General features: G+C 39.3%; 1 protein-coding gene across 1 annotated transcript; it reads right to left on the reverse strand.

Moving 5' to 3' along the window:
* Positions 1–17,376: 17,376 nt before the first annotated feature.
* Positions 17,377–46,802, reverse strand: FGF9 (fibroblast growth factor 9). The gene is made up of 3 exons (XM_053456427.1): positions 45,792–46,802; positions 25,093–25,196; positions 17,377–19,910 (listed from the first exon to the last, which is right to left on the reverse strand). The coding sequence occupies exons 1-3, from the start codon at positions 46,066–46,068 to the stop codon at positions 19,671–19,673; spliced, it is 621 nt and encodes a 206-aa protein (XP_053312402.1). The 5' UTR covers positions 46,069–46,802; the 3' UTR covers positions 17,377–19,670.
* Positions 46,803–72,089: the final 25,287 nt, after the last annotated feature.

A 72,089-nucleotide genomic window follows, 5' to 3' on the forward strand; every position in this document is an offset into this window, starting at 1 on the left:
TGTCACAGCTTAGTATATAGAGAAATATTGTGAAATTGTGGCATTGTATTATAACGCTATAACCCGGCTTCTAGAAAAATTCTATTCAACTGGCTTATGAGTACAGTGCAATGAAAGAAAGGTACACTTTCATGTTTGCCTTTTCACATTACTGAAATACCACACAGAAAAGATGCACGAGTTGTGTGATTGCATAAACAGCATAGCATTAAGATTGCAAGAATAGTAACAGTAAGTATTAGACTTGTGCATTCGTATTCGGGCGAACATGAAAACGTACAAGCGACTATATTGGTCGTTCGTATGGACCTTTAACTCTTGGAGCGGGGAGACCAGTGGTCTTTCCCGGCCAAGTTGCGGCACCAGAATTTTAAACGTCTGTACGAGTGACTCTATTGGTCGCCAGCAGGGGGCTCATCTGCCATCAACCAAAAATTTTCAGGTGATAATATCTTTGTCGCACGAAGCACACATACATTTTTGGGGGAATTTTCGCACTAATTTTGTAGCTGCTGTTGTGCATCTTTTAGGCTGGAACATATGTCTGGAGTTGTTGGTTCATACGGAGGAAGTTTGCCTCACATTTTAGTTCTGTACTTCCCTTGTGGCAGAATCAGATTGATATATTGATGATTGTTCTTCTGTAATGGCAAAAGGGAGCTAAAACATGAGATGCTCCCAAGCAAGATAATGGTAGTTTGTTTAATTAGAGGACAGTAAATGCTGACATTCATGCACATCTACTTTTCCCGCTTTATACAATACATTAAGTCCAAGTACAATTATGCTGCTCTCAAGAACCTTTAGGGGTTTTTTTTTTCAACTTGCTCAAAAAAAATCCTTTTTTTTAACATTAGCACATTTTATGACCTATTTCCATTACTTGAACTTTACTGTGTTTGATTTCTGAAAACCAGACACATCTTCAGGTCTTTACCTCATCCCCGTTTTATACTCAACCTTTTTCACTGTTGGCTGGAGCTACAGAGTTTGTCTCATCTTGAGAAATGTTAACAGCAGAATGTATCCAACATTTCTTGACTAACAACTGTAATTTCAAAAGGCTTTAGTTTTACAGCCCATTCTTAACTTTCTTCGATTCCTTGGGTTTATTGTGCATTAGCATCGGTGTATTGCGTAATCTGTTTTACTTAATGGTGGTTCTCCACGCATCATCCTGATCTGAGCATCTTTTAATTTTTTTGTGGGTGAGAAGCATATTGTGCAGCCCGCACCCCACCAGCTTCCAGCCAACCTTCTGTGCAATTTCTACTTACTTAAAAAATAAAAATCCCGTCACCCACACAGTTATTCCCTGTTCAGCTGTGTATAGGGTAGGTGTAGGAAAGTAAGTGAACCTTTTGGAATTACCTGGTTTTCTGCAATAATTGTGTATAGACAAACAAAACATGCTAAAGCTAATAACACACATATAATGATAATTGCTCATGTCTTTATTGAGCACACCCATTAAACATTCACAGTGCTGGTGGAAAAAGCAAGCAAACCCTTGGATTTAATAACTGGTTGAATTCAATAACTGCTTCCATCGGCAGCAATAACCTCAAACAAGCACTTCCGGTAGCTGCAGATCAGATCTGCACAAAGTTCAGGAGGCATTTTAGACCTTACAGAACGACTTGAGCTCAGCCAAATTCCTAGGCTGTCTGGTAGGAATAGCTCTCTTGTGATCATTTCACAGCACCTTTAATGGGTTATGGTCTGGGCTCTTCAAAAGGAAGATTATCTTATTTGAAACCATTCTATAGTAGATCTACTTTGATGTCTTGCTCCATTATACAACTTTAGCTTCAGCTGGCAGACAGCCACCCTGAAGTTATGTTGATGATACCTTGATCAACTTGGGAATGAATTGAGACAGCAAAGCAGTGACAAATTTTGCTCTCTCCACCATATATCACTATTGGGATGATGTTTTCATGTGGGTATGTGGTGCCAATTTTACTCTATATGTAGTGCTGCATGTTCTTCCCTAACAATTCAACCTTAGTTACATCAGTCCACTAGACATTTTCCCAGTGGCATTGTGTGTCAACGTCCTGGTAAACTTCGAACAACGATTTTAGATTGGAGAGCAATGGCTTCCTCCGTGGTGTCCTGCTATTAACTTCATGCCTGTTCAATGTTTTGCATAGGGTAGATTTACGAACAGAGATGTTACCAAGTTCCAATGATTCCTTCAAGCATTTAGCTGTTTTACTTCATTGAGCATTCTGCATTATTCCATTGGAGTCTTCTTGGTTGAACACCCATTTCTAGGGTGAGTATTCACAGTACTAAATCGTCTCCATTAATAAACAATGTGTCTAACTGTGGACTTGTGAAGATGTAAAGTCTTTGAGATTACTTTATAACCCTTTTCAGCTTTATGAAAATCAACAATTCTTGCACGTCTTCTGAGATTTCTTTTTTGTGCTGCATGGTTCACATCAACAGATGCTTTTGGAAAATGGCAACCTCCAAAGTATCTCTAAAACACACATGCAATACCACTTCAATGATATGATGTGATACTCCTGACTCCAATTAGCTTTTGTTGAAGTGATAAGCCTAGAGGTTCACATATCGTTTCCAACCCAAACAGTGAATTTTTGAATGATGTATTCAATAAAGACAAGAACAATACAATAATGTGTGTGTTATTAGTTAAAACAGATTGTGTGTTCATTATTTTAACTTAGATAAAAATCATAGTACACTTTGATACATTGATACACATTGATACATAAATGCTGGTAATTCCAAAGGGTTCACTTACTTTTTCCTGTCACTCTAAGTGGATAACAACACAACAACTCCGGCATAATGCAGTTTAGTCAGAAATGGATAAGAGGCCATAACATTCTTGCTGTAAGAGTGGTAAGCATGTTGAATAAAAATGCATGCAAGGTGTTTGTTGCGTGATGGGGTATTTATTAAGGAGGCTGAAGTAAAAATAAATTTATAGTAGCGCACAATAATGGCAATATTTAATTGGGGGTTGGTGTTTGTTCAGCATACCAAAACATTATGGACACTGGTATGCTTCCAACTTTGTGGAGTTTGGGGAAGGCCCTTTTCTGTTCCAGCATTACTATGCCCCAGTGCACAAGACATGGTCCATAAAGGCATGGTTGGATGAGAACTTGACTGGCCCTCACAGAGCCCTGACCTCAACCCCATTGAACACCTTTTTTGATGAACTGGAACGGAGATTGCGAGCCAGGCCTTCTCGTCCAACATCAGTGTCTGACCTCGCAAATGCTCTACTGGATGAACGGGATATAATTTCCACAGAAAAACTCCAAAATCTTGTGAAAATCCTTCCCAGAAGAGTGGAAGCTGTTATAGCTGCAAAGGGAGGGACCATCTACAGACTAATGTCTATGCATTTAGAATGCAATGTCATAAAAGTCCTTGTTGGTGTAATGGTCAGGTGTCCCAATACTTTTGTCCATATAGTGTAGATACATAGATGGAGTGAGTGATAGATAAGTGTGTATCTTTAGCAAATTACAAATCCTGCTGATTTGGGCATGAGTCCTAAGATGACCTCTGGTACAAATAGCATTCAGAATAACTAGATCTATTCTTAGCTTGCTGAGGTAGCACCTGAGCAACACGCAACATGTTTATCTCTCAATGTTGACAAATGTGTGAAAATATCTTCATGTTCCAAGCTGCATATAAAACTTTAAGTAATCATTATATTTTTAAATAGAATTTTGTCTATACTAGTAATGTTTCTTCTGGCACAGATCACTCACTGCATGGCATTTTAAATTATTTCTGATTGCCCCTCAATTACCACTGCTGACATGCAGTATGCAAAAGTCCAGCTGTTGCTGAACTACAACTCCCATGATATCCAGCCAACAAAAAGGTTGTTTAAGTATAACGAGGGCTGGCATTCAACAACAGCTGAAAGGCATCCAAATATAAACTATATACTGTAAATGTCTCCCTATTTTAGGATGCTTGCAAAATAGGTATGTGGATTTTGCCTACAACTTGTAGTAACCTTCTGAGTATCTTGCACATTTTTTACTAAATATTGTATTGTATGTGATTGTAAAATGTGAATTTGACTCATCAGAAGATAGGACATTACCTATAAATGTAAGGATAACAATACTATCAAATCTGATGATGGAGAAAGTTATATTTTGTATACTTTTATCATGTAAAAGTATATACAAATTGGTAGACATCTCATTAGTTTGCCCTATTCACCACATGAGAAAATAAACATCTGATTGTAACTTTTAAGACTGTAATTAGTGTGATACACTCATACTCACCAACATTCTAAGCTCAGAGAACAAAAAAAAGGGAGATTGGAGGAAAAGATGGTGAGAAGGTGTAAGAAAAGGTAGAATTGGATGCAATATTCTACTAAACAGAAAGACCCAAACTCTCAGTAGTTTTTCACAAGCCTCCCTAAAATTAATAGCAGTCACTTAACAGGGCCTACAAAGATGGTTTAAAGAGAATAGTGCGGCACTTTGTAGAGTTCAGTGTTGTACGTCCAGTGCATTATTGGTCAATGAACATTGCCTGTGTTTCAAACCGCTATATTACTGTCCTTTTTTTACAAGGCTTCAACTCTTAGTCCTCCCTCATTTCTGATTTTTCCAACTTCCCTGCAGTAAGCATATGCCTAGGGCTGGCATTAAACATAGCTCATACCATACCTCCAAATATTACAAATTGCCAAATAGGTTAGTCCTGTTTTAGCAGGGGGGGTGGCCAGGGACTCTTTGGAATTGAGCCAAAAGTCTCCAGGTGAGGCCCAATATCATATTTGTGTCTTTGGGTCAGTTTCTTCTTTCTCCAGGCCTGGGAGTGGTGTTTGACCATGTCTACTTACTGCCTACACTCTGTCCACTTCCATCCCCATTAAAGGCTACCGAGGGCTTGTTCTGTCCATATGTGCACCTAGCCCCATCCCTTCACAAAATCACTCTCCCAGAAGAGAAAGCGATCCCAGACACCTATCCAGGAAGAGATTATAAAAAAGAGGGACATCAGTGGAAGAAGAAGCAATAGAGAGGGAAATTATATATTGGGAAATATAATATGTAGAATTTTCTATACAAAAATGTTGTATATCTACATACCTCCGGTTTTATTTTCACGCAGCCTTTAATGAAGTCTATTTAGCACTGTAGTGCCACTTGCATTCTCTGCTTTCCCATTAGGGACTATTCAGACTTCTTCAGACTCCTTTCATTTGACACCTGATTTTATGACACCAGTAAAACATTCATTGCAACATCTGTCTTTAATGGATACCAACATTGTAGTGCTGCAGTTTCTGAGAGATGCTGTAGGGCACAATAAACTCTATTAAGTGTTTTGTAAAGCCAAGCAGAATTCACTTGTTTAGTACGAGTGGCATACATTCTAAAGTGCTTTTCTCACAAACAAGAATTCAATTAGCATCCACATAGTTTTTATACAGAAATTAGCTTCAGGTGAAATGATAAATGCTAAAATGAATACCAGAAAGCCTAGTTGTTTTGATGTTGTATCAGAAATCATCTTGATTGGAAAAAAGAACAAACATTATCCAAAAGCTTAAGTAGATTTGAAGGAAAGGAAACTCAATACTGTTGTGAATATATTTTTTGGAGTCATGTAATACCAATGCTTTGTTTCGTTTCACTATAGGGATGATATCTAAATTCCATTTAAAAGAAAAGTAAAGATTATACAAACATTTTAACTCGGCGGCCTTGTTAGGCGCTATGTAGGTCCAAGCTAAGTGAGGCTGAGATGGTGGTCAGTCATAACTCATGGATAAATAAATAAGGTCAGATAATAAATTGGCCCACCTCTATTCTTTTACATTACCTATATAAGTATCTCTATACCCTATATAGTAACCGTGGGGTGGGACTTCCTCCTTATGGCGGTTAGAGAAGAATAATGGTATCCAGAAGACAGGGCCAAGTAAGGATTAAGGTGTTACCTGATGGTCTAAATGTTATTAATCACATTCATATTATATTTTTCACTCTTTAATTAGAAGGATTGGGGAGATCTGCCCAGTATGATGAGATTCTTAGTTATTCCACAGCATGGCTAGTTGGCTACACTGGTATTTGGTATTAATAGATTACACTATGTGACTTTGTTCGCTTGTTACTTATATTGATCCTATATGGAAGCAGATGTCTTTACAAACAGTACTGCAAAAAGAACTTTTACTAAGATTACTGGAAGAGATCATTGCTTGGAGATCTTTTGTTTAGGGATAGATGCAAATCTGCTATTCAGATGTAGGACTTCTGACTTTGTACAATATTAAGGGGAAACACTATTCACATGGCATTAAGGAAATACTGGTGTACAAAAAAAAGGGTGCAGTAAAAAATGTCGAGCTAACAACAGGAAATCCTCCATTCTGGGTTGCTTGCTATTAGTGGTCAATGCTGAGTGGGGATTATCAACTAATTGAAAAAAACTTGAATGGAATAGTCCCAGCTGATAGACCTGCTGCGTAAAGTCAGTCCTTGGTCTTCTTATCCTTGATTCAGGATCACTGTATGCCCATCACCATATACGCCTCATGTTTAAATGTACCACTTCTAAAGGGGAGGCTATTCTATATATCTCCCTTCCTTACATTACATCTAAACATCTGACCCTCCAGTTTTACATTATGGCCTCTTGTTCTAAAATGTTTAGCCCTGCCCCCTGATTGAAGCCACACCCCTAGAAGCCAGGTAGCCGACCCTAGAAAGTTCCCAGGTGCCTCATGTTGGTACCCAGTGTTCCCGCTTACCTGGCTTGCAGAGGCATTCAATATGTACATTATTCTTCTAAATACTTAATCAATTATATAAAGAGCTATCAATAGGTCACTCAGACTCAGTCGCATATTTTGGTAATAGGGTGATCACATCAGCCATGCTTTCCAGGAGACACATAATTTTGACACATACTGTTGACATACTGCCCTGCAGTATGTGGGATATATAACTAAGTAGATCACTTCTGTGAGTTTATAAATTTCTAGTGCAGACAGAAGCAATCTACTGCAGATAACGCTAGGCACCTAAATTATGCTGCAGATAAAGAAATTATTTGTTAGCCATGCTCACAAGGTGGCAGCATCATGCCATAAATATAGCAAAATATATTAAAGAAGCATGACATTGTATACAAATATTATCTATTAGTGGACCTGGAGTGGTTCGGCTCCAATCAGAGAAAGCCTTCCTCTCTTTTATCACATCTTATTATTTTTCTCCCATGGTGTTTACATTTACAGCTCCTCTAGTAATTCATGGATGCTCCTATGACGTGCATTTGTGCCACGTTCAGTGCTTGTGCACGTGTAGAGCCCCTATTTGGCTACTCGTGCAAGCACAGAGTGCAGTGGCGCTCATATATGTACAGCACCTGTTACAGCATGTATGCATGTTTAACAGTTTTAATTATGTCGTTGCTTTGTATAGGAATCTGACAGCTTTTACTTTACTCCGGTGACCCAAAAAGATAGGATTCTGGAGTGAAAGACAGGGACAGCAAGACAAGGGTCCAGATTCAAGAATGTCCTACCCCATACGGAGATGTTGGGATGCACGCTAGTTATATGAACGGGCTGGCACATAAGCTAGTTGTAAGCTTCTTGTTTCTAAAGCTTAAGTTATCTTTAAAGACTTAATTCAACAAGCGAGCTGTAACTCAGATTTGTAATGAAAAAGCCATTTGTGTGCTAAAGGTATAGTCACCAGTCAGCAATTCAACTTCCAGGACAAAAATTTAAAAAAATATATATAATTAATCACTCAAAGCCACACACATTTAGTTAGTGTTTACATTTGTAGCAAGCATTTCAATGTAATAACCTTTGTGTGGTTATTTTAATCAGGTAGTGATACTTGTATGGCAGAAAGCCCAGCGATATATCAAAACTGCATTGGATAACCAAATCAAGGAACAAAATACCGGTATACTGATACTAACGCAGCAAAACATGTTTTCACATTTAAACCTTTCAATGCTGGTAAGTGTTTAGTGAATTTAAAATGGCATTGAAGGGATTACATTGTCCTTGTTATACTTTTGAGTGTAGTAGTTGATAGTAATCCCTCTTCCCCATCAACACCAAGACACGGGTGGATATCCTGCGCGCAGATGAGAACCCTGCCATGGGACAGCTCTTCTGGGAAACAGCTTGTGATCCTGTGTATAGGGAGATGAAGATAAGTATCTACGGGGTCTATAGTGGTAATGCATTTGAAGACTTTGCTAATTCTATATGGAATTTTATGTGATGGACTGACATGTTTAAAAAGTCCATCATCAGCCTCGGTTTTTCTGAGGATTTATGCACTATAAATACACCAAAATAGGTTCATTTCCCACTGCCCTTCATAGGAACCAGAAAAGACAGATGCTTTTCTTAGAATTCTTGATTCATAGAAACTAGAGTGCTATGCTTGGCTTGATCTGTTGACATCATGGAGGTTGGGAGCCGGCAAGGAGGTCTGGAGGAAAATTCTATCTTGTAACCATGATTGACCATGTTCAACATCTTCAACATAATCAAAGCAGAAATAAACTTGTGACCAATTCTCTCTCTACCACATGCTTAATGTAACCCCAAAAAGACCTCTTTCTTTGTAATATTGTCTCTGTAGGCAGCCAACATGTGTAAAAGTAGATATTTTACTAATCTTGGAAACATTGTTAACCAACCATATGCGAAAACAAAACCTCTGCAACAGTCTGGTCTTCTGATTCAGCTAGATTTTCAATCATGCCATCATATAGAAAGTCTACTGCCTATCAGTGCTTTCACTCCTCTTTGATAAAAGCAGTTAACATGCACAGTAAAGTGTTTTAGATGTTCATGAGTCCTTGTGAAATAGGTCTTATGTTTTGTGACTAATCATTGTATCTAGTTTTGCCGCCATTTCCACTGAGAATAAGAAAAAGTCATCACTAATCTCTACTTTCACTGCTGAAGAGCGGGCTGTCTTATAGTATAACCCATTTCTCTAGGTGATAGGCCTAAAGGCGCATGGGCACCAGGGGCTTGAACCAGGACAAACCAGGAAACTTCTCATATGCAAGAAAGTGGCCAACATTTCTGATCGTATGCATTCAATAAAATATTCTATAATCTGCAAATTATTTAGCGTTCAAAAAGCCAAGACAAATTACTTTCCAGGGTTCCTTCTAAGCCTGAGAGACTGCTGTCAGTGATAGCCAGACAAAATAAATATTGCAAAGGCTGCATTAAAATCAGTGCTGCCCTGCTTATGGCATTTTTTATATGGTCGTCACATAATATGCAACACATAATATATAACGTATGACCTTACATATCTTACTTTTCTCATGGGACATAAACTAGCTATATATCTTCATCCATGTAACTACCTTACAATTTAATCCAAAAATGCATTGTATAGTTACCAAGTTTCCATTCGGTGTGATTGTATTAAACCTTATTGTATCGTTTATTGAAGCTACAATTAATATTAAGATCAAGCAATATGACCTTTTGGCTATGTCATTCAACAACAAATTGTTCCGAAGGGAGTATTAGGAAAATGGATTTAATTTCTTATTTTCAACCTTTGGGTCAATGAAGTTTAAATGTAAAATGTGATATTTACTTGCATACATTATTCTCCACCAGGAAACTTATTTAAGTAAAAGGCAAACCAAGCAGTAATATCTTTTTTTATTTGCTAAGGACTCCCACAACCTAATTCTACAAGTATCCTAGGCCAAAATGGGGTACAACTAGAGAAAAATGGGTCACCCGTTATAAAAAAAATAGGCAAATATTGTGCAAAAGAGTGCAGCGTAGGCTCTTTCCTTTTGTCTTCTGTGCCACAATTGAAAAGGTATCTCTTTAATAGCATGTCAATCCGAAATCTGCTTATAGGTAATCAAACTTTATCACAGGAGTTAATTGTACTTAATTGTAACACAACTCTGACTGAAGGCTTATTGTGTTGGTCTGATGGATCACCGTGTCATCACAAAAGTAACTTCTGAAAGACTCCATTGTGCTCAGCCAAGAAATGCTGTAACCACATGGTGTCAAAAAATCTCCATTCTTACAATTACAGGCGAATGAGGAACACAAGTACTCAATTTATATCACTTTATATGTACAATTTACATTAGTTATGTTTTCAGTTTCGAGTAACAGCCAACCAAGTTGAGATAGATCATCTAATACAGTTGTAAAAAGGCACTAATCATTTGATTCAGTCCTATCCAAGTCCATATTTTATTCTAATGGGGCTTCCCTTGGCAAGCCGCTGTTGTTGGGCCACATACAGTTGTGTGAAAATGAAAGTACACCCTCTTTGCATTCTATGGTTTTACATATGAGGACATAATAACAATCATCTGTTCCTTAGCAGCTCTAAAAATTAGGTAAATACTATCTCAGGTGAACAACAGCACATGACATACTACATCGTGTCATGATTTATTCACCAAAATAAAGCCAAAGTGGAAAGCCATGTGGGAAAAACCAGGTAGACCTTATGATTCTATAGCTTGTAGAACCACAATTAGCAGCTATATGGGGACCAACACATGTAGATGTAACCACCTAATTTACTTTAGGCAAATTTCACTAAAGGTTTATTTTACAGTGACACATGCAATATGTGTAAATATGTGTATACAGGATAATTATGTGTAAGTCTATAACAATAACAGTCATCATCCCTGCCAGGATATACAGTATCACCTTTACTTATACCTATACTGCCCTCACTTATCTGCATGTGAATACACAACAAGGGCATCCCATAAGGTCAGTCTCTTAAATGCCTATGAGACATGCACAAACCCTAAGACAGGAAGCACTAGCTGCTAACAATCGACACATGAAGTGACCATGGAAAAAACCACTTGAAGCAGGAGGTGCAATCCATTCACTGTAACACTCAGGGGCCAGTCAGGTCATTTGGGGAAAGGAGCAGCCATGAATAGGCCCCTGAGGCAGCTGCCTCTTTTGCCCTGCATCAAAGATAGTCCTCGACCTGATAATCGAATATAAAAGAAACATGTAACATACACCTGAGCACAGTACTTATTGGACCTCCAGCCCCCTGTCCAAGGCACGATGTAATTCTATAGGCCTTCTCTGTGTAATTTTAGCTAAACGATAGGTGTATCATCTTATTTACAGAGTTCTCTATGAGCAATGTCTCTTTAATCGGAGCATGGCCTCAATGACGTGGATACCACTGCTATCTGATGTTTTGGAAAATCTGAATTCTGACCTTGAACATTTCCCAACCCTGATTGTTTTCTGATGGCCTTCATGCAGAAGCCTGACCCAACTTAGGTAATTGTATTGCACTCAGTTATATAATCCTTGTGTTAGTGGGTGGAGCCGAGTGTGATAGTTAAAATATGAATTAATATTTGCTGATGATGTAACACCAAGACTTTATGACTACTTAAAGTACTGTCTAACCTGTACACATAATACCCCTGAGGCATTTTATCATTTTGCATTTTGCCTCTGGAGAGCTGGCAACTTCTGGCCCGCTAACACTCACGCGCTCACTCTAACACAGCGATACTCACTAACTCTTCTACTTTTGTGGAGCCTGACCTTGTCTTCAGAGCCGCTTGTGCGCATTACGTTGCGGGGCCCTGCTGAGACCTGTCTCTGCACGCAAGCTGGTCAGAATTGGGCTGCGGTATGGCCTGGGGAAATGGCTCCTGACCCATATAACCACCGCTGACATACAGATTAAACTTGGTAAACAAACAAAAAAATGTCACTGTAACCCTTGGGTTATCAGAGAAATTATATGTTTTTAGGGAATGCCCTATACATACTAAGATACTCTCTGAAGCATACAACAAATGGGATATTTCACATATTTATATAAAGCAGGAGTGTCATAATTCCATTCATTTTAAAGCAAAACTTTAGTGTAGCCACAGAGAAACAGTCTGCTGAATGTGCACTCTTCCTTATTAAAGTTCTGTTGAATAAGCAATTTACCAACAATGCCCTTCTGGAGACACTTCTTCTATGACCCAATTTGGCCGTGTCCTATTTCTCTGACCAGGAAGTCAGCTGTGAGCGCATGAGGGTTTGAACACAGCCTTCTGGTTTGTAAACTCTTTTGCTGATACATATTATTATTTGCAGCATTGGCTGTGTCAGCAATGGTAGCCACTGTTGGCCTTGCAGTGTGAGAAAAAGCGTCCCTGACATCGATTGCACTTTAGAAAGAATATGCTTATCAAGCGCGCACTTTGTATTCTGATACGCTCAAGCATATTGGTCAAATGTAATTACATTCTTTATATAGGAGTTTGCATTCCACAGAGTTATATATCATTGTGTAAAAAAAAAAAAAATGCTCATCGTATCTACTTTACATCTATAAAAGTACAAAGTTTCAGTTGACAGATATATGATATACTCAATTTCTGTTTCTATTTGTGTATAAAAATAATGCTTGGGGTATACTGTTTAAATATATTAATTCAAGTGAAAACAACCTTAGTCCAAAAGTAGTGGAGGAAATATATTTTTCTTCTAGGTTTATGGGCAAGGATGGAATATAGTTTGTTTTTCTATTTGGAGCAGGTGGAATTCTCTATTAGATAAAAGATAACCTTCTATAGTCTTCTACCAATCATGTGCACGGGATTAACCTTAAATCAATATTTGGATATCAGTGAGGAACATATGAATTATCTGATCAGACACTGACATGAGAAATATACATACCGTATTGGCTCGGATATAGGCCGCCCCCATATATAGGCCGCACCCTAAAAGTTTGGTGCTTTTTTAAAGAAAAAGTTTTCTTCTTTAAAAAAGCACCAAAAAAAACATGCTGCCACTCTGCCCCCCCCCGAGATATGCTACCACTGTCCTCCCTCCCCGAGATACGCTACCACTGTCCTCCTCTGCCGACCCCCCCCCCGACTTACCGGAGCAGACTCCCGGGTGTCTTGCGGGGCCGACGGGGGACATCTACGCAATACAACTTCCGGTGCCGGCACCGGAAGTTGTATACGCGTATTGCGTAGACGTCCCCCGCCGGCCCCGCAAGGCACCTGGAAGTGTGCTCCGGTAAGTCCGGGGTGGGGGGGGACGGTCCGCACGATGCGCTTAGACAACCTCCCGTGCCGGCACCCCCCGTGGGAAGTGCCGGCAGGGGAGGCTGTCTGAGCGTATCAGACAGTAGGAAGCAGGTCCCCTGCACCGCTGCGGGGGATCTGTATCCTAACCCCGCTGCCTGCCCGGCGCCCGGGACTGCTTGTCCCGGGCGTCTGGCGCTAGACCCCGAATATAGGCCGCACCCCCACTTTAAAGACTTAAAGTGGGGGAAAAAAGTGCGGCCTATATTCGGGCCAATACGGTATATAGGTGAAAAAAGTGAAGTTTGAGCTACTAGTTTTCTGCAAATTTGTAAAGAAATGTAAATTATCGGCCAATTTAAGCCACTACCTTGATCTACTCCATTAAGCTAGCCAAAGCTTTTTTTGAGCGCTGGGTGGAATCTGTGCCAGCGTTCCTAAATAAACGCAGTTTTAAGAAATTGTTTGACTTTTTTTTATGGCCCAGCCAAGATACATCTCTGCACAGCCTCATGAACCCATTTAGAGCTGCCCCCTAGCCCTACTCTTTCTATGACCTGGCTGCCCCTTTTGGGTCAGAGTATGATAGGCGGCAAATAAAGTGTTAGGAGTGTTAGGTAAAACTGAGCAGAAAATATCCCACCTTCCCCTGTCCCAAGTGGGTTTTTTTCCAGGACTTTGTCCAGCCTCGAGTATGAACATAAAATAGATCGCATGGGAGAGGGTTTGTCCACCTTGTCTTTTCTAGAAAGGCTGCCTTGCTTTGTGGGATCCCCTTTTGTGTACAACTGCAGGTGGGTGAGCGGGGCGATGTACTAGTATGAGGGAAATATACTTGCCTTATTATTAATGTAGTTGATTACCTTACATGTAACACTGCTATTTTGTTTGGAATATTCACAGCAGATGCTAAAGTTTACAAATATACAAATAATAAAAATATCCCTTTATACATTTTGTGTCTTAGGAAACAATACTTTACATGCAATACTTTAGATATGCCCCTAATTGGTATACAGACACAAATATATACAGATATTTATACATGAACATAACTATATGGACAAAAGTATTGGGGCACCTGACCATTACATACAGGGACTTTGATGAAATTGTGTTCTGAGCACATAGACATTAATATGTAGTTGGTCCCCCCTTTGCAGCTATAACAGCTTCCACTCTTCTGGGAAGACTTTCCACAATGTTTTGGATTGCTTCTGTGGAAATTGTTGCCCATTTATCCAGTAGAGCATTTGTGAAGCCAGGCACTGATGTTGGATGAGAAGGCCCGGCTCGCAATCTCTGTTCCAGTTCATCCCAAAGGTGTTTGATGGGGTGAAGATCATCCAACCATGTCTTTATGGACCTTGCTTTGTGAACTGGGTCACAGTCATGCTGGAATAGAAAAGGGCCTTCCCCAAACTGTTCCTATGAAGTTGTAAGCATAGCATTGTCCAAAATGTCTTGGCATGCTGAAGCATTAAGATTTTCCTCCACTGGACGTAAGGGGCCCAAACCCTGAAAAACAGCCCCATACCATTACCCCTCCTCCACCAAACTTTACAGTTGGCACAATGCAGTCAGGCAGGTAATGTTCTCCTGGCATCCGCCAAACCCAGACTCGCCCACCAGACTGCCAAACAGAGACGCCTAATTCATCAATCCAACACTTGGCATTGTACTTGGTGATGTGAGGCTTGCATGCAGCTGTTCAGCAATGGAATATCTAGCAGGGATAACATTTTTTTTAAACAATTGTTTGTAAATGCAGACCGCATGGCTAGGTACTAAATTTTACACACCTTTGGCAATGGGTCTGATTGAAATACCTGAATTCTATAATTAAGAGATGTATCCATATCTCCTATGTATTGCATGCACCACAAAAGTTGCTTTAAAACAACAGACCATAAAACCATAGGGGCATGTATTGGCCACCCATTTTTAATATATGTAATATATATAAGGGGACAACAAACAGCTTTGCTCAGAGCTCTATTTGAATTAAAGACAATCCTGATTGGGGTTTTTTTTTTGGGGGGGGGTACTATCAGAATTATCTATTTAAACCAGGCTGTAAAGCCCTATATTTTATAGTATAAATTAAAATACTAAAAATGGCTTACAAATCTAAGACCATAAATCATTTGAAAACTATTATAATGAGTAACTAAAATATATTACTATTGCCAAATGTCTGGAACATTAGTACAGATTTGCATTTTTCATTTTGTATTATTGAAGTATTTTTAAACGCTAGGGCCAATGCATGAAACACCACGTGCCTCTGTAAAAGGTTGACTAATAGATAACTAATTATGTAAGAATTGCTCTACAGCTCTGCATTAAAATGTTGCGACATGCTCAATTCCCTTTTATCACTAGACTGGCTGCAGCGCGAGTCACCAGACACCGTGTTTCGAGACACCAACGTCAATGCATTTTAAGGTCAGCCCTCGATGTGATAATCGGCAGTAGCGGCTGGTCATGCATGGTGTTTCCACAATCATTCCCAAGCGTCCTATATTTTTTAGAAGAAAGAGCAAAACCAGGAATTTCCTTGCAAAACAATGGAGTATAAGGCATAATTCTCATTCAATACAGTATCAGTAGGCCAAGGGTAAAATATTATAACCTAGAATATAAGCTTAGGTGTTTCAGATGTTAACATCTTATGTGGCTCTATTTGTAACAAATGGGGAAGGGCAGAGCCGCTGATGCATTTAGGACATGAAGACCACGGATTCATATATGTAACATGTTTGTATTTCCAATCATATCAGCTGAGTAATTTTGACTATCTCATTGGTACTGTATCACCTTCCCGTGCGTGTTGGTACTGTATCACCTTCCCGTGTTTGTGTTGGCAAATTGACCGTATTATAATAATCCCCATAGCAGGAATCTGAAATCTATTATTAAAACACATTTTTAGTAAAGTGAATACAATGAAAGGGGTTGCTTTAATGCTTAGTATATTTTATACTGTATATCGAACTCTAATCTAAGTGATTGCGTGCAAAGGGAGTTTGACGTTTGACAGTCTACTGCCGGCTTCTGCCTTTCAATGATTCAGTTCTTTGCTACCATTCAAATCTAACAATCATTTTAGGATTATTTATTTTTTTACAATTTTTCGGAACATCTTCTTATGCAGGCAGACTTAAAACGTTATCTATGGATTCTTCTCAGGCCGCAGAACCAGGATGATCATCAATTCCAATCACGACAACATAAAAAAAAAATCTTTACGTGTTTTGATCCGTATTTCTAATAGTAACGGCATGGAGAAAATGAAAGCCTTGTATTTTTGGCAACAACTCCATATAGAGGATTTGGGAATAAGCCTTTCTACCTCTGTACTCACAGAACAATCAGCTGTCAGAATTGTATTATATCCCTTATAAATATAGCTGGGTGAGACAGCATTACCAGGCTGGCTTGGCTCATTATAAGAGTAAGAAGCATGAATCAGACTTTGGCCTAGATGACTTTATTCCTTTTTTTTTTTTTTTTTTTTTGCATCATCTGGCTCGGCTCCTCCAGCTCAGCTAATAAATATGCGACTAACGCTATTGTGTTAAATATAACCATTAAAGTCTGATTTGTCCTTCAGTTATAGGTTTATCATAACCTTGGACCAATAGTTTCTAGAGAGTCTCTAGAACCTGGTGGACCCAAGGGGATTTTTTTTGCTTTAGCTCCAGAAACTTTTACTAGAAAGAAAGATATGCAGGTATTGTGTTTTTTTATTAAAATAAATTAGAATGACATGGTTTGTTGTTTCCACATTACCTTCAGAGCTGTAAAGTATGGACTGTATGGTCAGACATATGAAACCATTAAACATGTAACCCACACCCACCCTACTGCTTCTCCCAACGGAAAGCTCTTGGCACATCACTGCCATCATTCATTCTACTACTGTCTGTGACTGATTGATCACTGGCCTTAAAGCACCTTCAACAACATATTGTATTAAGTTGTCTTCGGCACATTTTCTTGTTGTTTAACCCCTTAATGACAAAGCCTGCATGGCAAACATGTAGGGGCTAAAAATGCATTGTTCGCAATGGGTTTAGGGACCGCCCATTGTCCTTAAGGGGTTAAAACGTCAGATGCTGCCTTGAAAGTCATTGGAAACTCAACTGGTTCCAACCCAAGAGCCAGAAGAGCAGTAGATAGACTAGGTTGAAATAAGATATCATGATGACAACAGCTTATGATAATTAAAGATTTCTTTCAATGAGCGCGCTCGCACACACACACAAATTACCTGGGTAAAAGTATATTACTATCCTTTATTAATATACCACTGGTTTTTTTTTTCTTCATCCTAATTGCATGAAAGACTAGTTTCTGATTACACATTTCAGAACACTTTTAAATAAATATTTATTTCTATGCTTATTGCTTAAAAAATATTACAGATGTTTTTTTCCCCCCCAAAAAAAATGTACCACACATTTCAACCTTGTCCCAGAAGGATTCAGTGGAAAGCACAAAAACAAATTTAAAAATGGTAAAAGAAAAAAAACAAAAAAACACAAAAAGTATAATACTTCCCCATTGTTATTTGTAAAGATTTATTAGAGTCATTTTGCAAGTTATGAGAGGAAAAAAAAAAGAAAATAAAACAAAAAGGATGCTAATGTATTATGACAGATCACGCTGAAAGCATTTTTTCATAGCAGATGTTACAATGACCCCATTGAAACGGTATTTTCTTGCATAAGTAAGTGCACAAACATACAAGGTTACATAAAGGTTATTCTGTTAATTTGGGTCTCACCTTTTAACAGCCACCATGAATTAACATTCTAGTTAGAATACTGGGGCCAATTCCACCAATAACGTCCTATTTCACCGGGCTTTAAGGCACCTGTGACGTGTACTCTAGAGAGCCTGTAACTATCAAATACCACATTTGAAATGATAGAGTGCTGCTGAGTTTTGCAAAAATGGAAACAAATACATTGCCGTTTGATCTGTACTATGCTTAAAAACAGGTAGAATATATATATATGCCTATATAGTAAAACGTAGGTTTCGTTGTGGAATGCTATAAGCCAAATGTTAAAAAAAAAGGAAACTTTTGAAGATCACAGCACAGAAGCTGAAAGGCTGGCTTGTCTGATATTTTTTTTTTTTGGTTGGTCAAGCTACAAGTTATATAATTGTATATATTTTCAAGAACGAACAGTTGAATCGTTATACAAAAGTATGGCAATTCCCATCACCAATTTCCTACCAAAGGCCAGCTGAAGATGCAGAACAAGTAGAACCAAAGCATATTAGGTTGTATAGCCCTGGTTTATCCTAATATCTTCCGGCATTGAGGACACCGACAACGTCTTGCTGGTTCCTCTACGCTGGCAGCTGTGACCCGTTCATACTACGACCAGATAGGGATTGCAAATGGAGACCAAACTTCTACTGTGCACAGATGTATCCTGCCCCTAGGTGCACATCGCTCACTCGGTTTTCTTTTTAGAACATCAGACTCTTCAAGGGAGCTACTGATAAATCCTGAACGGTGCTGTGCATTTGTTGAAAACCCTTCAAACTAAGGGTTTTTGGATCATCTAGTGGTCACTCACCATGTATTTTATTTAATAGGCCCCTAGGTCAAAAATGTGTTTTTTGTTGTCTTTTTTTTTTTTTTAATTTAAACAAATTAGTGGACACAAAACACCTTTAGGGTTACAAAAAAAAATGGAAGGAATAGAAAAATAAAATAAAAAGGGAGTTTTATTGAATTCATGCACCTTAGTTATAAACGTGCGTGAATTTACCACAGGTTCATAATAACCTTTTACAGTTTATGCTTACAGAGCCTAAAGCTTCGAAAATGCCTATCTGGCCTGTACATATTTCATTAAAAATAAACTCTATATAATAAATAAATATATAAAATAAATATAATGTTGCCTTTGGAATTTCTATAAATAATTTTTTTTTTGTTTTGATTTTTTTTTTTTTCCTTTTTTGTTTTCTTTACTAAGAGGTCTTTGATTTATGCTCAACAGCTCAATGGCAGCCCAAAGAGCAATTAACTGAAAAGTCTTTTTCTTTCATATTAAAGACTGCACCCCATCCATGTAAAATACGCTTACACGTGAGCAGGCCTCCAACCCAAAAATCCTGGTGAACCAAAAGTACGGCAGCTAGGCTGATATACGAAGAAGTAAAACTGATCAAAAAATTAAAAGCATGTATATTTCCCAGCATGCATCAGGCCTCATTCCTCCTTGCTATTAAGCTTCTTTTTTCCCCCACTTTTTTTTCAGCAAAATTAATTATTAGTGTTATTATTTTTTACGCTCTCTGACTTGTAAATCAAGCGACTGGGCACAGCCTTTCCTCCAGGAGGATAAACCTTTAAGTGCAGAACAAAATCAGCATGTCCCATCCAAGCCTCCATCATACATTATGCATGCGACAAAGTTTGGCAACAGTGGAGCTGATGTGATGACACGGCTAATCAATTAGAACCCGCCGGGTGAAACCTTTTATAGTGGTTATATATATATATATTAAGGGCTCAAGTGAAAGAATCGTCTTTGTCAACTTTGGCTTAGACTATAAAGTTCAGGAACTTTTTCTGGGACCACCGGTCTAGGTAAAAAATGTGTAAATTTTTGATGCCTTTTAGTCCTGTTCCCTTCTCTCGGTGTCCCGTCTTTATTCAATGCTACATAGTATCGACGTCCAGTGTCCACGTGTTTATAGAGGTTTGATGAATAAGTGTTGTACCAGTTCTCTTCAAATTGTTCTCTGAAAACACACTCTTGGGTCAACTTTTCCTGCAATAAAAACGAGAACACACATTACTATTAAGTGAATGACTTCAATAATACTTAATATTTGACATTAACATACCCCTCATTCAACATTCATGCATCAAACAAGGGAGATCACTTTCATCCAATCCAAAAACAATATATTATATATATATATATATATATGAAAAGAATGTACTAGATGTTGCCAAAATTATACAATTATAGCAATTGTTCCACGCGCAGAATTAAACCGAAGCGTCTTTGCGTCTGTTTGTTATAGCAAACTCTTCTAGAATCACCTTCGTAACAAGATTAGATAAAGGTGCCCTTACGAAAAATTACTGCAGTTTTTCTGAAGTAATACTGCTATTTTTTGGACATGAAAAAACTGCAATACTGCACTTTTACTGCATTTGTACTTCACTGTACTGCAGTTTTACTGCATTTGTACTTCACTGTACTGCAGTTTTACTGCACATTTACCGCACTTTTTTTTTTTATATTGCAAACCTACAGTTGTACTTCAATGTACTGCAGCTTTATTGCATTTGTACTTCCGTACAAAAATAACTGCAGTAAAACTGCAGTACAGTGAAGTACAAATGCAGTAAAACTGCAGTAAATGTGCAGTAATACTGCAGTAAAATTGCAGTATTGCAGTTTTTTCATGTCCAAAAAATAGCAGTATTACTTCAGAAAAACTGCAGTAATTTTTTTGTAAGGGTGGAAAATTATTATTTTTTAAATTAAATTCACCCATCTTATATTATAATTTTTAGAGATTCTGATCCAGATGTTCCCCTGCTCAATTGAAATAAGTGAAATCATTTGAGTCCTGTTTTAAAAAAAAAAAGGACGTTTAATAGGGCTTCAAGTTAATTATTAATACTTTTATTTTTATATTATTTATATTCTGCACTTAGCTTAAAAACCATACAATGTTGTGTTGACACAACAAACCATAGAACCCCAGCCTTTTATTTTATAAAAAAAACCTTTTCATTGTCACAATAATATTGGCTCAACGCTAAGATTATAATTCTTTCATCAAGTGGGTTGCACCTTCCTGACTTGCACTGAAATCACTAAAATCATGCATGAATGGTCTACATTTGTAAATAAATAATGAATAAAAATGATGATTTTTTAACCTAGGATAGTCACATTCTGCAACATTACGCGCAGCTCTGCCTCCTTAACGATCAGCGCTCAAAAGGCTTGTATAATATATAGTGATCAGTGAGCTATTTCATACTTTAAATTATTTATCTGTGCAATGGCAAAATGCATTATTTAATATCATCAGCGGAAATTCTTAAGTGGATATGACATGCATAGTGCTACGGATGGAAATACTGGCTTTTTTAAAGGGCGAAAAAATTTAAATTTGAAGAAAAAAAAAACTCATATAAAACAGTAAAGTCTTTGATTTCAGCTGTCCTACTAAATGATTTAATTCTTGGGATCATCTTTATATATCCAAGTAAACAAATTATTTTACAATAGAAATGGGGTGGGTGTTATATATATATATATATATATATATATATATATATATATATATATATATATATATATATATATATATATATATATATATATATATATATATAATATATACACACACTGTGCATTATTTTTATTTGTAGATAATAGAGCCGGCTTTTTGGACACCAGAGAAGATACGCGAGAACAGAATTGTTTTGAATACACCCTCTCGGATGCCACTTCTACTCGTGGGACAAAGGGCTGGGATATGAAGAATGTTTTGCAGTAATGTTTTTGCGACATGTTGAATTTTCGCTGGCTAACACAATGGAACTTTTAATTTAATTGCCTGGGGCACAATAAAGTCATTGTTAATATTTTGGAACAGGGAGGAGATGTTTGACATTTGTAAGCCCATTAGCAGGGTAGAAATATTGACACTTCTGCTAAGTAAAACGATTTACCAACATAATGTTCACGTTGTTACCGATTTCACACTCCAGCTTCTTATTTTCCAGCATTTCTGCTGTTACTACACTAACAAATTGGTTTAAAAATTCTCCATAACTGATTCTCTTCTTAAAAAACACACACAAAAAAAAACAGATCTCAATTTTCTAAATAAATAATCATATGCTAACATAGTTCTAAAAATTATTTATTGGCCTAGTGGTCAATGTAAGTACATTGTAAAGGGGTGACGATTCTTTTTAAGTAACTGGTCCTATTTGAGGAAAAATATAGTGTTCAACTAATCATACTTCCCAAAGGTCCTCTGTTGGAGGGGCTCTGGATGCCAAGCTCCTTTGTCTCTCCTTTCCAAACCTTGTGTCCCTGTTCACGGGAGGTTACAACACACCACTTACATCCATCTAAATCTTTTATAACCTCAAAAACTAAAGTAACCCCCCATTTCAACATGAAATAATTTATTAGGGACCAAAAAAATGTGTAAAACCAGTTTAGACATTAAATATCCTTGGAATGAAAAAAAAATAGATTTCCCCGGTAGTGTTATTTATTTTTGTGTTACTGTTAAATATAGATAGGTTCAAGAAACATGGTCCATGTCTCCGTCTTCCCTCTTTTTACCCTCAAGTAAAGCTTGTTTCTCCAAGCATCATATTCATTCAACAGAACCATCAGAGATGAGTGCTAGGTTTGCAATTCCCTTTCTGCAAGCACCTCGCTGTGTTCTCTGACTGATGGGTTATCTCTTATCCTTATGTCTGAAATGCTCTATGTTGCCTTCTCTGGAGCCGTCTTGTCTTGTATGGAGCAGCGCTTCCTTACTTTGTTTTCTAACCCCTCTGGTTATTTCATTATGCGATTGCTTCTTCCCTTTCTTACCGGGCCGAAAGCTGTCTCACCCTTAGGACATTAGCAGACACATGAATGAGGAATCATATGGAGTCAGGGCACCAGCAGGAGACTGACAGGTTTGATTTATGGTTGAATCCTTACAAAGCTATGTATTCTTACATAGAATAGAGTGTTGCAATTCATCTGGACTTTTGTATCTCCATCACACATTAACTGATCAAGCACCATAGACCTCCTCTACCCCCCTCAATTTTAAATCACAATTTCCTTTTCAATCCCAATTTTTGATTGCTGGGTAAACAAATTGAACACAAACCATGCAACAACAAAAAAACAACAAAAAAAAAAGTACAAAGTGGGTAGCATTTAGTTGTTAAAAACGTATTTGTTTACATATAAAAATTGTTAAATGGATATGTAGCCATGCTTCTCATGACAGGACATTTCTTTAAGAGCAGGCGTAGTTTGATATGCACACAAAAAAAACAAAAACTGTCTGCGCTTCTCACCCTAATAAAGTTGGCTACAAATATATAAACTTAATATAAAAGTTATATATAAAACATAATATAAGTGTTGACTGAGTGCAATAATAGAGCACACATGCACTTAATGATTTTGAATTGAATGTAAAATTGGAGATATTAGTTACTAGATTATATTATTAAGAGATTAGAATGTAACTTGCTAAGAACACGATCATTAAGATAAGTGGACTTCAAAAGATGGTTTTCCATATACAGAACAGAAAATGATATTTAAAATATATATATATATAATATATATGTGCAATAAAATAATTTACTACAACACATGCTTTTCTTGAGAAGGGGGATGCTGTAAGACATTGGAAAGCGAGTCCAAATAAATAAACACCACGTCCACATTCAGTAGAATAAGACTAGCCCTTTGGTAGTTTAAGAAGCCCTGATACAGGGGCATATTCTTGCCTAGGATGGCAGCACCTTTACCATATTACAGGAGCCTGATGGCTTTCTTGGGAAGTCAGGCTCCCTGTATAGTGCTACTGCAGTAGGAGCCGGTAAAAAGGGAGATCACCGATGTCTCCAACTGGTCCTTTAACACTAAGACTATGGAGAGATGTTCCAAGGGCATCATCAAAAGGCAGAGTACCAGGATACAATGTCATAACTTCGCACTCAGCAAAAGGATAGAGGCGGTTGCTCTCAATTACGTGGGTTAGGCCTAGGGCAGCATACAAGGTAAATACACCACTGCCTGTATATACTGATGACTTCATACAACTACCATATGACACGCTTAATGATAAAGCCTCCTTAGAGGCAACTCTGGCCACTCTCAACACAGTGAGCAAGTAATCTCTACTAATGTACAAACTAGCAAAGTAATCTAAAGTAATCTGCTCTAAAGAAAAACTCTGCAACTTCTGAAGGCTCCAATAGTGCGTTCATTTTCTTTAATTCCAGTGATTATTTTAGCACAGCTCTCACATTTGTTGTACATCCACTTGTTTCCCTTTCTTAACACCATTAGCACAAATAAAAAGGACTTGAATGCATGAATATATGAGGTCATTCCTATACACTCCGGGCCACCAGGACCGGAATTGGCATTAACAATCGTCTCTGGCACTTTAAGCCCAACGGCCAATAAATGACATATGTGCAGCTGAATACATGCGGCCACACGCTAAGCTTTTACACGCTGGCACAGTAAAGGTAACTGACCAGTGCATTTGGCCTGTGTGCTACTGTCAGAGGATTCTATATAACTATCTAAAATTCTACCAGATAATTTGTCATCATTGTAACGTACTTCCTTGTTCCGCTTTTATATTTCCAGGGATTGAGGCAGAAGACTCAAGACTGGCTTTTTTTTTTTTATTTATTTTTTTATTATTATCTTCAGATATTACATACATGTATGTGACCATTATACATTCATTATGATCTTTTATTCATGTGTACGCAATGCTTCTTACAATTCATATATTCAAGGGGTATGACAAAACTAGAAGTGACAGACAAACCAATACATTATGTAAAGAAGCCCCTGCTCGCAATCTTGCGCTTTTTATGTGTGTGTTCATGTGGCTGTATGCATGTGTATGATCTGTGAACACGTGAATACATGCCAGTATGCAAGCACTCACAAATTATCATGCATGACAGCTACCAACTGAAATAAAAAATAGAAATATCCCAATAAGGGAAGAATAACAGAGCTGCTCTAGAATAAAGTTATTTTGTTACAGAAACAATGGTTATTTAAATATGTACTCCACATTCTATGTATTTATATATACATTTATTGAAAAGCGAATGGGTGACAATTACAACATATTAATAGTGCAGACTGACCATGCTGATAATTAACCATTACACTAGGTGTAGTATTGATATGAACTTACCGACCCATACAGTTCTCCCTTTTCATTCATTCCAAGGTACAATCCACTGTCTACACCTCGAATGCTGACCAGACCCACCGCTATACTGATAAATTCCAGAATTCCTAGAAACAAAATGAGAAAACTATTACATTGTATAACAGATATGAATATGGAGGGCAACATTAAATATGAAGTCATCCAATGCAAAAAAAAAAAAAAAAAAAGTTTATACTTCGGGAATCCTTTAACAGATTCTTGTTGATTCCCTCTGCATAAGATACCATTTAATGTTGTTTCTCAAATCAGTTCCCAAACAAGGGTTAAATAGTGTGTTTAGAACATCTATGAGCACAGTGGAGACACGTGGTATTGGCCAATCTTTGAAAATGCTGTGGCTTTTGGTGGCTTAACCTATATTGATATTTCCAAAGCCTAAACAAAATTGTCTTAGTCAAGTGTATGAACAGTACTGTGCAAAAGTTTTAGGCAGAATGTTAGACTTGCTATTAGTTTATTTTAACCTTATAACAAAATGCAAAGTGAGTGAACAGAAGAAAAATCTAAATGAAATTAAATCTGACGTGACCATGCTTTGTCATCAAAAGTTCATCAATTCTAGATACACCAGCACACGGTTAAAAGAAGTTGGCATGTAGGTTGTTCCAAACATGTTGGAGAACAAACAAGTTCCGTGGATTTAGGCAGCATCAGTTGCTTCTCTCTCCATGCAATCCCAAACAATCTCGAGTATGTTGAGATCAGGGCTCAAAGAAACTTTGGGCCTTCTTGATTACATGATGCGCAAGTATTTGAAGTATTTGCCTGTACTTCCCAGCATTGAGGAGACCATTAATTGACCAAATCTCCAACTTCATTTGCAGAAATGCAGCCCCAAACTTGCAAGGAACCTCCATGCTTCACTGTTGACAGCAACCATTCAATCTTATATCTCTCTCCAGACCTTCGGCAAACAAACTGCCTTCTGCTACAACCAGAAATTCTGACTCATCAATCCAGAGCACCTGCTGCCATTTTTTCTGAACCACACTTCTTGTGTTATTGCAAATAGGTAAGTCCCTTGGCCTTTTTTCCCCTGACATCAGAGGTATGGCTTTTTGGTCATGAGTCTTCCAAAAGATGGGTGTACCAGGGACCCACTTTCGGTCAATGCTGAGCAGATGGCACTGATGGATATCTTCTGGTAAGCATGATGTGTCTTTCATCTGCTGCACTAAGTTCCTTGGCTGACTACTGTATCTACAATACTCAACCTTGCCCATTTCTTTGTGGGTCTTCAAAAGAGCTTGGACAGAACATCTAAAAACCCTGTCTGCCTTGGAATTTCTGCCTGAGAGAGACCTGGCTGACGCAGTATAACCACCTTGTGTCTTGTTGCTGTGCTCAGTCTTGCCATGATGTATCACTTTTGACAATAAAACGGTCTTCTGCAAACTCACTTTGTTAGCCAGTTTTGTTTTTTCCTTACCTAGTTTTATTCCTCCTACACAGCCGTGTCTGTTTAAGTTAAATGATTGTGTTTCAATCTTCATTATAAATTGATCGTTAGCACCTGTTTGATATACTTTCCCAATACCTACCTATATGCCTAAAAAATCCCCAACTTTTTCTAAGTGTACTTAGAAGAATTGATGCAGTTTTAAAGGCAAAGGGTGGTCACACCAAATATTTGTTATTTTTAGATTGTTCTTCAGTTCACTGACTTCGCATTTTGTTAAAAGATAAAAACCATTAACTTGTCCATTTCTAAAGCATTCTTACTTTACAGAATTGTTTCCCCTGCCTAAAACATTTGCACAGTACAGATATATAACAGGGATTCCCGTTACATGGATTCGTTATTAAAATAAACTGTAGCATAATCTGCAGATGAAGGTGGATAGACTCCCTCTGAACATCTATACTACTGGCAAAGACATTCAAGACGCTGCAGTATGATCTTTCATGGCTTTAATCTTAAAACATACAGGCAAAATCGAAAAGCAAACACAGAAATTCACATCTTGTAATGCACTGTACCCACCCCTGTGATACAGAAGCAAGATGTATTAAGTTGCTGAAAAACTGCATGTTTATTAAGCACCAAGAGAATAAATGCACATAGTAAAATAAACAGGGAAAGTACAATAAGTGGTCTACATACGTTTTGATCACGGTACAATAGGTATGAATACAGTACAGAAGAAGGTCACTGCACGGTGAGGCTTACAAGCTCGATCTACGATTTGGGAATTTACTAGACAGATACGTGCCACTTTGCTTATTTGTGCAGAAATCCAATAAAAAGTCTACTCCAGGATTGGAACAGAATGATGCATTGCAGATAGCGGTGTCACAGAAAGAGGAAAAAAAAACCACACACACTGCACCCTTTCTAACAGAGCTGTGACTTGTGTCATGAAAGAGAACTCTTCTATTTGTAACTTCAACTGTGGTTGCGTTTTCATGTAGGGCACTAACCCTTGGCTTGCCAGAAGTGATAAATGCTTTGTTTAAAACTTAACACAAATAGGAGTGTTTCTAAATATACAGAACTCTAAAAAGAACACACACTATGCAGTTGATCAAGTTATGTTACTCCTCCAACCACCTTGTTGTAAGACATAAAAGCTTCCTTACTCATGGTGTGCTAGCTGGTTAAGCATCATGCAAAGACTATGGCAGCTGTCACCTACTATTCCGACAAAGATACTAATATAGAAGAACTACATAGCCCTAAGGTGTAACAGAATTTGTATGTGCGTGAAATATAAACATGTGCCTTGGAGAATGACGATTTTATCAGCGTGATGTTGCTGTGCCCACCCCTGAGGAGCCTGACCAGAGCTGTTTAAAGGTCATCAAATAAGCAGAGAATCAACAGTCCTCAAATGCTGAAACTCCTTGCACGGGCTTTATTACATGCTGGGCCGTGAAGGAAATAATCCACTAACGAAAATGAGGGCATTGATTTACCATTGAGTAATTGCTTAACCTTTAATGAACCAGGCTAGTCAGCAAAGTGTAGTTCACATGTAGTATAACAGTTAAAACATTCTGTATCAAATATACAATATCTATTTTATACACAGAATCTAATCCTATGCGTGTAACATTTATTTAAATTTATAGGTTGTCCATCCTATAAACATTGGGGAAAAAAAACAAAACCAAAGTAAATTATTCCGTAGAGCTTGCAATTTAATGAGTAATACCTACTGGCGTCCTACTAGAAACAGATCCACACAAACACCCTTTTGTTTTCACATAAATATAAAAAGACAGAAGTGACAAGAACAGTGCAGGACAGCTCCGTGCCTTGATGAATATAATTAGTAGCCTGCAGCAGCTCATGTGCTCCGGACAAAGAGGGTGCCCTCGAGATACGATAGGTGTGAAACGTGGAGCAAAGTGTATTGACACAACTTGACTCTTATTTGCCAACAGCAATTTGCAAGGAAACTATGAAGCACTTCAGGATTCCTTATGGTCACCATTCCTCCGCTCTGGTCTGTTGTCTCATTAATGATGCATGTGTTTGCACATCTTATCCCAGTGCCTGAAACACATCTGTGCGTTTACGCTTTGATTTCAGCTGTACCCAACAGCACAGACACAGCCTGCACATTCGGATTCAGCAGAGCTAAATGGGTTATTGTTTGAAAGGTTTCTATCCTTTTCCATCTTGAAATGGAACCTCTTTCTTTTGAGGAGGTGGGAATGGTCATTGTAAAACATGATGTTGTACCTTAAATTAACTCATGGAATGCCAGAAGCATACAGGTCCATCTGGCTAAATTTAAAAGATGCCAGATTTGGTAGGGTAAAAATTACCCTCTTAGAATGATTTTGTGCTACCGATTCTTCCCCATAATTCGTCTCCACCTTTATTTACGGAATCTGAGTTTTAAAGAGATGGTCTAGTGTCCCATGCAGCCCCACCAAAAGGATAATGTGTAATAAAGTACATAAATCTAGACCACCGAGCCACATGGTGACTTGGCCAGAAACGAAATAAACATGCATAAAGTCTAATGGAAGGATGTAGAGCCAAGGCTAATTTTATAAACCGTAGTTGGGGAAAAATAAAAATGGAATTCTGTTGGTAATATTGCCGAACGTACAATATCTCCTATGAAAATGCATTGATTTCAATGACCGTGCTTTCCTACCAGTGATCACCTGCTTCTAGAAGCCAAAACTGGAACAAATTGCTGGACGAGGAGGTGAGGTGCGTGCTGCAGCGGCATCAGCTGGTTTTTCCCTTGTAGGTTAGGGATGCAGGTCAATGTACTAAGAAAGTATTACGCTGCTTAAGACAGTACTAGCCTTCCACGACAAGAGGTATAAAAATTATTTGGGTGACGGATTCGAAGCACATAATGGATACACAAGGTATAAGGCAGGGGCGTCCAACGTGCGGCCCTCCAGCTGCTGCAGGACTACATTTCCCATACTCCTCAGCCTGCCCCTTAGCTGAAAGAGCGTTATGGGAGATGTAGTCCTGCAGCAGCTGGAGGGCCGCATGTTGGAAGCCCCTGGTATAAGGCCATTCTAAACATACAAGACCACCGACGACAACCTGTCTTGATTTATAATCTATGACATTTTTAACCTCTTCATTTTAAATTTGTTTAAAGCACATGAAAGGATGCCATAACGAAGCACAAACTAGCTTTGGCTTGCAATGCATATTGAAATAAAACATTTTCACATCCATAGTGGTAATAAATAAGTACTACTGGGAGATATAAGCATATGCTTATATCTTATACACACACACACACACGAAGGAAACCCCCCCACACACACACGTTTGACATTCAGGCTAAAGAAGGGCTAAGGGACATTTCCTGAAACAGAGGTGTTAGTGAGGAGGATATTCCAGCAGCTACGAAGACATCTGGTCACCATCGCCAAAAACAAAAAAGGATTGAGGCCTTTGAGAAAAAAAAATGCTTAGTCAATATGAAGCAAATGGCAGCTCTCAAATTCTATGTTTCTATATGGTATCAGTTTGACATATTGTAATACAAACACACAACATCAATTTGCAAAGTCAGAGTCCACCTTTTGTTACAAGACTTCAGGGTTATGGATCTCCATTGGATATACAGCACAATGGGATTAGTCCCAAAATCATTATAATGACACCCATGAAAGCAATCAATGTATTGGGTGAAGTACGGATACATGGTAGAGCGAATGGCGGTCACAAAATGCTGTGAATCTAGAGTAAGTAAACTGGAACAAAAGCCTTTTTGTAAAATTTTGGACATAAGCAAATTCAGCTCTGCAGTTTTAAGCCAGTATTTTAATTGTTTCTATTACATGCCCCCGCTTTGTACCCTCATGTGCCATTCGGCAGCCTGCAATCTGATGAACTACTGTTCCTATAAATGATCAAAATCAGGGGGTCACCTTTCATGAGGATTTATCAATTTATTTCCCTTTTGTTTAAGAACCAAAAATATGTGTCCGGTAATTGTTGGAGAACGCATATACATATTACAGTAAAATAACTCGCTTTCATATTACAGGGTATGCAGTCTCCTGAGCCTCATAAAAAAGCACTTACATGGATTTTTACACAATTAATTTTGAATTTCTTACAAAATAGACCATGCTCTAATCAATAACAGGCATGAACTGCATAAATCTAATAAACCACGGGGTAAGTCCCATGAGAGACGCATGTGCAGCTCGAACAGCGCAAAGAACAAATGGAGCGTCCATTGATCACTGGCCTATGCATTATTCAGGCCGTAAAGGTTCACTCCAATTGCATTTCTTGGACTTCATATGCAGAGGGAATGGATGTTCGCTTTCATTCATGAAGAGAATTTCTACCGATCGGGCATCTTTACCTTAACAAAAATTGTTATAAAGCAGCATTGTACCAAATTTTAGAAGCAAATTGCTGGAGAAAGAATACATTTGGATAAAGAAAAAAGAAAAGAAAAAAAAAAAAAAAAAAAATTATAGTTTGCTTCTTAATTTTTTGATTTACATGTTTGGGGGGAAAAGGTTTATATTCAGTCCAATAAAAAGGCTGGAAAAAAAAATGCCATTCTCAATCTTTCATTATTAGTTTAAAAATACACCCCAAAAGATCTAATCTTGTTATAAAAAGTGCCCTTATAATTATTTAGGGAACTGCATAACTTTACTGCCCTGACTGTAATGTATTCCCATTGTTTGTGAAGCTGAAGGCCGTTTTCCTTTTATATTTGATCAGTCCGTGTGACAGAAAAATTCCAGAGACATAATCAATACACTGTTACAGAATAATGATAATCCTCTCGTTCCCGCAAAGATAATCCAGGATCGCCTGAGCAGTAATGAGAAAGCAAATAATGTTCAAGTTGTACTCTTCCCAATGTCATAAACTTTGTGAATTGGAGAAGGGGTGAAAGCCAACTCCTATCTCTCGCCATCACGAGACATAAAGCTACATAGCATGTCATCCCCATTCAAGCTTTTGTGTCCAAGAATCTGCATAAATAATTAAAAATAAAAAATAACTTTCAAATTGCCCTGATCACTTCTCCAGAAATGGTTCTCAAATACAACCATGTTAAAACAAATGGGCATGTTATATGAACTTGACTACAAAATGCATAACATTGACTTTGTCAGTGTTGAAATTGTCCTGATATTTTTCAGCAGTATTCCCCAGATTATTCAAACATTAAACACAAAGGAAAACCACTGCACAGTTCTACACAATTTAAAACTATTCAAATTTATTTTGCCAACACCAGTTTGGTGTGACAGTTTCTTGCCCAATAGCCACTTAAAGGTCACTATGACAAAATCATGATGAAATGCTTGACTGTAACCATTACTTTGATTGAGGAAGTTCAGGTATAAAATCATCTCCTTTCCTTTCACCCATTTTCCCTCAATTTGCAAATTTAACCTTTTAAACCCTGCACTGATATTTTTCAGAAACAACTTGTGGTGTGAAACCATGTCATCTGTACAAAGGCCAAGGCCCATGGTGCCACTATAAAGTCACCCATGCATAAAAAGCCTTGTATGAGATCATTTTTGTGTGTGTATATATATATATATATATATATATATATATATATATATATATATGAAAAAGTATACTCTACTTCAGGTTGCAGGCAAATAAACATATGGCTCGGTTGTAGAATTTTATGGTATATTATTGCAGCATTTTAGGTTTTATAAAGTTCCCTGCAAAATTTAAAAGATTCTTCATTTGCAACAGTCACAGGGATGATTTCCGGCAGGTTCACAACAAAATTAATACAGTTCATATAAATTGGCTAAACTTACAAATAAAGTGGGTCATAACCTGCGCGCTGCTTGACTAGCTTTCCTGATCAGCTTGCAGAAGAACTTAATACAAATAGACAGCCGGGAGCAAGCAGCGTAATATATATCCCGTAATTGCCCAATAGAAAAAGTGACCTGAAAGAGTTTTAGAATAAACTCCCTTTGCAGAACCCAAAAACTGCATTAAGACTCAAGGGCCAATTCAAAGATTGAGAAATAAAATCCTGGCTTTGGGTTGGTCCACAATCTTTTTTATGTTCTAAATTTACTAACTAAAGTGTGAGGACCAATTCCTTTTATTATTATTATTATTTTTTTTTTATTTTTTTATTTTTATTTTTTTTTAATACAGACCCATCAAAAACTGCTTGTTGGCAGGAGGATACTACCGTTCCTTATGTTTTTAGTTTCCATGTTACAAATATAACTACACTAAAAAATATCTGTTCGCCAATTGAAATGTTGTCGATACACATGCTCATAGTTTTAAAATAAACAGATGTTATTCCGCGCAGACCTCTAGTTTTGCCACATTATTACACGACAAAATAAGTGTGGTCAGCCAAGAGTAGAACACGCAGCGGGAAGACACAATAGAATCATTTGAATCCATCTGATTAACAACATTATATGCAGATTATATAGAAAAAGATGGGAAGCTGCTGGTGCACTTGTAATTCTTAAAGTGTTTGCTTAATACAAATGCCTGCGTATAAAAGCCATCCCACATTTAACACACACACACACTTTCACATGCAACTGATTTTCTGGCATTTTCTTTGCCCCCTGTTGTCCTTTTGTTTCTCAATTTGTGCTGCCTGTGGGACCACACACTGCTCTCCAAATGTCTTGGAAAATAATGGAATCCATAAGGATAGCTGCATAAAGTGGAGCAGTTTGCTGGTTAACATGGCTCACTCATGCAAATATCTTCAATATGTTATCCTTGAATAACATTCTATGTCACTTTCATTTTCCATGTAAATTCAGAGCTGGATCGCAAACACATTTAGTTTAAAAAAAAAATAAAAAAATAGATAAATTAAAAAAAAACCCAAATGCAGAAGAAAGGGATCAGACACACAAAAAACAAGTTGTGTTACAGTCTTGTCTTCTTGTGAACAACAATGTTTTGTGTCCAGCTTTCCAGGGACCTCTCTGGTTCAACGATTCAATGAACCAATAAAATAAGTGATTTAAGTGGCATTTAACAGGTTCAGTATACATATTTACTTAAGGCTGATCTGTTATTATGTAAAATAAACCAAGAATGACAATAACTAAATAGGAGTCCATATTAAATATAGGTAAAGATAAATTAAAGCTATATAGTTTTGATATTACCACACCGCACCTTTTTATATTACAGGTAAAAGTGAATATACAGCCAAAAATATGTTAAAAACACATTCCAGCTTTTATTTAAATATTTATAAAATAACAAATAAAAAATGTCAGATGAGATGTAAATCTGATGTTGATGGAGTCATACACCAGTCCTGCAACACATGATCCATGCTCAAAGTAGAAAAAAACCCTTTATAAACATGGCTTTGGAGTATCATCCTTGGAGAAAACCATTTATGCTTCACGTATAAATCACACATTGAGTATAAAGATCAGATTAAAGCTTGGTTCTATACCGAAGAAGGACATCTAGTCTGTGGTGGGGAAAGACACAAACGCCTGAAAGTACCCCGACTAGGATGATCACATAAGCCATGTTTCAGGATACCTATTGATCCCCCTAGGCGAGTTCATACATTCAATACCAAGAGGCTATATTTTATATTTGCGTTAAAAAATATGTATTCTTGAAAAATTGGTCCCCCCTCCCAATTTTTGACAAGGTCTTTGGATGTTATGATGTTAAAATAGCATTTTTTAGCGTGAACGCATAATGTAATGTAACACCAAAAGCGAGCAGTCTGCTATCTTCCACTGGCAGCTTCATCACCTCTTCGTTTATTCAAATGATGTCATAACAGTATTAGGCACCACCATTGCTCATGGTGGACATTTACTGGGGTCTGCAGTGGACAATTTAATGATGTTCTATGGACCTCACAAACCTTGCCACGGACACTGGTGCCTTTGTCCAGACACTTTGCCTATCCCTGTGTCAAACAGACAAAAAATTATGTTTGGGCCGGGTTAATAGTCGATATTTATTCAAATATTTCACAACTTAATGTTAAAGATCACAAGATTTTTTTTTTTTTTTTTCTTATGGGTGTAAAGAATGATAATTGTAACCTTTGGCTGGCAACTATCTCCCTTAACCACAGGTGCTTATTAATTAGATGATGAATGCTCCTGAACAGAAGTTCATTGAACTGGACTTGTTTATTTACAATACTAACAAAAGCGGCGAACAGGCGCGTATATCATTAATGATATTGTGATCCTCGTAATGGAGAATTTAAATTGCTGTACTGATTGTGATTTTACAATAGATTGTGTTTGCTTCTTCAGCACATAGGGAAGAAGTGGAAGTGCAGTAGATTTTAATTTATATTATATATATATATATTATATAAGCAGCGTCACTGTGTCCACACAGCCTCATATTCGCAGAGCGGTAATTTATTCCAGATCTGGTAGTCACTCTGTGCTTCCATGGCTTGTGCTCTCCTCTGACAACCGCCTCTACCCGAGCTCTGTGCAGCCCAGACCCTCGGAAATGCATGGAACACCCGCCGTCATTTATTTAATATATCATGAATAGCGTGCTTCATGATATATTAGAACGGGTTTTCATGCAACCAAGTTCACACACTAGGTCTGCAACCCTGAGGAGTTTATAAGGTGAAAAAAATATGGTGATCTCAATAGATTTAGAAAGGTTTATAATTAACTATGGGTTACAAAAGATAACAGTGTTTACTTTGCATTTATAATAACCAGATATTGAGGGTTTTGGACTTTTTACAAAGTTAAAATGTTCCACCAATGGTAGCAAAATTAACTTTTGGTGGCAGAGTGGGCTATATACACACACACAAATACAATTATTTGTATTTTAAGGTGTCGCACCAAAAAAAAAAAAAAAAAAAAAAATCCTCCTGTCTAAAGTATGTTGACCTTGAACCAAAAGTATCTAAACAGATTATAGAATTAGGTGGGAAAACCTACTGTCATTTTATCATTTTTTTTTATCTGTTCAGGCTGACCAATTTAAGGTCAAATGAGAAGATCCTGAAAGCCTAAATTTCACCAGCAAGCATGATTAGATTATAAAGAGTTAACAGAAGCCACCAGAATAAGAGCTCCTGAAGGTACGCATCACTTTTGGTTCACAGCATCTTTGTACACGTTGGTAGGATTGTATGCTACTCTAAAGGAAGGGTACGCATATCAGTCAAATATATTTAGTGTGAGACCATCTGACGCTGCACCGCTAAGGTGGCTTTGGTGTGTTTTTTTGCACATAAAACACAACGTTGCATACAAAACCCCTTAATTCAGAGCAGGATCAATAAATTAGTAAATTTCGAATTTTTTTTCCATAATCCCAAAAATATGTAGCCAATTCTATGCTCTACTGATATTGCATGGTAGATGCAAACTGATATAACAAACTCATAATACAATTGACAGCAACGGGTCTCTTGACGAAGAAACGCAGAAAAAAAGCTCACATGTACAAGTACTGAAACAATGTGTTTTACAAAATATATCCCTCTTGTTCACAAAGCAACAGACATATACAGTATATCTGCAATAAATATTGTTCGCAATAATACAATAATTCTGAATAGTGCAAATTGTAAGCTCTGTTGCCCAGGCTCCTAACACACAAGGACAAACAATCACAAGAGGGTACCAACTGGTCCTACGAGCCATTTATTTGATAGGCTTTGCCAACGATCCCATGCAGCGTCTGGGATATCGCTCCACATGGCAATGCAGGGGTTATCTCTTTCTGGAATTCCCAGTAGCAGGTGAAGGGTCATCCTACAATGCCTTGCCTCCGATAACGCGGAGTTTAGTGTTACTGGAGTCACTTTGCATAACCATTTGCACACCTGAGCCAAGGATTGCAAATCTACCCCTCACCTGTTCACCTCTTAAAGGATTACGCAAACCTCCAGTATCACTGTTGGTCATGGAGGCATTAAGTATGGTACAAAGTGGAGCAGGCAACACAATAATGGAAACAGATTCTACTTCTTATGTGTATGAGTTTCTTATCTTTAAACTATAGAAAGAAAAATCTATTATTTTATCTTCTCCTGCAGAATCAATATCCATTTACCTACTACTGATTATTAGGTTTATTTAAGCAGGGGGTCAATCAGAATACTAAAATGTAGTCTCTACCGTCCATAACATTTATTTTACTAAACATTACCAAAAGGATAGTTCTGTGAGAAGAAGGGTTCTAAATAATAATTATTGAAGTCTTTTAGACACATCAGATCATCCTAGGGAAGACTCCATACCCTAAATAATGGGCCAAATCATGGTTGGCAGGCACTTGCGTCACATCCACATACGGCTCATGATAATAAGAGCTGATATTAAAGTGTTATACCTAGCAGTGTTGTAAAAGACCTCTATAGGGTGGGCCTCGGGTCCCCAATAGCACCCCCTACCACATCCACTGGGTTTTCCAATCTAGGGACTGGCATGTTCTAGAGAGAAAAAACCATGGAGGGCACCTTGGGGGTTTAATATGAGGAGCATTTACATGATAGAGCTCCATCAGTTACACAAAACAGTGAGCCAACATGAAGACATCAACACCACAAATACATGCATCATGTTATCCGCTGATAACGCAAGGTAACAAACCAAACCATTGTTATGAAATTTAACGTCACCACTGCTTGAATTCTTGTTCATTTTATATACCGTATACATACACATTATACATATTAGAAAATAGTTTATGTGAAGTGACTTTCTGACTCCAGTTTATATCAGTTTCATGATCAGCATCCACCACCATTCTGTGTTTTCACTAAATATTTACAGATTTGTGCAAACCACCAGACGCTGAAAGTACGACAGACTGCGGAAACCTTTACCCCCTGCACCTGCCGCAAAGCTCATCCACGCCAAACAATATAATCAGGCTGGATATGGTAGATCTTAATCTGCTAAACCAGGTTTTGATCTGTACCCGAAAAAATATACAGGATTTGATCCAATTCTTATAGACAACGATAAAATAAATACCTTGCCCTCGTATGCTGTTGGGTGGAATGCCTATCACTTTGTAATATGGTATGTGTTTTCTCGGATTAGAAATGGGTATATTTGTGTGCATTATAACTAATCCTAACCCAGTGGGGTTAATGAGAAAGAAATGTATACCGTCCGGGGGGGGGGGGAGATTACATAAAGGTAACCCAATGTGTGTTCCTACTATAGTTTGACATTTTGCTGGATTTTTTCTTTCCTTGAGAAAACAGTTTTGGTTTTTGTTTTTTAATGGTAACAAATACTTATAGAAGGCTAGAAAACCGAACAAAGTTAGGAATGTTGAGCCAAAATGAGGTGTTTCAAAATAATAATACAAAAAAAATGATATAACAGGTTTGCACAAGTTTTGGTAAATCTTTCAATAACTCTCAGCCTATCAGAATCCAGAAATTACAGGAACGGTGATACAATGAAACACGTACAGGACAAAATGTGTGATCGGCAGAATAAATCCCATAATCTGGGCAAAATACCTGTTCCACAGGCACCGCCAAGTTAAAAAGCAGACACATGCTAAAAGTGACTTTTTTTAATAATAAATTCCACCCTTTTGTAATCACTTAATCTTTTTTTATGTACTAGCATATCTTTGTGGGATTTGATCACTGAAAAGTAAGGCGTTGGAACGAGTGTTGCGTCTCTTGGAGCTTCGAGTATTTCAACAGTGTCTTCCCAGTTCGATTTATCTGCGTTAACATAAAACAACCAGACCAATGACAACGCAAAACAGAATTCTTAACCCAAAAAGCATAATAATAAAGAAAAAAAAGTCATGGATTACAGGGATCTAGGCTATCGTGATATGGCGACAGAGCTATCCTGTTCTTACGTGGATCCACTAAGAAGCAGACAAGAGCAAGCGGGTGGCAAATTTTAGAAAACCGCAATGGTACTAAAATTTGTTATCTTGCATTAAGGTTAAAAAAAATGTTGAATTAGGATTTAAGTTGTGTGAATGATATTAAAAAATAATTCTGCATGTGCAGTGTATTTCATTTGTCCTTTAACTGATGTTTTGGGACTATTGATTTGTTACGGCCAGATGAGGTAAATTGAGAATTACAAGATCTGAAGAGTTGACGTAGTCTCACCCTCCGGAAATCCATATAGTCTGTGCAAGGCTGGACCACGTGGCCTAGGCACTTTAAAGCGGTCTACTGGCAAATGAGGCAAGTGGGGTGGCTGCTCACTGCAGTACTCTATCTGCTACTAGGGCTGCAGTATCCAAGTATGCGGCCAAAATGACCACCGGGCCTTCGCCTGCTATGAAAGATGGCCGGTCTGTGCTGTAACAATGACATGGAAGCTTTTCATAGGCCGTAGATTTGAGTCAAATGGACTAGCGAGACGAGCCCAGTTTAAGCAGTGATGCTACATCATAAAATATAAAACATGAAGATTAATGAAAAGGCAGAAGACTTTTGGTCACCAGTTCTACAAAGAAATCCACGCTTAGAAATGTCCGTTTCCCTTGGTGGGGGGGATTTCTGCAACTGCCCAATCTCTTGGTTTCATTTTTTTTTCTTCAGAAAAACCCAAAATGAAAGCCATCGTTCTTAACCTCACCTTCACTCGGCACGGATTGCACGAGCCCTGGCAACACATGGAGAGCCTCAAGTAACATGCATACAGAACTCTAAACACATTATAATCAACTATTTCCTCATATAGACTACAAATAAAGTCAGCGTTGCTGCTCCAACAAAGGAGAACAATCAAACGACACGACTTTAGTTGAAAACAGACAGATTGGACCCCCCCCCCACAGCTCTTTAGTTGACAACCCGATCAAACAGATTGCAGGCCCGTTAGGATGATCCGTTACATGGTGGCTCTTACAGTAGGCTTCTGACAGGTAGAGGAATGACAGCTTGTAAGTTCATTCATATAATGTCTCCAAGCAAAATAACTCAGACGCTGCATGCCCTGGAATGACTTGCACAGATCACAGACTGGAATTTTCATGAGCTAAGGTTCGTAGGTCTTATATAAAAATTTTTTTAAGGCCATCCATAAAGAGTTAAAAATTGGCACCTGAGGGGGGGGCACAAAAAAAAAAAAAGCCACACCATACCCCACACGGTTCCATGTTCAACCCCACACAACAACTACTGGATGCAGATCTCATCAGGCAATTGCATTTCTTTCAAGATGTCCTTTTTAGCGCTTGTGCCGTTTAGGGTCAAAACGCTTTATTTACTTAAAGTGACCGATCACAAGAGAACTTGGTTTCTGCTCCCTCACTTCACTATTCATTGTGAAGGGCCTACACTGGCAAAAAAAAGGCTGGGCTGACCCTGTATAATGTATAATTGAATGTGTCAGGAGGCCAAAGGAATCACACAGATTTAACTACACAATACACAGGGCTAGCCGAGCTCTTCCCGTTGCAGAGTTGAAAACACATCTCCCTTTAGTGAATACAGCCCTGATAGCCTAATTCACTAAACTTGGAGAATTCCCACGAGGGCCAGTGTTGGTTCTATATTGGTAGGAAGGCTTGGGTAGATTAATTGTTTTTAGGCCTAGACCTACGTTATATATATATATATATATATATATATATATATAATATCATTTTAACTCTAAAAAGGCATGGAAGCCAGGCATTATCCCTATGAGGTTTTTTCTAGTGTATCCCCGCACAGCTGCACACTCAGCATGTGTGTGTATGGGAAATAATATTAAATAAATATTGCCACCGCAGCATCCTGTGAGTCATTCGCACTGCACAACCTTTAAATACATTAGAGACGCACTCAGGAAGGCTGGCCGCACAGCGCGAGGGTCGCTGTATCAAAGGGCACTGCCACAGCATTCTGCAACAGAGCGGGGCACAAATACTTCGAGAACATTTCAGACAAGGCATTTTACACGGCAGACCATGGCATTCAAAAGCAGCCGAGTTCCAGCAGATTTGCTGATTATTCGTTTTATCTCTTACCTGATGTTAACTCTATAGATACCGGGGCATTCAAAGGTTGGTCTATAGCTAACCAGATCAGAGGGAGAGGTTGTATGTAATTATATATATATCCATCCCAGCATCTCGTAGGGGATCTCGTACGGGGCCAGTCACAGCATTTCCTTAATTCTGTCACTACAACGCATAGGGTCTAATTCCATAAGAGCAAGTTGGTAGGGCTACAAGGCAGCTGTAGACCATGTCCTTCAAAATAGAGGAAAAGAGCCCATAGTGCTCTTTAAAAATTAAATAAAAAAGGGAGTATTTAAAATTGCATTGGGGTCTATAGAAAATAGCTGTCAATTAGTAGTTGTGAAATCTTTTCGAAAAAGAACTCCCACAATACTAAGCGAGAACCCAAAAATGGTCTAACCACCATGGAAAAAGTGGCTCCACGACAGCAGAAGACAGCTATTTAGTTAAACCTGGTGTAGAACTACTAAGTTAAATTAGCATCAGAATACAGCAAGCAAAACACATTTATGCCAAGATGGAAACTTGTCCCGTTTCTTATAGAACGAACTCCTACTTTCTTGGGAGGACAAACCTGCTGATTTGGACCTTCACGATACATAACATAGCTGGGGCCAGAACAGACAATGAACAGCTAGAACGGTTCTTCTACAGGAGCAGCAGTGAAAGGGAACAAGTTACTGGACAAACACCGTATAGGCCAAGCCGATTTAATTCAGTGGTTACGGACTATCAGCATAAACATACGGAAATGGTATTTTGGCAACAACAAATTCTCTCCCCGTGAGTCTACATGCAGTTATATTTCTGCAATATACATGTGGGGTATATTTAGATACAGACAGAGAGCTTGTCACTTTCTATTTCTTCCTAAGACAGCAGACATGGCTGGACCCCAGCGAACTTACTGCTCGTGTACCATACGTAAAAATATCTCCTGGAATTCTATAGACCGATCTCTTATGTACAAGCAAAGACAGCCTCTCATTTTAGTCCATCGTGTGACGTCACTTAAATACTTGCACGGCCCTTCTAATCATGGCCCAGTTCTACAACACAACGAGGCTTCAGAATGTTTAGCAATGGCGATAATAAAGGGAATAGTTTGTAATGCATCCCAAACGCGATACAAAAAAAAAAAAAAAGGCAACTTGCCAAAGTAATTTGGTAACTTATCCCCGTGGTATCGCAACCTATGGCTTTCTTTTGTGAGGGTTACAGCACGGTCATAGTTTCTCTCTTATTACTTTGATCTTGGACCTCCTGCAAAGCTGGACTTGAAGCACATAGGAGACGCCGGATGATCTCCAAAATTGAAACATTGTATGTCATTGCTTGTATGCTTTTTTGTGTTTGCTTGCACCAAAACAGAGAGAGAATAGGGCCAGTAGGAGGAGAACATGAACAAACACATACACAATAATAAAAAGGATGCCCATTAATATATATGTCCCATAGCATCCAATATAGTGTCCAACTGAGATCAAACAGTTTTGCAATTTTTTGAAAGTTAGATACACAAGAACAACACAAACAAAAAACACACAATATAAATCACGTAAGGAAATCGTGGAAAAGGCTCAGGTGCTTCGGCTTTAAGTCAAACTCCTTTTCATGTATTCTTACTTTTAAACTGTGAGACTAAACCATGAATGGATTTAAAATATATACCATGCGGAACACCTATAGGCGCCATATTTATTTACAAAGCTAAATGTACACCTATAGAAATAGGCGATAATAAGTAGTGGCTTCGTGTGCACTAAATATTTATGTTGTATATCATTCTTCTACATCTCAATCCTGACTCACCGTATATTTAGTGCCCCCCCTCTTCAAAACAAGCAGTAGCCAAACAGATGTACCCCCCCCCTGTAAACCATTTAAAAATGGTTTTAAAAAATGCTCCCAGAAATTCAGATATTAGGATTAGATATGTGGGCTGATTCTAAAAGTTATTGATCAAACTTGGATCTTTAAGCAACCAAGTTTCTAGAGTCAAGAAAAGATTTCATATCTGAATATAGAATGATCTACATACGATCTAGATAATTAAATAGGAAGAGACAGCAAATCACACAACACCCATATTATAAACTGGCGCGATGATGCTAATTTCCAATGAAAAAAGGAGATCATCATGATAAAAACACCTTAACCTTTACCACGGGCAATTACTACAACTTTGAACCGTACATGATGCACATGAAGTGCAGGTTATTGCTCAACGCCAAATGGAATATGTTATTTAGGGCATTTGTCATGCTGGGGGTTTTTTTGGTGGGGAGGGCAGGGTTGTTAGAGGGCATCAGAGGTGTTGGGCAAGAAATAATAATCAAAATGGCATCTGCTGCACGATTTGAAGTGTTGAGCTTCCAAGTTTTGCTGCAATGTGCTGCAGTAGAAGGAGCTGCCGGCCTGCGTGTGATCTGTAAATGCCACATCATGCAGGCACATTCATTCTTCCGCCGGCGAAATGCTGCATCAAGACAATTTCTGTGCCATGACGAAGGCAGTGGAGGTCACCCCGCTTGCCTTGGCTCTGCCTTTCTGCATGCTCCTGACTTTTTAATGCTGTCCATGCAGTTCTGCTGATGCAGGAGACGCTCCTGTGATAGAGAGAGTTGGGCAATTCGCTGTCTTTTGCCCTCCCTTCAGCAAAGGAGACTGCATCAAAACGATTAAAACGAACCGAGAGGGCGACGCTTAGAGCCTGATCCAAAGAGTTACGGCATTTACAGAAAGCCACTTCCCTTCAGCTGTTCGAATGAAGCTGAAACTGGAAAGTCGGACGTTTAGATGTAGTGAAAGGAAATGTTATATTTACAGAGGGGGTGGTAAATAAATGGAACAGCCTCTCAGCATGAGTGGTAGAGGCTAATACAGTGAGGGAACTTAAACATGCACGGGATAGGCATGAAGATATCCTGACTCTAAGACAAGACTGATTAAAGTCTGAGGGTCTACATCGGGACTAGATGGGCTGAATGGTTCTTATCTGCCGTCAAATTCTATGTTTCAAGTTCATAGTAACTCGCAGAATAAACAAATAAATTATCAAAAACAAAACTTATTGCGAAGAAAACTCTTGCACTGCATGAACATTTCTACCAAACAGACCTTAAGATTTAAACTACTTGACAAGAATGTATTTTAATAATAATAATTATTATTAATATTCTGCATCTTGAGCTTCGAACGAAGACTATTCGCAGGGTTTTAAAGGTAGGCTTGTACCCGTCCCTCAGCTCACTTTGGGCAATTACTTAAACCAATTAGTAAAAACACACAGATCAAACAGGAGAAAGATAAGCAATGATCTCTGGTGGCGATAGAGAATGGAACTGCTGCAGGGGATCAGATCACAGGAACTCCCGATACGTTTACAGGCGTAACTTGGTAATAGCAAAACTTTCTCACCGAAGCGCCAACATATTCTGCAGCGCTGTACAATATAACAGTATGGGCTAGGTTAACGTTTTAGGACGATATTAATCTTTCCCACGTCGCCTTAACATATAGCTGCATGCAGGTGATCAAAAGGCAGGGGTTGCAGGGAATGATGCAGAGATTAACCCCTTGAATCCCAAGTAGGAAGAAAAAGTACTTTGACCACATACTGCCTGGCACAGACTCTGCTAAAACAAAACAATAAATAGGAGGGGATTTTTTTTTTCTGTTTTACTTCCGCAATGAGGCTGACATCTAACCCGTGTTCTAGCAAGGCATATGAGTTCATGGAGCAGAGCCATACCTGCATACACCAAAGATCTCATTCCTCTTGTGTATAGATCGCTGTAAAGCCAGTGCAGCCATCTGTATAGATAAAGTGCTGCCTCGGCTCAGATGAGCAGGAGATCGATTCCCTTTATTGTTATTATTATTATTATTATTACTACAAGCGCCGAACGAGGTTTTTTCCCTTTAAAAGCTGCAGCATGTGGAGTATGCAATCCGGCGCGCTCTAGGACCTCGCCGCCGCCGTCGGGAGAGGGGAGGCAGGGCACAGCGCGGCCGCCGTAGATACACGCTCTCTAGACACCTGCTCGAGGCTGGACCATAAGCGCAGGATAAGGGTCAGCTCCTCGGCCAAGAGGCAGGGCAGCCTATGGGCCGATCCCGTTCTCACTGTACCCGGACTGGCAATGCAATGCCCCGCGGCCACAGTATGTAATTATACCCGGGAGCTGCCCAGCTAAGTAAGTGACTATAATACCGATTATAGAGCCGCTCGCATAACGATCCCTCCCGGCAGGCGGTGATATGAAGCTGCACTTTACTTAACACAAGACCCGCAGCTCTGCTCCTATCTACCGATTACCTTAAAGTGCCACCGCAATCAATACGCACAAGTTCAACGCACGGTGTCCGGTAGCAGTCTGGGACCCCTAACCCTGGATCTATCAGACGCCTCGTGATGAATGATGGCCAAACTCCCTCCTAACTCCATTTCCTAGAAGGGGCAGAAAGCCTCTTCCCGGCACCATACACCCGTCTGAGAGCACAGACTGTCCTAATGAAGCAGCACCTCCTATCACCCCTCCAGGTGCCATCAGGTCTCCTCCAGGGTAGTCTATGCGAGTCCCGCGGATTTCGGGTAAAATGGTTGGTATTGGAAGGTTTTCTCACTTTAATAGACTCCTAGCTCCTTAGAGGAAAATAAGAGAAACTCCATGTCTATTAAACAGATCTGCTTTATGGGGAGGGGGGGTGCAGTGCTCAACTTTCTGGCAATCAAAGGGTTAAAGGGGGGCTAGGCGACCTCCAGTCTCCAGCTCTTACTGCTGAGTCACAAATAGCACCTTATAGACCCGAAGAGCCGATGGCATGTTCCCTAAATAGTTCTGTCTATGGGTTTATCCATCCATGAAGCAGATGGGACCAAATTCTCACCCCCACCCCCATTATCACCCCGTACCACGCCTTTATAATAAATAGATCCGTTAATATGATCCCCAAAATGAGCGACAAGGTCGCTTAACCCCTTCAGGGCCGCAGCAGAAATGGAATGGTTAACCTGACCAGCCAGCCTTTGCTACAATAGTTAAACATAGTGATTAAACTTTCCAGTTGTTGGTAAATGCGCTACTGGTAACATTACACATGAGCATACTGTACCTGGGATTAACCATTTCGGCGCCAGAGCGAAGATACATCCAGAGTGGTGCTTAAAAGGGACACAGTGCCTGCAGCCGGCATTTAGTCCTCCTCCCAATGCATTGTTAATTATCTAATGGCAGGGGTGAGGGAAGATACCTACCAAATCTGTTGTGATCTTGCCTTGTCCCTTGGATGGTACCATTGGGAAAGATCTCTAAATGAAATCCAGTCCTGCAGTAGAGCTGCCTCCTTCTGTGAATCCCTTTTAAGTGTTCCAAGTCAGTGACAGCAGAGCCCCTGGGAAGCCCCCCTACTTCAGACTGACCCAGGTGGTCACTTAACAGCACAGGGTTATCCACAGGCAAAACGGGTACATTCCCAAAAGACACTGCATCCTGCATACCAAAATAGTTCCCAACTTCCCCCAGGGGAGCCATGAGATCTCTCTGCCTTTCCCGATGGTGAATAAACAGATTGAAGAGGATGTTGCCGGAGACTCGGGGAAACAGGTCAGGTATGGTAGACGGGGCTGGATCCACTGGATCACTCGCAGAGGAGGAGAAAGGGCTGGGATGATCTCTCTTCAATCCATTCAGTGCATCAATCAAACTAAATATCGGGTGCTGCCGGCTCAAGGTCAAAGCTCTGTTAGTCTAAGAAGCCAACACTTTATGCTCACACATGGACATATTTATCAACGCACATCTTCCGCAAGCGATGAGGTCTTCAGCCCATCCAATGGCAAGCAGGGCAAAAAATCCGTAGTTTCTCCATTTGCCTTAAGATGTGTGCATTTGTTTTAAGATGCACAGACTACGTCAGAATGTATGGATCCCGACTCCGAGCAACACATGCGCTGTTTTTACTGTATAACAGGCTGCATACATCAGCGCGAATCCTGCGAGAGGGGGATGCGGGGAGAATCACTCAGTGGGAGGGCGGAAAGTTTTCAGGTGCGGGACACTCTGATTCCGGGGCGGCTGGAGGCTGCTGGGCTGGCAGGCTGGGAACAGGTGTCTGTAGCCGTGCAGCTGCAGCGCTCCCTCGGAAGTGTTGCTCCTCCAGCTCTGAGGCTGCGGCTCCTGACTGAGGCTCTCCATCCAGCGCGCAGAGTGGCGCAGCAGCAGGCATTGGGCTGGGTTTAAGGTAGCCTCGCTCCCTGCCAACCGCGTCCTCCCGGGTCCTACAGCCCGCCGGCTACGCGCTGCATGCCACACACATACACACACACTCACTCGCTCTCTCTCTATCACACACACGCACTCACTCTCTGCTCTGCGGCACTGCAAGCTCCCGCACACAGCAGGGGGAGGCCTGGCAAGGTGCAGCTGACCCTTAGGCTGCTGGGGGCACTTGAAGCATGTGTGGGGTATTTAACTCTTGCTTTACTTGCAATCTCCCTGTGTGTGGGCTCCCTGCACAGACCCATTTAGAGAGGGTATGGTGCACACTTAGTGGGGTGTATTCACTAAAGGGAGAGTTGTGGTTTTAACCCCTTTGTCGTCACTATACATTATGCAAGTCCAACCTCAGTGAGCTTCTGGGGCAGGAATAGCTTGGCTGTATAATATGTATTACAATAAGAGAGGTTTCATCTTATACATTGAATTATACATTGTACAGGGGCAGCCCAGCTCTTCTTACAGGAGAAACTTTCCAGTGTTGGCCCTTCATAACTTATAATGCAACAAGGGAGATGCAAAAACTCATCTCTCCTGCTAACGCTCCCTTTAGTGAATAGACCCTGGTAGACTCATAGCATGCATCAGGGCTGCCATATTTATTGCGGGTCCATTTGGCCTGAACGTTGTCTCATCCCCCCTGTTGTGATGCATCAGGCTCATGGTGACAGCATGCAGTGCAGCAGCAGTGAAGCAACTTACCGCACTTTATTCATCTCTATGCAATATTTTATTTGAAGTCAGATGTTGTTTGAGAACATAGAGAGGGAGGCAGCTACTGAGAATGAAGCTGGTGACTGCAGCTCCCATCACCCCAAGCATGATAGGAGTTGTAGTTATCTATCACAGCAGTTTCGGACTTTGTATACATTGCAAAGTAACTGCAATGATTGTCGTGAAAGGTGCCGCTCACACGCAGCAGCATTTTGGTAGCGTTATGTTTTATTAGGATGTATTTTGGACAGAACGAGAGGCTTGGGCAATAAAGGATATTTTGCCGCAATGTTTTTACTGGATCTCTGCTTCCTGGTGTTGCCTTATATTGCAGCAGGTTACGCACCTTACTCCTCAGGAAAACCAAATGGCAATATCGGGGCAATCTTATTAATCTTAGGATTATTTTCCTAATGTAATAACCATTCCTTTCCATATATTAAAAGTTTGTGAAAAAGATATTGGTAACGTTCACTATGCACCTTTAATAGTTTTATGTGAAATTATTATAAGTTTATGTTGTTGTGAAATGCGTCGTGTGGAATATGGATCCTTATTGATAAGGTGTGTCCTACCATATACAGCATGACACCTGGGCGACCTGTTTATTACCTGTCAAAGTTCTGCTTTGACAAGCAAGGGTTAAACCTGCCTGTGAGCAGCAACAGATTCCGTGGTGCTGTTACAATAGGGGACGGTGAAATTATTTAGCAAAGACAATTTAACATTGTCAATAAATGTAACTTGTGTTCAAGCATAGTGGTACAGAGGGGAAGAGGACCCTGCTCCTGTGAGCTTACAATCTATTGGGTGGGTGAGGGGAGATGTGGCAGTACTGCTTGTGTAAAGATGACTTGTAGAGAAGCCGATATGGAGAATAGATATGGATAGCTTCTTTATGACATTGATTGGGGGTATTGGGGGGGGGTGTAGGTTTTAGAGAGGGTTTAGAGTTCTAGTCAGTAGGAGAAAGTCTACTAGAACGGGGTAAGGGATTCCAGAGGATTGGTACAGGGTGAAATCCTGAATACTCAAGTCAAAGGAGGTAATGATGGTAGAAGAGATACACAAGACGTGAGGAAAGATAAGAGAGTATTTGGAAGTGAAGAGAAAATGAGAGGGCGTTGTTGTTAACGACTCTGTAGGTTCCCTATACCCTTAAGTCTGGAGGGTATAGGGAGCCAATGGAGCCACCGGCAAAGTGGGGCAGCAGAAGATGAACTGGGGCACAGGGATATTAGGGTTACCCATTGTAATCCATAATGCATGAGATCTGAGCTATTATTTGACTGCAATAGAAACATTGACGCCGGACAAGAACCATTCGGCCCATCTAGTCTGCCCGTCTGGACTGCTTTAAAGCGCGAACCTTAATCAGTCCTTAGTCTCTTCTTATATTCAGGTAAACTCACACTGTATTAGCTTTTACCACTTCTGCTGGGAGACTGTTCCATTTATCTACCCCAATGTATCCTTAATAACTTGTTCTATGAGCAAACTCCTTATCTCATTATTTTATATATATATATATATATATATATATATATATATTGCAGCATCAGGGAAATGTGAATGAGGCAAGCCCATGACATTATGACAGTAATGCACTTTAACCCTACAACTGCCAAGCCAGCATGAAGCACAGGACAAGTACATGTGTTGAAACAGGTATTTTTAAAACATGACTCAAAATAAATCCATTTTAGTTTGATTTCCTAGTTCAACTACCTAAACTGGATGTATGGCTATATGAGCTGGTGAAGGCTGCCAACAGCTGGAAGACAGTTTAAGTGGCAATATGTTTCTCCTAGCCTGCTGAATTTAACACATTTGTAACTAAGTTGTTGGCGCTGTATAAATAAAACATAATGATAATAAATCTCTTCTCTGCTACTGCCAAATGCACAAACTGTTAGTAGAAAAAATATTCAGTCATGTAAAATGTTGTCATGTTCATAAAGGGCCTGCCTTGGTCATAAATGTTTGTTGATAGGGCCTGCACTACCATGGGTCTGGATGGCAGGTAGCTGCCTCACTCAATCAATCAGTCCCTCGGTCAGCAGTAAATTTATGGAGGGACTGACAGATAAAGGTAAGCATGGCCCCTAGGAAAGCCCTCTCTATTGGCGCACATTGACTGTGTCTGATCCCCGGGATATGACATAATTACCCAGTGCTTAGATGTAGGCAGGGTGTGAGGAACACAAGGGAGCAGCAGATTATGCTTATGTGTGAGTGTGTGAGTGATGTTAGTGTGTACATGTGTAAGTGTGTTGGTATGTAACTTAACATTCATCAGGCTGAGCAAATCAAGGGTTTGGGTATGGCTATGGTGGACTTATTTATTTTTTGGGGGGAGGGGGGAAGCATTTCATTTTTGACCCCAGGGAGGACAATGTCTTGGGCCAGCCCTTGCACCTTTTTAGATCTCTGAGCTGTAATAATTCTGATATTTCAAGAAAAAAAAATCACGATAATGAAAGCTATTTGCCCTATCAGGATCTTTGTGTACCCGTGAGCACCCAAACATGTCTTCTTCTCAGTGATGTACATTTGTATAAAAATAGTTAACCCGGTATGAGGTATGTATGGCTTAGTCACAGCCGTGGAGGCCTATTACAAGTCTTAGATCAGTATACATGGGAGTTATCATGGGTACCTTTTTGTCTCCATTGTTTTGTACATATTGTACATCTCTTAGACTATTTATTATGAAGGCCAGTCTTCTCAGGTTTTCTTTCCTTGCAGGAGGTGTTCACTAAGGCTTTTCTGAAGCGTATCACACCAAATGGTACAGTTTCTGCGCCTCATACACATTTTGGACTAGATTCTCCATAAAGCACCTTGCATATCTACTAAAGCCAACTTGCATTTAAACAATAACACACAACTTTCTTACCCTTGACTGCAGGAGTGTTGACATGAGTAAGTAAGCAAGAAACTTGTGGATTCATTAACCTGCAAGTTGCAAATGTGACTTGGACCAGTTAGTGTGTTCTGCATTGGCACTCGAAGTGTGCAAAACTTGGGGAGAAAAAAGAACAATCGATGATCAACACATCCATCACGGAGGGCTAGCAAGGGAGCATTTGCCTCTACAAAGGGTTGTGGCTACTTTGAACCCCTTCACAGTATTGGTCGGGGCTACACAAATATTTGTTTTTTTATGTAATGGAATTTCATACTTAAATCTGCCAGTGTTAGCATGCAACAGACCACTTGACTATATTATATTTATATGTGGATTTATAATATACCCGTATGTCTATATGAGGCATGGCAAGCCAGCAAAATCATGGTATGAGCTGCAGCAGACAGATGTCCTCGTATAAGTATTGGAGCAGTAACATCAGCCTGGCACTTTAAGACCTGTGGCTGATAAATCACAGACATTCACCCAAATGCTAAAGGTAGGTGGAAGGTGCTGTTGGCCACTGAGCATTTGCCTGATATGCCCCACGGGCAGTCCATACCCACATTGAAGCAAAACATGGGGTCTGCTGGAGGATCTAATGCAAGCCACTCTACCACATCACTAGTCAAGCAAGGCATATGCCCATTAAATCGTAACCGCCATGTAATAGCAGGTAACAAGCTGACAAGACTTTATTACAAACAGCAGCACTCATGGGAATTTTATTATATACATCCTAAATTCATGTTCTGTTCATGTTCTATTTATATTTATTCATACCCCTCCAATATTTCAGGTGTCCAAACTAGGACACCTTCGTTGGCATGGGTGGCTGTAGGCAGGAGCTTATGAGTAAGCGCTAAGTTAGCAGTTAGGTCTGTCTGGATTCTTTGACATTTTACTTAATAAATATATTTGATATTACCTACATTCGGAGTACGGGACCTGTATTTTTCTTTTGTCAAGGTTGACCAGAGGATCTCCCCAACCTGCCCATGATGTGGACTGACAGCAAAAGAGGGACCATGGGGCAGCTACTCAAGGCAGTATAGGACAATGTCTTAAAATCGTGACTGCCCCAAACAAAGCAAGTCATGTTATCTACATCAATTTTGTATACAAATATGAAATGCCTGACTAGAAGTTAATGGTTAGTTTTTTATGAAGAGGATTAGTTATATGTTTTACCGCACACCATGTAAAGGCTTACAGGGGATTTATCATAAAATGTATAAAGGCTTACACAGTGTTCTACGCTGTTCTGATGTTCAAATCTGGTCCGGTCGCTTTGGAGGGGGACGTAAAACAACCTTACTGAAATCCTATTTATAATGTACTCATGGCACCTGTATAATATGTTACTATATTCAAGGAAAACATACCGTATTGGCTCGGATATAGGCCGCCCCCGTATATAGGCCGCACCCTAAAAGTTTGGTGCTTTTTTAAAGAAAAAGTTTTTTTCTTTAAAAAGCACCAAAAAAAAAAAAAAAACATTCTGCCACTCTGTCTCCCCCCCCCCGAGATATGCTGCCACTGTCCTCCCTCCCCGAGATATGCTGCCACTGTCCTCCCTCCCCGAGATATGCTGCCACTGTCCTCCTCCCCCCCGAGATATGCTGCCACTGTCCTCCCTCCCCGAGATATGCTGCCACTGTCCCCCCCGAGATATGCTGCCACTGCCCCCCCCGAGATATGCTGCCGCTGCCCGGAAGTTGTATACGCGTATTGCGTAGATGTCCCCCGCCGGCGCCCCGCAAGACACCCAGGAGTCTGCTCCGGTAAGTCTTGGGGGCAGAGGTAAAACGCATCGTGTGTACGGTCACCGGCTGCGGCGATGCGGGTAAACAACCCGGAGGCTGTTTACCCGCATCGCTGCAGCCGGTGACCGTCCAGACGATGCGCTTAGACAACCTCCCGTGCCGGCCCCCCCCCTGTGGAAAGTGCTGGCAGGGGAGGCTGTCTGAGGACATCCGAGAGTAGGATGCAGGTCCCCTGCACCGTTGCGGGGGATCTGTATCCTAACCCCGCTGCCTGCCCGGCGCCCGGGACTGCATGTCCCGGGCGTCGGGCACTAGACCCCGAATATAGGCCGCACCCCCACTTTAAAGTCTTAAAGTGGGGGAAAAAAGTGTGGCCTATATTCGAGCCAATACGGTATAATGTTCTATTTATCTAGAACATTTATTTACCCCAGGGGGTAAATCATGCAAAACTTATCTTGCAGAGAACATGCATCCAGTCCTGTCCAAAACACATTTACAGAAAAAGAAGACACGCAAACAGAAGACAAGATAGTGCCCCCAAATCTTTAAATTAGACCAAAAAAATGTAAATAGGAAAAAATGCCCTCCTGACCCCCCTTTTGCCAGCCCTCCCGTGTTTAATGTCTGTTTAATGAAAAAATGAAAGTGTTTGGCATTCCTCTTAAAGTTATTCTAACTTTATTTAATTACAGCCACTGCATCATCTCACTGAAGATATACTGAACCCGATGTCTCCTCAATAAAATGTTTTCTTGGAAAATTAAAAATGCTGTCAGCCGCTGTGAACATGTACTAGATGAGTAAATTGCTGAGTACATGGCCTGAATTGCAAAAGCTTTACTGCCGCCGAAAAGTTTTGCCTGTGTCATCTGTTTACAGCTGAGTCACATATGAACTCCGGGGTTGTAAATACCTCTAAGCAGGAATTCAGGTTAAAGAGGGAACATCACAGAGAACACTTCAGTTGACAGATTAAGACTCAAGATCCTCTTCATAGAGCATTTGGGGGTTTCTTACATTAGCATACATTGGAGCTTCCAAGGGCTGCACCGCCCAAGCTCCCATCTACCCTAGAAGAGGCAGGGATTAGGCACCAACATTGCTCATGGTGGACATTAACTGGGGTCTGTGATGGGCAATTTAGTGATGTTCTATGTACCTTCACAAGCCTTGCCACAGACACTGGTGTCCTTGTACAGACACTTTGCCTATCCCTGCAGGGAAGGGGTATCTGTGTTATGGAAGTGGGACTACCCCCCCCCCCTCTGATTCCTTATTATATCTGGAGAGTTCCTAGGTATGGATATTAGCAGCAGAGCTTAAACATATGATGATTTTATGCTTCATGCCTGGACCTCACCACCTAGCACCTGCTACTGCAGTAGTAGGACTATTAGTGGGCATGGAAACAAGATCTCAATATACATAGTGAATAAGGCAGTGGGGATTTTGAGAACTTTAGAACGCATGATATTGGACACGGCAAAATCAGGGCTGAATATCTGTTATTCTTGTTTTTGCTAAGGTATGACCTGTTATACAATGTATACATTTTCTGACATGATATAATGTTAATAATGTGACACCAGTTTCACCAGTGACATTTCCGATAGATTTATGAAATATATGTGTTCATATGGCATATTTCATATATATTGTCTAAACTTAGAGCAGAGTTGAGGTTCGCTATACATATAAAACAAACATAGAGTTTCCTGTATTGGTCAAAAAGAAGATAATCGTTACAATGCTGTGATTGTCTTTAGAATGTTAATAGAATAAGATATAGAGTCATTAGAAGCGTAGAAGACCTCAGATATCACTTCTTCCTCTATGCATTTGTAGTATAATGTCCTTTGGTGTATATACATGTAAGTGATCACTTCTGGTGCATTGGACCACATATATGTCTGGTGACGTTTACCTATGTATGAGTGAAGACTTACCCTGCACCGTGGTACTCTTACAGAGGGCTAAATCCAGGCTTGAGAAATTTAGGCCTTAATAGGCAGACCAGTGGGAGCAGCCATCCCAGTGATAGAGTGAAGGGATTTAGACATTCTTCGTAAACAATATATAATAATAAAATGAATGTGAGGCGCGCGAGGAAAAACTATTTTTAAAAATCTGGGACATAAATTATCGAAACTAAATTTGAAACATCTGGTATATGCAAAATGCTATACAGAGGAAGAAATTGCTATACATACCTATTATTTGTAACGGGGCCAGATGAGCGTTCTGGGAGTTGCCATTCTTAGGTTCTACCTCTGGGGGGAATCAGGCATTATTTATTCTTTAACTCCCAGTAATAATCAATGTTTAGGTAACAACGTGGTAGATTACGTGCAAATTATGTCATTATGGTCATATAGTTTTCCCTCTTTTCTTCAGGGCTAAAAAAAAAATACTATTTTTCCAGAAATGGTTAAATGCCATAGAACTAACTTACAAGTCTACAACTTTGGGCCTTCAAAGATGCCTAATGCTCTAAGTGAATGTTTGCCTGACTATAATGCTGGTGAGAAGTTATTTGCTTTTGTTGGGTTATATGAGGGACATACTTGCTCTGTTGTGTTTACACAAGGGATTTATGGAGAGGGGGTTAAAGTTAATATGTACATCAAAAGTGTCACATTTGAACTTCAGGTGATAAACTATCCCAAAGAGGAGAAACGTACTATTCTTCCTACCACTCTTTTGCGCAGGGCCCTCTTCACCATTTTGTTTCTGTAAGTCAAATTGTTATGTTATGCACTACCGGTTACGTCCTGTTTACCCATTGTACAGCGCTGCAGAATATGATGGTGCTATATAAATCAATAAGTAATAATCAGGATTGGGGCAGGTCAAAGGTTAACAGCCTTGTCCTCACATCAAAACCAGTGAGCTAGCCAGCCCCGATAACTTTCCCCTAGCAATTACTTTGGTCCCCAGTGGCATTGGTGGGAAATTTGATCTTAAATTGGTCAGTGTGTTCTGCGAGACCCCCCCCCCCTTTGTTGACATCTCTTCTGCTGGTTAGGGTTGTCCACAAGGTACAGCCATGATTTATTAGCCCTGAAAAATCTCAGCTTTCAAGGTAAATTGCTCCTTATCAAGCTAGCAGATGTAAGGCTGATAACTCAAGGTGACAGGGAAGTGCCCTTGTGCATTTAACCTCTTCATCACCTAGGCATGTCAGAGTAAATAAAGGAACATGTGTGTCATTGTCATGTTTTTGTGTGAAATTCATAAATCATTTTTTGTTACAGAGAAACTGGTACGAATGAGAAATTAAGACGAAGAATAAATAATAATATATAAAATATATATATACATATATAGTGTTTACCTTTTTTGCTGTGAAATATCAAAATCTGAACATTTTTAAGAAAACGTATGCCACTGCATCTATACTTTTTAATCTGGTAATTATTCTAATGGAAGCTTTGCGGCCGGCGCAACTGCCCTTGTTTGACCCCCAATGAATATTAATAGAGATGTGTTAAAAACGTCTTCAAAGTGTCTAAACCACAAAAATACAAATGTAACATACATTAGATTTTTTTCTTTTTCTACCGATTATTGTGAAGGCATCATAGGAGACCAATAATGATCAAAAAATCACTAAACTAAGTGAAGTGTTAAGGTGTTTGTTGTCTTTTGGTTTTTTTTTTGCCATTAACCCTTTCAGTGTTTGGTGCCGGGACACATTTTTCAACTTCCATAGATTTGCTATAGCTCTATAACAGCTTACACTTAATGAAACAAATGAGCCCTCTAATTACGTCTCCGTATTTCAAAATCAAACAGAAATGGTGATAAGTAAAAACTTGACTTTGTTTCCGAGTAATCACAAATCCTAAAACTATTTAGCAGGGAAAAAATATATATATGAAAGACAAAGACTTTGCATGAAAGTTATATAATGTGGAAACATAGGAAAAATTCACTGTTTGCAGGTGCATGGCCCAGAGGCAGTGGCGGAACTACCGGGGTCGCAGGGGTCGCGACTGCGACCGGGCCCCGGTGGCAGGGGGGCCCAAGCCAAGGGGCCGCCCGAAATCGGGCCCCGGCGGCAAGGGGCCCCAAGGTCTATGAGTTATAGACGGCCGTAGAGGCCGCATAGGCCCAGTCAGGACCGGACTGACTGGGCCTATGCGGCCTCTACGGCCGTCTATAACTCAGGGCAAAAGGGGCACTTGCCCCTTAACCCTGCAGCAGCTGCTACCGGGCCCGTCACTCTAGGGGGCCCGGGCAACCCCCACGATTAATTCCGCGGGGGGGCGCTACTTACTGGCAGACGAGGATGCCGGGGGACGCAGGAATCCAACAGTCACGTGACGTACGTGACGTACGTCACATGACCCTGCTGCGCATCTGCTTCCCCCTATGCACTGAACAAGTTGGTCTGCGAGCGCCGAGCGGCACATACTTTTTACATCTTCGGTTGTTCAGGTAAGGGGAGGCTGCATGAAGGAGTATTTGAGATTGAGTGAGAGAATTAATGAATATCTGTGAAGGAGTGAGTGAATGAATGTTTGTGAATGAGTATATGTAAATGAGTATCTGAATGAGGGAATTAATGAGTATCAATGTATGAATATCTGAATGATTGAATGGATTATCTGTGAATTAGTGAGTAAATATTTGTGAATTAATATATATGTGTGTGTGTGTGTGTGAGAGATAGCATGGATGTGTAAGGGGGGGGGCAAAGATACCACAGTCAGGCTGTTTTGGTGGAAAGATGCCACAGGAGGGCTGTTTTGGGACCAAAAATGCCACAGGAGGGCTGTTATGGTGGCAAAGATGCCACAGGCGGGCTGTTATGGGGCCAAAGATCCCACAGGCGGGCTGTTATGGTGGCAAAGATGCCACAGGAGGGCTGTTATGGTGGCAAAGATGCCACAGGAGGGCTGTTATGGTGGCAAAGATGCCACAGGCGGGCTGTTATGGGGCCAAAGATGCCACAGGCGGGCTGTTATGGGGCCAAAGATGCCACAGGAGGGCTGTTATGGTGGCAAAGATGCCACAGGAGGGCTGTTATGGGGCCAAAGATGCCACAGGCGGGCTGTTATGGGCCCAAAGATGCCACAGGCGGGGTGTTTTGGTGGCAAAGATGCCACAGGCGGGCTGTTTTGGTGGCAAAAATGCCACAGTCAGGCTGTTTTGGTGGAAAGATTATTTATGTATTCAAAGAAAAAGGGGCGCATGTACAAAAAGGGCCCTATGTACATGCGCCCCTTTTTCTTTGATTATGCCCTTTGAACATGCGCCCCTTTTTCTTTGATTTTTTTACAGAAATGATTCAATATGTAAATTGAATTTGTTGAAAAAAAATTGTTGGGTAAAAATCATGTTTTTTTGGGGGGGTGGGGGGCCCTTAACAGATTCTCGCACCCGGGCCCTGAGGGGTCTAGTTACGCCCCTGCCCAGAGGGGTCATGCAATTTGCATTATGTGCCCCGTGGTTGTAGCAGCAGCAGTAGCGCAGCAGCTCGCATGGAGAATGCAAGCTGCAGTCAAGACAGTGCTCCGTGTGAGGTAAGGGGGACTGCGTGAGCTGTCTGGATGAGTAGGGCAAGCAACTTAAGGTCCATGTTTAGAAAGCAAAAGGTCCTTCAACTCTCAGCTGATGTGTCTGTTAATGAAATAAAAAAGAAGGGGGGGTCAGGTAAATGTGCATTAGCTAAAAAATAATCTAGTCTTACGCCTTTATGACATAGAGTGCAGCTCAAGGGATCAGAGCATAGAGACCATATCTCACGCTCAACCTGATCTGCCTGGGCCAAAAATTGTGTCTGCAACACATCATATTGGACAGTGTGTGGTCTTCACATTCCAACTCTCTAAACTTCTGAGCAGAGAAAGTGCATTTCTTCTCCTCGATCTGACAGATTAGATTGTTCAGACTTTCCCACACACAAGGCAATCTGATCTGTGTATAATCATATTGGTTACTTCTTAATCGTCTGTACTGGCAGCACCTGAACACCTGGGTATGCTTAGGTTGGACATTGTCTTCTAACTAAGTTGCAATTTCTGTGATCAAAGTGCACCTGTCGTGCAAAAAAAATTATACAGATGCAGAAAAAAAAATGATCTATATAAAAGTAGTTTTTTCACCTAAGCATTTGTCGCACATTTGTCCTGCGCAATATGTGGATCAAACATTTTGCTGTAGACTACCTCAAAAATCATCCATACAAAGAGCCACAGGAAACATGGGAAAGTGGGCAGGAAGTAGACAGAATGTTGAGTTCAAAGCCACTCCCCCTGGCTGGAGAAGAAAGAAACTGACCTAGAGACCCAGGGTAGCAGGGCTTCACCCGGAGAATTTGGGTCAAACCTTTCAATGACCTGGCTCACCCTTCTGCAAGAAAAGATGCAGATACCGTTTCGGTAAAGTTGGGTAAAAATGAACAGAAACCGCCACCTGCTTAGAGTGGTTTATTCCATGGGCACTTCCTGTCTGGCGTTTGTGATGGAGGTGCTCCCTCTGCTAGATGTCTAAGAGGCACAAGAGAGAGACTGGCTACTCCATGTCGCTCCCCGTTTGGTGTTAAAAAGCACACGGGTGAGGGCAGTGTACTTATTGCTAATGGCGCTGATTCATTCCTGTATGAAGAGTGATGATAATGTCTGTCCTGTTTGGGATAGTCATAGTAAACATGCTTAATCGGATTCATTTGTACGTAACCAAAACATTCCTCCAATGAAGTTGTTTTCTTAGTTTATTTTTCCTTGAGTGTGGCTAGATGAGTTGGGGTGAGTTGTCCTATAAAACAATTGGGTTTTACATGATCATACGGGCATGTATCTCCCACCCAAATACATAAAATATACAGGGGGCTCAACAACAAAAGTCTGCCAAGGGCCTTATTATTTAGAGGTCCTTAGCTTGACAAATAGAATATGATACACGTGGTTCAGTATGACAGTGAAACCAAAAAAGTGTTACAATAACAGGACTATTGTGAATTCCAGAATTCAAAGCACTGGTTAAGGAAATTCTAGCCTTTATGTATCAGTTATTCTCTGGATCGCCCCATATTTCAGCCTTTTCTTTTATTTCCATTTATTCAATTAGTAAATATATATATCTTATATATATATATACACACACACCTTTTTTAGATATTTTTAAATATACTATAGTATAGGGCACAACTCTCTCTACCTAGTTTGAGTGTGTGAAGGAAAACTACAGGAATCCATATCATATATTAACTTTTATAATCACGTTTATGTGTTTAGATTTTTCGGTTTGTTAGAAGGTCTATTTTGTAAGAGTGAAATAACAGCTAAAATGTTTGTCAGGGAATCATTGCATAATGTGCAGCCATGTGTAATATGTTGACACATTCCAGAATAGTCTAAGTAAAAAGATAATAACCTTTTATATAACGAGATAATAAAGTGCAGAAATATTTGGTTGAAGTTCAAACAATGAAATGCCCTGTGTTAAGGAAGCACAAGCAGAGTGTTTCTATTTGTGTTTTAAGTAAGTTATGTCTTTCAAGTTCAGAAGATTTCACTTGGTGATAACACAACAGATGGTCAGTGCCTAGTTGAGAAACCTATGCCTAATGGTGTAACTATGGAATATACTAGCTGAATCTGCTGCTTGTATCGGTATATTAGCCCAAACACGACTCAGTTTACCCTAGACCCACAGCTGACTGGCCCTCTATGCTTAACAACAATGAGGGTTAAATATGCGGTTGCACAGGTACACAGAGGTGAGTCCCGAGTCCCAGAGCAGTCCTTGGACTGCCTTTGCGCATGTCCCATGATCCAGTCTGTCCAGATTCTGTGTGCAAAAAAAGAGGGTAACTGACACAATTTAGACAAAAACTGGAAAGAAGGCTTTCCTTATGGTGTAAAGGGTATTTTTTATTTTTCTTATGCAGCTGCTTGGGGAGTCCAAACGTCATCACCATTTGTATACCTCTGTGGAATATGATAGTGCTATATAAATCAATATATTTATCATCATCATCATCATTATCATCATGCTTATCCCGTTAAAGGGTTTTCTTCTCTCCAGTAATCTCTTTTTAAACTTCTTTCCTTCTCATTTTCTAACTTATCTCTAAAGCCCTCTGTCTCTTGAACTTTCTCTCTTCTTTACTTTCTCGCTTTTTTCTCTCCTCCTCTTTGACACTGTTCACCTATATTTTTCATCTTCTCTTTTTTTTCTCTCCTTTCCTTTTCCTATGCTCTCCTTTCTCTATTTTATATATTTGTTTTCCCCTCTTACGTCTCTCTCTCTTTTCGCTCTCCTGTCTCTGCTTTATCTCCCCTCCAGGGGGCTTGGATACTCCGCATCCCATTTAACCCTTCTGCTTATAGGTCTAACAGCAAGCAGGGTGACCTTACCCCCTCCAACTGCTTTCTAGTGCACCATATGTACAGTCGTGGCCAAAGTTTGCTGTTTTAGTGTTCTTAGATATTTTTGTTACTACGGTATACTGAAGTATAATTACAAGCATTTCATAAGTGTCAAAGGCTGTTATTGACAATTACATTAAGTTTATGCAAAGAGTCAATGTTTGCAGTGTTGACCCTTCTTTTTCAAGACCTCCGCAATCCTTCTTGGCATGCTGTCAATTAACTTCTGGGCCACATTATGACTGATGGCAGCCCATTCTTGCATAATCTATGCTTGGGAGTTTGTCCCATGATCCCCACAGACGACAAAATAGATAGGCATGTAGTTATAAGAAGAGGAAGAAGGGTGCATTGGCGGTGAAATAGATTAGTAGTTAATTTATGAAACTCCCTCCAGAGGCTGTACTTCCTATACCCTTTCTGTACTTCACCTACAAACACGGAGCAACATACTGACATACAAAGCCTCAGTTTACCCAGATTCAATTATCTTATAGAAAGAATACACCAACAGTACTGGGCCTCCAGCTACCAAGACAATTAGCTGCTCCAGCCTCAAGGGATACTGGGAAACTGAAAGGTCAGGGTCGGTCCAAGACATTGTGCTGCCTGGGCCCAACAATGAAATGCTGCCTCACTCGAAGCCCACTTCCCCTCCAACCACGGGCAGGTTTCCTGCGTGTGGATCTAGCCACGCATGCCGTGGCACCAGAACCAGAGATTCGTTGGTTCCCAGGTAAGCTCTTTACAGGATAACACAGTGTACATACTGTTGAAATAGATATTGTTGTTCATCAAAAGCGTACATTTTTTTTAAGCAAAAATAAGTTATAATAACTGCAGAAGATACACTAGAATAAAATGTTATCACCTTTGCTATAAATACAAGATTAAGCCTTCTGTTCTGTAGAAACCTGGAATACATGAGCGCATTAAATTTCCACATAAAACAGTAGAAGTATGGAGCACTGCTGGGACGGAGATATTGCGAAATATGAAAGTTTAGCAGATGCTGTGGAGGAGTCGATTAAGGTCAAGCTTACCTAACATAGTCTCTGATAGTGGATAGAGAATCTGAGTCTCAAAGGGTTAAATAATTAGCCTATGTGTTTAGTTAACTATTTGGTGGGTGAATATGGAGGGCAGAAAAGTATGATGCTTTGGAACTCTATTTACTAGCCAGAAAGATTTAGCAAAGACCTACAGTATCTCGACCCAATGTAACTACTGTCAACAGCACATTTCCGATGCGTAGATTATGGAAAATTAACCTTTCCAATGTTCTTCTCACCTCTTAGGCATCCAAGTGGTTAACAAAATTATATAAATAAAAGACAAAGTTATCTAACCTTGGCTAGTACAAATATCAAAATCATATTAGCTTAAAAGTAAGACATGTTATTGGCATTCTTTATTTAAATACTATTTAAGTATTAATCCAATAACAAACATAGGGGAGATATACTTTGGTTTGTGTTGGTAGAAATATTAAGATTGTCTCTTGTATCTGCTGGCATTTTGTGGTGGTGTTTTCATGTCCTATTTAAAAATAAGAATCAATTTCTTATTTTTATTTCCTAAATTTTATTTCCTAAATTACCTATACTCTATTTCCGTCCATGCACCCTTAAACCTGACTTGTCTGGAATAATTATGTGCCAGTGGAACTGACAAGTGGTTCTAGATTTATTACTCAAGAGGAAAATGCACTTGGACCGTACAAACATGTCAGCTAAGCATACATGAACATTGTGGCACTCTGGTGTCCCCTCTCTAGGATCACCACACGTAATCATGTAATCAATGATGCTAGGCTGCTGTTCAGCTCAGAAACCTACTGGCATTCTCCCTCCTGGAAGAAGTCTTTGCGGCTTTAAAAGTTATTTTAATTAGCTGCAGATTGGTCATAGATTAATAATGAAATTGATAAAAACAAGTCCAATCAGCCCATGGAGCAGGCAGTCAAATATGGTTGCTTGTCACTGACGTAACAGATGCTCTGGGAGGAGGGATTTGATCACAGGTACAAAGCTGGGGTCTGGGATAGTGAGGCCACAATGTTCCCTCCACAAAACTCATTTCCTAATTTAGTTTAAAATTGGAACAAAAAGCTTTTGTTGACATCCTTCAATCTCTGCAAGAATACTGATGAGAGTGATGGGATTTGCAGTCTTCAAAAGAGAGCGCACCAAAGGTGTCAAGAGGTTGAAATACTGGCGGGCATATGTATTTTTTAACCAAAGTTTGTGTCTTAAGCATGATTACGGGATTTAAACCATGGACAGTTTACCCTAAACAAAGAATCTATGAATAGCTTAACGTATCCTGAAGAAAATATATGTTGGTTTCCCCAGTGAAACCTCTGTAAACCGACCTGGCCCCTGGTGGGGAAAAGGGGTTAGATTTAACAATATACAATTTGACAATACGCGTAACACGAAATGACATGCTGGTACCAAAGGAGAGGAGGCCTGCTCTTTAGCTTCTATGACTTTATACATCACACACACTACAGGGCAGCACTTTACACGTGTTGGTCAGTATCATGCAACATTTACAGGTATCCTGGAAAATATGGCTGATTTGGACACCTTAATCTTAAATATACTTTTTATGTATCTTACAGGTTTGTCAGCCAGTAATAAATATTCTTTAATTAAATTCCTAAAATCTCTAAAGGTAAGAATTGCAGGTTACTGCATATTGCAACAATTTACACAAAAAGTGCACTACTCACAAGAAAAACTGTCGTTCTCTTGTCATCCAAGCTAAACTGTCATTCTCTTGTCATCCAAGCTTTACAAAAAGTAAGCAACTGTGGTATTAAAAAAAGTGCAGTACACTGGCAGATTATTCATTAGTACAGCGGGGTCCCCTAGATTTGGGGGGATGCTAGGCATGTGCCTAGTGTGCCTGATATATAATCTATCACTGGTCCCAGGAAAGCAGTAATTCATCTGGAGTGTTTGGATGATGTCTGGTAAATTCCTAGCTATGGGGTCCTTGATTTTATACTCTATGACCTAATGGGTCATTGATCAAATAGCAATTTATAAGGTTAAAAAATGTCAACTAATATTGTTTATTAGTAACAGATATTGTAACAGATTTAGGGCATCAACATTGATCGGTTAAACTTGAATGACCAGTGACCTAAAGCGTCACTAATCAATGATCAATTAGTGATCAGTAATATAGTAAAATAGTAAAATATGAAAACAATACGGCAATCTCCGGGTTTTCTTATGTAGCCAACCACGGAGGTTCACTTTGCCTGTTACATATGACGTACACAGTTTGCACTCTGAGGGTTAAGGGCCAGAGGAGTGAGCATAACATTGCAAATCTCTTCTCACTCGGTAAAGTTTAAAGAAATAGACAACATGGTCCTTAAAATCTGGAAAGATTCTTTATCTGAAAACAATTATCAAAAATTATATAATTGCAGCAATGATGGCTAAACGCTGCGCACATAGTTTAAACTGAGTGAAATACAGAAATCAGCAAATAAACTACAGAAGGATAAACAGACTGTCATCAATTTATCAGGACAATCAGATTCATGAGAGTCAATCATGGTATTCTTTCCTTTGATTAAATCGGTGGCTTTGTGTGACTGGTTTCATAAGATTGACCAATCTGACTATTGTCTATTCTAATTCTGGATCTCATTAATAATTGTTAGTTTTTGCAGAGTCAGCACTTCTTTTGAGGTCAGTAACAAAACAGTATCTTGTCTCCTACTACATCTTCTCCAGAAGGAAGGTATTTAACATCATTAATGACATGTCTGAATCAGCTCCTCATTGATTGATGAGCTCACAGAAACCTTGAGTCAACATCCTTCAACTCCTGGGCAGTAGCCTACTATTCCCCCGTTAGAAATGATCATTTCAAGATCCCAGTAATACTTCTCTCCTCTCTGTAAAGTGAAGTAAATATTACCGCAATGTGACGGCACCATACATTTTAGCCACTGAGCAATGTTGTGTCCATACATACGGGGTTTTCTGAAAAGGTACACAGCAGTTTCATCCAGAGACACCTAGGAAGATGTGTGAGGTCAAGCTGAGTTTGAGATGGACACTACATGTAAGGATGAAAAAAGCAATACCTAGATATTCACCTGTACTCTTAAGATCATTGCATTTAGTACATGATTACATTCATACTTTATTGAAGGGTTTGCAGGTTTTTTAGGGCAACCATAAGTAACCTTCACTCACCTTTATTACTTTTAAGGGTGCTCAGGAGGCAGATGAACTAAAGCAGCGTGCGACAACCACATATATCTGTCAGGAGCTTGCAGGTTGGAGGTTGGCCTTAAAAAGTTGGTTCTAGCACATGCCATCTGTAGCACTAATGTCCTTTGCTTCTTATGAAGAACCTCATGAAGTAAAACATATTAGGTGTTCCTCACCTAAGTTGATGCTGTGTATGCTATTTTTTATTATTGTTTATATGGCACCATCATATTCGGCAATGCCGTACAATGACTAAACAGGGTATTATATACAGTGCATCACAAATCAATTTGGAGTTACAGAAATAAAAAGGTAAAGAGGGCCCTACTTACATGATCTTACATTCTAGATGAAGGTAGGGTAGCAGGAGGTGAATATATGAGATGGAGCAGCCACAAAAGTGCTGACTGACGGCAGGAGCGTGGCTAGGAAACGATGCAGGTGGAAGGAGTGGAATTAACCTTTCGGTTGATGTTCTTCCATGTGTGTGTGTATTAAGGGACAATTTTGACTATTTTATCAAAAAGTTATTTCAGAGTTAAACAAAGAAAATGTAAATTCCACTTACGACAATCAAGCTTTTGAAAAATGTTTAACTCATAAATTATATTAATAAGTCTATGCCTATTATTAGCATTTACAGAAGAAATAGAGATATCCTCGGTGGACATGACATCCAAGCCGCGGACCTAATTTCATCCAGATGTCTTTGAAGATGTGTTTTCAAAACCACAAGGCTCCTGGTCAAACGTTGTTTGATAAGTACAATTATAGCGCCGCAAGAAAAGTATTATTTAAGGCTAGTTCTTGGCTCACGTGCATAGGCACAGAAAAATGTGGTACCTTGTGGTAACGCTACTACAGTGAGTATGAGAAAAACACATCATGTGCCAAAAAATCGTTTTTATGTAATGTAGTCAGATTTGTTACAGAATAATCAAATGAAGAAAAAATAAACAAAAGGGGAATAAAATGTGTATTGAATTACACAATTCAAGAAATTGGCATACTTGAAGCATTTTTTCGTTGTCGTCATGTTCAAACGTGACAAAATAATTTAGCTAATTGAATGCCAAGTTATTTTGCAAATCTTAGATCGGGCCAGAGTAGCCATTTCATGATAAATGCTTTAGATTTTAGCAGCTTTCTCGTGAGCTATTTGTTGTCTGATTTCCAAACTTTTTAAAGAAAACAACTCGTTTTCTAATATTGTATCTAGCTTAATCACTAGAGAACTTCAGTCGCCATTAACCTAGTATAATGTACATAAATTGAAAATGTTAACTACTTTAATACATAGTTACATAGTACATAAGGTTGAAAAAAGACCTAAGTCCATCAAGTTCAACCCTTCTACCTAACCTTCATACTCTTGATCCAAAAGAAGGCAAAATTAACCCCTAATTAAGCTACTTCGAATTCTGCCATTAGGGGGAAAAAATCCCTTCTTGACTCCAAAAGGCAATCGGATTTCTCCTTGGATCAAGAAGCTCTAAAATATTAATTCTATTTACAGCCCTGTATGTCATGCCTTTCTAAAACAAATATCCAGACTCCTTTTACAGAGGTTGATAAATCACAAATATTGTATGTGCGGCATATCAAGTGATTTTGGATAGTGCTAACACAAAGAGGCTGTATGACAGGCTGTCCAAGACAAGTCTGGCTGTACGCTGCCTGCCTAATGCATTTTAGAAGCCTACTCCTCGGAACTCTATATCTGCATTGACGAGTCCCGCATGCTGTACAAAGGAAGACTGACATTTAAGCTTTATAAACCTTCCAGTCACGGGCGTCCAAATATTCGGGGGCGGTACTAGCCCTGCCCAAGGGGTGGAAAATGGGCAAAATAAGGTGGAGCATGGGTCAATTAAGCAAGATTGAGACAGTGGAAACCTTCTAATTTTGCATTTATGGAGGCAACAACATGCACTTGAATGGAGATGGGGTCTCCAGAATTGTAAGCAATAGGTGAGCACAAAAAAAAACCAAAAGGATCGATCCAGCACTTGAAAAAAACTTCCAGCTTTATTTAATTTACTAAATGATTAAAAAGCATAATTCACACCTAAGTGCATAGGAAACCCCAAATCTGACGCGTTTCAAGCGGCACCCCGCTCTTTATCACAGATAACTCACCACTGAATTTGTTTCCCTTAAGTAAGGCAAAAAAGGGGAGTGGTGAGATTACTCGTCATCAACACATGTGCAATTAAAATCCAATTACAAAACAATTAAATGCAATAAGATGAACAAGACTAATGTAAACAGTGTGAGCACAGCAACACAACCTACAGCAAATATATAAACATTGTTGATCCACAAATAATATGTATATATGTCGATAAGGCTATTACATGTATATTGTGTGTTTTAACCTGCTCACAGTGTTTTAATATCACAGGGAGGTGCATAAACATGTATATATGTAATGGAAAATAACATGAAAAAACAAGGAATAAATATATGTATATATATCACAATATTTCCAATACATATGTTTAACAAAAATGAAAGAAAAAGAAATGTACTACTCATTGCAAATACATTGGAATAAGGCAGAAAACATGCAATTGTAGATAATGTTTGTCACTTAAATAATGATCTTAAATAATTTTTAAATAAAAATACCTGATTTAACCAAGACAAAATTGTATCAAATAAATCTTAATCATAATGTAACAATAATTCCTGTCTAATGTTAAGTCCCATTGGTATACAGGTATCAAGAGTAAACTGCCAAAAAGCTTCTCTATTTTGTAATCTTTTATGTAAATCACCTCCTCTATAACCAGATGTCACTTTTTCAATGGCATAGGCTACAAAATAATTTTTTGAGCCCGCATGTTTATCCAAAAAGTGTGCAGAAGCCCCTGATTTTGATCGTATGGAATAGGGATTTATGTCATGGAGGTGCTCCAGAATGCGAGTCTTAAATTGTCGTTTGGTACATCCTATATATTTAACTTCGCAGCTGGAACACTCAATGACATAAATTACATTGCTGCTACAACAGTTCAAATATTTTTTTATATGAAATTCTCTAGTGCCAGTAGTATTAGTAAATTTATTAGTCACCTTAACATATCTGCATGTTTTACATGGATGACGACCACAGCGGAAAAAACCGTTGTGTTGTAACCACATATTATCACTGAGATTTTGATTTAACATACTAGGAGCCAAATCATCTCTTAATGTGGGGGCACGTTTAGGAACAATTGCACACCCTGCAGATAAAATCTGAGAAAGGATTGGATCTTCTTTTAATATATACAGATTCCTAGTAACTATGTTCTTAGCAATGTTGAAAAATGGTGAATAAGTTAATGCTAATACCGGTTTACTTTCTATCTTAGTACTTTCATTACTTTTGTTCAATAATAATTGTGAGCGATTTTTGCATCTAACTATATTCTCTGCTCGTTGGATTTGTCTAGAAGAATACCCCCTTTGTTTAAGTCGAGTGATTAACCCTTCATTCTGTGCTTGAAAATTAGACTCAGTGCTGCTGTTCCTTTTAAGGCGTGTCATTTCGCCAACAGGAATGGCCCGTATGGTATGTTTTGGATGGTTACTATCCGCCCTCAGTAATGCATTTCCTGAAGTTGGTTTTCTATAAGTAACAGTATCTATAACTTGATCATTATTAGCAGTAAGGCTTAAGTCTAGGAATGAGACTGTCTTAGAAGAAAGTTCATGAGTGAATTTCAAATTATATGGATTGCCATTCATGTAACTGATAAACAGTGGTACGGAAGACACATCTCCCTCCCAAATGAACAGGAGATCATCGATGTATCTTCCGTACCACTGTATACAATCTAAAAAAGGATTATGAACGTCAAAAATATAAGTATGTTCCCAAAAAGACATCGTTAAATTTGCCAATGAAGGGGAATGTCTAGCACCCATGCTAACACCACTACATTGCAGGTAGTATACTCGATCAAAAGAAAAAAAGTTGTGAGACATAAGAAATTGGGTGACTAGTAATATAAATTCACTTAAATCAGGTGTGTACCTGCTATGAATTTTTAGGTGGAATTCTAATGCTCTAAGTGCAACGTCCCAACGTCACAGCGATGTTACATCACATGTAAGCCAGTGCCAACCCTTCTTCCATTTGATATTGGCTAACTGAGCCAAAACATCCTTAGTATCCCTAAGAAACCCTGGGACACGTTGCACTAAAGGTTGCAATAACTGGTCAAGCCAGGAGGAAAGTCTTTCTAACAATGAACCCCTAGATGACACAATTGGTCGCATCTGGGGAGGAATAATACCTTTGTGTATTTTGGGTAAACCATATAATACTGGTGTCACAGGGGTTGCTACTAGTAGATATTCACTCTGACTAGCTGTAATGGCTCCTAATGTTACCCCTTCCTCCAATAATTTAGATAATTTTTTACTAAAATTCTCTGTGGGGTTACACTCTAATTTTCTATATGTGGTAACATCATTAAGCATTATTTGCATCTGTTTTATATAGCCAGTAGTATCCATTACTGTTACCATACCCCCTTTATCGGACATTTTAATGGTTAATTCGGTATCCAGCTTTAGTGAGCGAATAGCTTCACGGTCAATTTTTGTTAGATTGTCACGTACAGACTTACCGACATTAACCCTGTCCTCCAATGATATAAATTTCTTAATTACATTTTCCTGAAATCGAGTCATGCAATCAGCCCTGGACTGTACAGGGTAAAAATCTGGATTGCGATTAAAATGGTATTCATTGGTATGAACGTCACGGATAGACGATGATTGAGCTGAGTCTAAAGCTTGTAAAGCCACTAGGGATACTTGCTCACGGAAGTTCATACCTTAGGTGAGGCCTGAATAGCGAAGTGGCGTAATCACCTCCCTCTTCCTGCTTCTCCCTATGCTACCCAGCATCCCGCTTGCTTTTTTGAGATGCTTTATTGCATTGTCATGTGCTCATAAATAAACACATAACAATAAACATTAAATGCAGAGTTGCCATATATGCCATATACATAATTTAAAAGTGAGCACCTCTGTATTTGACATGCACGCATACCTCACTTGTCCTTGTTATTAAGGGGTAAATCTGTTACTTGCAGTTTAGAGAGTGTTACCAATATAAACAAACAGCTCTGGGCAGTTCCCTTTAAATAGTGTATATTGTTGAGTGATTTGGTGGGGTTTCTTAATAATTTTTACATTTATTTGATCCAATAAAAATAAGAACTGTAAACAACTATCTTCCCCTCTTCTTTTATTTGCAGCAGCAAAAACGAAAAGCCATTAGAATTGTACACAAACTGACATCTGTAGAAATAAAAAAATATTTTCCAAAATATCTTTTTAATTAAAGCAATATGACAGCGGCCCTTTAAAAAGACATTACCATCAAGCACACTTTTACAATTTATTTGGATATATTATGTTATGCAATAATTTGGCCAAAATATTTTGCATGTATGCAGACGCCAGAGAATTGTGCATATACATGGATGTTTTCATCTGTTTAGATCTAATCGGTGCAGGTTAGGAATAGCTCAACTCCATGCACGTAAATCTGAGGATGGTATCTTGACACTTGATTTAGTAAGGTGAGCAAAAAGGTGACAAAAAAAACCCACACAATATAAGATGCACGTAATATGTCAATATGGGCATGTCAAAGAACAATCATGGTCTAAATTCACAATTGGGAATCTAAGGCAGAGATGGGTAGCACCTTTAACTATATAAGACATGTCAAATGGGCCAAAAACGATTTAGACCAAATTTTTCGGTTTGTTTTTGGCCCATTTGTTTTCGGGAAACTAATTATGTTCCCTGCCCATTTGGTTCAGATGCAAATCTGGGGTGGGGGGCATTTTTAATTCAGGAACAAAATTTGTTGCCAGGTGCCCACATTGGAGGATCAGGGAAAGGACGCCACCGGAAATGCAGCCATTTTGCCGTAACATGAACTTCTGCCAAAATCCCGCCGCTTTTGGTGACATCATCTCACCTGATTGGAGGAAGTTTGTGCCAAGTTATGCTGGGATGCTGAAAAAGATAGAAGATAAAAGAGACAAGATGAAAGAGAGAAGATAGAAGATGAAGAGCAAGAAGATGTGCAAGTGATGGGCAGAGAAGGTGAGAGTGTGAGTGAAAGCCTAGGTGGGGTCAGAGCTGTTTGCTTCATTTTCGTCCACTTCATGGGGGTATGGCCTCATCTTTGTGCCTTCATATGAATCACCCAATTTTCAAAAATGTGCAAAAGTCTGATATGTTTTATAGTTTTGAAGAATTTTAAGGTAAAATGATGGGGGTCTGTCCAATAACCTTACAATTTTCCAGTGAGTCGAACATTTCAACCGTCTTACTTCAATAAGCATTATGAAGAGCCATCCCCAGTAAACTTCTCCTGCAAGTAGGGCTGAGATGGACTTATAGGGGGGGTCAAACTTCAAGTGAACTATTTGAACATAGCCCAGATCTCATTTAACTTTGTATTTTCTAGTTTTAATTCTGCTTTTTTTTACATAATTTTTATTTAAATTATCCATAAAGCACACCCTCAGGTTTAAATGGTGAGCCTGTCATGTTACTATATCTCTCTCGTTTACTATTTTGTTATAATACCTTGTGATGGCTGTCATTTTGTGAAAGTATTTTTGATTTGGGGTCTTGAATTGACCCTTTTTTGTTTTATTATATCTCACTGGATGTGCACATGAACTATTGTTTGGAATGGTGTTTGCAATGCTTGTATCTGCTCTTACATGGTCCTGTATGTAAACATATGATACAATCAATAGAACAGATAGTTAAATATATATCGTCACTGTAACTGGATGGCCTGACATCACCATTACTTCAATGCATGACGTTTCATGCCTTCTTGATTTAATATCATGCAAATATCATGATGGCATGAAATGTCATGACATTTTAGGTTAAATAATATTAAGGGAACAATTAAACTCATGATTTCGTGACTTCATTACAGGCTCTTTACACTGGGCATTTAATGTATATGTGTGCGTGTATCTGTTATGTATACAAAAACCTGTTACGTATATTAAAAAAAGGGAAAATGTTCTTCATTTAGATTTTCTAACACTCGGCTAGATTTGTTAATGAAATCTCCGTAATTTACAATGAAACAGAATGAGGTATTTGCATTTGTAAAATCCAGTCTTGGAAAACCACATTTCTCTGTAGATTGTGGTTTATGATTACAGCAGGTTTGTGGGTTTTCTAAAGATGTATTTGTTGTGATTAGTCATTATAC

The sequence above is a fragment of the Spea bombifrons genome, chromosome 2 (genome assembly GCF_027358695.1).
Source record: "Spea bombifrons isolate aSpeBom1 chromosome 2, aSpeBom1.2.pri, whole genome shotgun sequence".
NCBI classification, from domain to species: domain Eukaryota; kingdom Metazoa; phylum Chordata; class Amphibia; order Anura; family Pelobatidae; genus Spea; species Spea bombifrons.

Bases quoted from the DNA above. Each gene is read 5' to 3' on its own strand.
- FGF9 (XM_053456427.1), bottom strand. From the start codon at position 46,068: ATGGCTCCCCTGGGGGAAGTTGGGAACTATTTTGGTATGCAGGATGCA. The intron at 25,197-45,791 runs GTAGGTATCTTC...TTTTGTTTCTAG, and splicing joins GCAAGATCACAACAGATTTG to GAATTCTGGAATTTATCAGT. The intron at 19,911-25,092 runs GTAAGTTCATAT...TTTTTATTGCAG, and splicing joins AGGGAGAACTGTATGGGTCG to GAAAAGTTGACCCAAGAGTG.